The 72,089-nt window shown below is 41.8% G+C and overlaps 1 long non-coding RNA gene across 1 annotated transcript; it reads left to right on the top strand.

The window, feature by feature from the left end:
* The first annotated feature begins 44,850 nt into the window (after positions 1–44,850).
* Positions 44,851–53,681, top strand: LOC116560798. The gene is made up of 2 exons (XR_004273140.1): positions 44,851–45,204; positions 53,077–53,681. It is a non-coding gene; the product is annotated as an uncharacterized LOC116560798 (long non-coding RNA).
* Positions 53,682–72,089: the final 18,408 nt, after the last annotated feature.

The following is a 72,089-nucleotide window of genomic DNA, read 5'->3' as shown; positions in this document are numbered from 1 at the left end:
CCCCCGGGATGAAGTAACACTCCTCCGTTTGTCCAGTAGTGACCCCAGTCTACTTCTAGCCTTAGCTCATGCCATTCTCACATACGATCCACACTCCAGCAACACCAAACTACTTCCTACTCCCCATTGCACCGAGATCCTTTATGCCACTGTGTTTTCCCATATGCTTTTCCCTCCACATGAAAACCGTTCCTCTCCTATCTCCACCTGGTTCATTACTACAGGCCGCCAAGGATGTACCGAAAGGTTAAACTCTTCCCCATGCTGTCCTCTCCCAGTGGGCCTGTATACTTTATCACTGGCCTGCTTGTCAACCTCCCTGAACAGTCTCCTTTGTTAGCCCACAGACAAAATGCATTATTAATTAATGCCTAGCACAGTCACTAGCACTTATCAGCACTCCATAAGTGCTTGCTGAGATAATGAATGAATAAATATGCCCCTTTTCATGGATGTGGCTTGCAGAATCTTGCTTTCCCTTGCTTGTAGCCCACTGGAATGTATATAATCTTCGTATGAAAATGTGCTGAGATATTATTTTATATTGACATAATATTTTAAAGATATATTATATATTGACATAACATTTTAAAGATAGTCCAACCAGTGACATTAGCTGCCCCTTTGCGGGTCAATATTTAGAAGCCACAGCAAAAGGCTAATGTACATTTAACCTTATGCCAGGTTTTCTTTGCTTTGATTTGGTTTGGGGGATTCTTTTTTTCTTTTTTTTGATTTGGAAGGTTTTGTTGTAATGAAATTATAGACAGCAATTTTTTTCACTCTTCCATTTATTTGCCTGTTTTCTAAGTTCAATACATTCATTTTACTTCATTAGTAAACCTTATTATTTTAGTTCCATAGTTCTATTTTTACAACACCATTTTGAATTCTGAATCTGTCATTCAGTATATTATTACTAATCTCAGTTTAAGACATTTGCATATTAGGTAAGTGATATATATCTCTCTCCCCAAGTTGTGAAGAGAAAAAAAAAAAAATTGGAACAAAAACATGAAGCATGCCACTAAAAAATAGTTTCCACTTTTATTCATCTTTTACTACTCATTCTTGTTGTAAAATTATTTAATAATTAGAGGTTGCGGCCTACTCTCACTATTCTTGTTGAGGCCTGACGAAAAACACTACATCATTTGCCTGTATCATTTAACTTTTATCTAAGTCTATTAATGCTATCAAATGGCATGTGAGGTTAGTTTAACATGACTTGTTTTTGCTTCCAAGTGTTCATTACTCTGCTTCATCTCTAAAACTGTTTATCAACAAACATCAAGTTCACATGTTGATACATTCAGGACCCACATCTTTCCACTTTCTAAAATCTAGCACATTTTCCATCTCTTGGCATCTGTCCTGCTAAATCACCAAGTGTGTTTTGCAATCCCTTCTTCAAGAAATTGCAGTATTGTGGGATGTAATTCCTCCAGGCCAGAAACCTTAAAACTCATTAACACAAACAGAGATTCTCTGACTCTTCAGTTTCCTGTTTACCAGGATTTTCCTACCCTTTCCTATTCGAAACTAATTACCTTGATAGAAAAACCAGGAAGAAAATCAAACCTACATAGTAGTACATTCTTTTGGTCATCAGATCAACCTGAAGCCACTTGCCCAAGGCATTTGACCGAAGGCATTGTCCTTGCAGCAGGCAAAGCACATGTCTGTTGGCAGGTGCATCTAAATTAACCAAATATTTTGGATCCGGCTACAGCAGCTTTCTCATTTCAACCTGTTCTATAAACTTAGAATTGTTCTATGTCCTTCTGAACTTCAGCTTCCCTAACACTACATTTGCAAATTCTCAGCATTCTTTTCCTTTAGGTCCTTGGTTAATTAACCCTCCTTTCACCTTTTGTCCTGTCCCTTTAAAAAAAAAAAAAAAAAGATCCCTCTTATACTCCCTTCCAGCTCTGTCAGTCTGTATTTCTAAGACTCCAGCAGATTTCATTCACACTTTTTGCTAAGCCTAAAATGGTGTCATTAACAAACATGTATCAAGCACCTTCCTCTACCAGTTTTCTCAACTACTACAAATTTCACTTCCTGCAAGCATTAGCACATGCTGAAAATCTGCTCTGACACAAGCACTGCAGAATTTCTCACCCTGCTCAGGCAGCTGCCTGACCTGGGAATCTGGAGAAAATCATGTTCTAAACAACTTGTTCTAGGTCATTTCCTCCATCTAAACTTAGAGCCCCTCCTTGACCCTGAACCGTACTTCATATCCTGTAAACTCTTTGTATCTTCACTGTTACAAAGCATTGTGTACATCTGATCTTGAGACAGAAAAGTACAAGTTTATACTGATGTTCACAGTATAGTAAAAGGAGTTTTCTTAATCCCCCAAAGAGCCAATGTACAGCTTTTCCCTTGTATCACAGATGTCATTTAGGACCACATGGCCCCATAGACAAGCACGAAAAATGATAAACTAGGCTCAAGTCTTCATAACTTCTCCAGAGGAAATTCCACTGCCGTCCCATGATAGCTGCAAATTCTCAGGGGGTGTACATTTCACAGCAACCTTTGGCTCCAAGATTTTAATTTTGTCATTATTTAATTTATTGGTGAGGTGGTCATCACCTTACCAACACAGACCATGGTTAACTTTTTCTCAGTTTTCGCGGAAAACAAAAAATACCATGTAAGATAGCCCTGTGGGGCAGCTGCCACCTTCTTGCTTCCAGCCCCAGGATGAAGCTATCTGAGAAGAGAGGAAAAGCAATCTGGAGTCTAAGGTTCTGTCCCTGGGACCTTCCCTGCCTCTAGATCCTTTACTTGGTGCATAGAACTGAGAGATTATGTCTTCTCACGAGGCTGACCAATTTACTTCAGCTATAACTGGGATGCATTCACTTTTCAACTTCTCTTTATCTCCTTTGCATGCTGCCTATATCCCATGTGTTACCCCACAGGCACAATACAACTTGTTCATTTTTAGCATTTCAATAAAGAACACAATGCCAATTCTTCAGAACTGGAATTTCAGGCTGGTCTTCAGCTGCCCATTTACAGCTTCTCTTTCAGTTCAACTGCTTCTATAAATGACTGATCGTATTCATTACATGTTCTGCTTGTTTTTTGTGTGTGGGGGGGTTTTTTCCCTAACTTCCTTCTCAGAAAGTAACTTTAACTTCAATCTTGAAGATACCATGCAGTTACCTCCATTTACTACCCACAAGGGGCTAAGCTAAATGTTCCTGAAGGTCCTTTCCAGCAGTAAAATTTATGACTCTGTATAAGAACCAGTTTCACTATCTGCCACAGATTACACATAAATGCTTTTCTTTTATCTGAGCTTATGTCAGGTGGGGCATCCTCTAAATCTAAAAGCAAACCCATTTTATTTAGGATCCTTTTAGAACAAGCAAAACAAAAACAAAACAAGTAGCTGGAATATAACTTTTGTTTTTTGGTTTTTGGTTTTTGTTCTTTTTTCTTTTTTCTTTTCTTTGCTTTGTAAGAATGGAAAAGGGAGTCTTGGTGCCCCCAAATCAATCATTTTTACTGTTAGAAACATTACTTGATATGATTTATTTCATTACAGAATAGATTCTAATAAGCATTCAGAGTAACACATGATGGTTAACATTAAGAGTGAAATAATGAAATCTCAACTGAGTGAGATCTTGGTTAGTACATCTAACGCTAAAACCTTGTATCTTTTATTGGGCCTGAATCCCATTGGTAAAATAAATCAGTAATGTAACACCTGGTCCTGCACTGAAGGAAATTTGGAAATATCTTGTTCCACACCTAGAAAAGCCTTGCAGCTGCAGAACAGAGCAGCACTGTGAGTGTTCCTTTGAGGTTATGACTTTTTCAGTTAAGAGGAGAGGAAAAGCACAGGTGGTATGTGTCTCCCTTGTTTCTAACAGTCACCGAGGCAGAGGCCACCGCACCGCTGAGGCTGATGCTGGCTGACAGTGGCAGCATATTGCTTGCTGGATGTGATGATACAATTCAGGCAGAACCTCTGCAGCCCTCATTATCTGCTGCTGTACTCACTCAGGGCCGCCTCCGCTCCCTTCAGTAGGAGGGGGGATTATTAAATATAATTCTACTAATTGTGGCTTGGTGGAAAAGTTGGATGGGTCCAGAATCAGTGCCCCAAAGGAAGAACAACATGAGGTAAAGATTGGAGGGCTTTTATAGTGGTACTTGAAGATAATTATAGATATAGAAACCAATTCCAGAGTGAAAATAAATTCAGCCAAGCCCAGACTGTTTTCATAATACAGCACAGCTCCCTTTTAATGTGAAACATTAATTGATTTTCCCTGAGGGGGGAAAATTCTTGCAATCTCAGACTCCTGGACTGAGCCTCAGGCCTAGGGCACCAAGCAGCAAGTGGGAACTTAAAGAAGCCTCAAGCGTCTGTTGCAACTTCCTATCCTCTTGCCAAGGTAGATAGGCTGTGGAATATCTTATTTTGGGTTCTCCAGAGAACTAATAGATGGTCAAAATATCAGACTCTTCGGTGTATACCACATTTTATAAAAATAATATTACTGTAAATTGGTTCATAACATTATAACATAGACCCAAAAGTAGATATTGTACATGATACTATCCATCACTACGCTTTGGTACATTTAAGGTGCAATTCAGTTAATGTCAAAGAATTTAGTTTTTCTCTTTAAAATATCATGACCCAGAATCTCTGATAAGCATTCTGAGGCAGAGTCATTTTAATTCTACAAAAAGGATGACGAGTACACTTTAGATGGCCTTTTTAATGGGGTGGAAGTGGGCAATAAAATCTCCAAGAGAGCATTTGCCATTGGTTGGCAGTAATAGACTCTAGGTTTTTATTTTACAATCTAAGATTTCTCTGACTTTCCTAGATGCAGAGAAATAGCCCTGGTTACAGGTGGCCATTATCTGGATGCATCCTTGTAAAAAGCACATCCTAAAGATAGTTATGAAGCAGTCACTCAAATCTGTGGCAACCTGGCAGAAGAACATGAATCCAGGCAGAAGAGTATACATATATGAGCCACACTAATAATTCAGTGTTTTGTAAAATGTGGAACATATATTCATGACAACCTTAACTGGTGCAGGAGATGGTTTTGGCTATCAAATAGATGTAAGATATAAACTTTAATATCAATGAATCACTGTATGAGAAAGTTATTCTCTGTTCAGTCTATCAAGCTACCTTATAAGCCCCCAAAAAAAATCTGTTTGGTGTTTCTCTTTTGTATAAGTCTCTAAAATTTGCCAATCTCTCCTTTTACCAGAAAGATAGCAGCATCAAGTATCAGCCTGTAATTAAATAATATTGTTTGGTCTTTACTGTATGGACTTTCACAATAACTTTTCATTTATGAAATCTACAACTGTTTTTCTATATATGACAGCAATAAAGTTTCCCCTTAAATATATTATATTTGAAGGAGAAGTAGGTTCATTCTAGGAAAAAAAAAACTGTTAGGTGAAAAACAATACAGGAAGCATATGCGTCTGGCAAAAATAGTGAAAGCAGAAGATGAATAACCAAAGTGTAGGAAGAGCTGCAATGCCTAGGGATTGGGAGCAAGATTTCACCCTCTCCCAACTCTTGCCACAGCGGCTGGATAAATGTTGCAGAGGCTGTCCTGTGCATTATGATGTTTATCAGCATCCTTGGCCTCTACCCATTAGATGCCCAAAGGACCTTTCTCCCCATGTTATGACACAAAAAATGTCTTCAGACTTTTCCAAATGTTCCCTGGGGGAACAGAATCATTCTGGTTTAAAAATAGCTAATTTAAAGCAATATGGTATCTGAGTAAATGTTTCAGTTAGAAGGCAGACAGAGAATAGTATTGGGCTTCATGGAAGTGACAATGTGAAGAATTCTGGGAGTGAAAGCCATCAATCAGAGCAAAATAATACATGAAGTCAGAGAACGTTTTGTAGATACATTTTAATAAAGGAAGATATTTCCTTGGAGGGTTTCTCCCATCCACTGGTTCATTCAAATATATTAAGATCAACCATACTACGTCCAATAAAGCGTTCTAGGTATGGATCCCAAAAATGAGGTCACTGAGGCTGTTTGCCTTTACAATTCATTTCTTTATCCAACCAGAGAGTATAATGGTTTTGTAAACCTTCAGGGAAAAAAATGCCACAAGATCTAGCTTGCCAATCTGGCATGACTCAGTAGGCTGAACTGGCCTGGCTTTTTTATAAGGTGTTTGGCAGGCTGAGTATTTAATTTCATTCTTTTATTTTATGTTTTGGGTGCACATGCCCAGAGGCCTTTGGACAATTGCCTCTTTTTTAATAAAGCTAATAAATGCCCAAAGGAAATTTACCTATAACTAAACTGACATAACAAAGCTGACACATCAGAGGGGTCAGGCATAAGAGATTCCAACAATTTATATAAATGGAGGAAGCTGGCATAAATTTGGACTGTCTGGAGTTATTACTCAGTCATTGGCAGCCTTCCAGGCTGTTCATAATTTTAAATAAATTCTGATCTTGGTGATGTATACTTATTGATCAAGTTTTCAGAAAGTCATCACTCTGTACTCTTTGACTACATATTGATCTGAAATCTCTACAGTTCCTGAGAGAGGTCTGGCATTACATTAGCTATTATGTGTACCACAATTTATCCTTCTATTTGAATCAAGCCTGTGGATAAGTGACTCATTCTGTTCCACTTACCGTGGAGAGAGACCTGGATAGCTACTGAAAAACTAGATTCTCAGGTCCTATCTCAATTCATCACTAATTTTCTTTAGTCATTTCATTTCTCAAACTCTGTTTCTCCTAAAGATTAAAAAAGTAAATGGTGTCATCTATGGAAAAGAAACACTAGGTTTATATTATTTCAAATTCCTGTTCTAAAAATATGTTGTCTTCTTGTACAAAGACCCTGCTACAGACTTATCATCCATGATTTGGAGTTTTTGTTTTTGTTTTTGTTTTTTCTCACATGGCAGTCAGTGGATAGCAGGTTTTAAGGACAATCTAACCCAACTTCCCTTGTAAACAATGGGGCACATTTCTAAAATGGCTGGCTGGAATAAGAGGAATATCCAGGGGCCAGACAACAGCTTTTCCACATATAAAGCTAACCGACTTAAAGAGATGTACTTGTTCATTAATTCAGCAAACGTTTATTGAATGCATACTCTCTACAGAGTCCTGTGCTACATGCTAAAATTTGCAACAGTGAATAATAAACTGCTCCTACCTTTGTTTACCCCAGGTACTAGGAAACTCTTCCCAGCAGCTAAAATAACATACAAGACAAATGACTGGTATTCTATCACACTGAGGATGCTTCATCTGTAGTGCTGTCTTAGGAACTGAGCTTCCACTGAGTGAAATGCTCAACGTTTGTGGTAGAAATAGTACATGATACTATCTCTTCCCCCCATATTTATTCAGATTTTACGTGTGTATTCGATGTTCTAGAAATTCATGCTTTACAAGCTCAGTTGGTCCCAAGTAGCTGGTACTTAAAAATACTTACTTCATACCCAGTTGATTATCTTTCTATCTTTCGGAATGAGGTTTTCCAAGTTTTTGTTTGTTTGTTTGTTTTGAAACAATGTCTCACCCTGTCACCCAGGCTGGAATGCAGTGGCACAATCAAGGATCACTGCAGCCTCAACCTCCTGGGCTCAAGAGACCCTCCCACCGTAGCCTCTCAAGTAGCTGGGACTAGAGGCATGCACCAACACACCTGGCTAATTTTTGTATCTTTTGTAGAGATGGGGTTTTGCCATGCTGCCCAGACTTGTCTTGAACTCCTGGGTTCATGAGATCCACCAACCTCAGCCTCCTAAAGTGCTGGAATTGTAGCCACCATACAAGGCACCCTTCTGATTTGTATCCAAGAATGCTGTCCCTAATTCATGGAAATAATTATCAGATTTTCTCACCTTCCAGCCCCTCCTCTTCAAGATGTCCCCTTTTCTTCATCCCTCATTTGTTTCTTCTCATTTGACTTAAATGAGGTGGTGCTCGTTCTCCGGAAAACCCTGAACTGTATATGACTACCCTAGCCCTTCCTGGTTCACGTAGGATAATGCACCATCAATCAGCCCATTATTTTTTTCCATATTCTGTTTCTGTGGAAGCCTGTTGTTTTGCTTGTTGTCACCCTATTTCTTTATAAAATAAAAGTAACCCTTTAGCCCAACAATTCAATTCCTAGGAACGTATCTTAGAGCAACCCTCATATAATACATAGGCCCATAATCCAAATCTTTTCCAGGATTTCTCCCTGCCAATAGTCCTAAAGACTCAGATGTTGTCTCTGAGAAATTTTGATCCCCTTCATTTTAGACTTGATGATATGTGGGTTCTTATATCCAGGATGTATTACTTTTTTAAGAAAAACAATAGCATTTTTTTGAATTCCGATAACTTTTCACTATATCCAATTACTCATCCAATGCTATGGATTCTACTTCTGAAATGATGCTCAAATCTAACCTTTCCCTCCGGCTCTAACCTTTCCCTCACTCCTGCCCATGTTCAGTACTTCTTCAGATATTAACAGATCAGTCACAGGATCTTGATTGAACTTCTTGCCTCTGTATTCAGCACTTTACAATTCTCCTTCCACAAAGCCATCTCTTCTAAAACTTTAATTGGATCATGCCATTGTCAGCCTCAAACACCTTCAGTGGCTTCCCATTATCTACAAACTAAAGTAGGAGCGTCTTACATGGCATGTAAAGCCTTGAGAATATGACCCCAACATCCTTTTCTAGTCTTTTCATCTCCATTCATCTTCCTCCACAAAAATTCATTGTAGCCATACCAGACTTCTTCTTTGAACAGGAGCTTCTGCCCTTCATTCTTTGTTAGTGCTTCTTCCAAGAACTGGGATTCCCTCCCCCCTCCATGTCCGGCTAAATCCATACCTTACTCATCCAAATCACACCCAGCCCCTCCTCTTCAAGATGTCCTTCACACCCTGTGAAGCTTCACTCAAGCCACTCATTAGAATTAGCCATTCCTTCTTTCACTGCAATGGTCTCATCTGCCTCCAATATTATACTTACCATGCTGTGTCACAATTACATATAGAGTGTTACATTCCTTGAGATTATGAGATTTTGGAAGTCAGAGGCTATTTTTATTAATGTTTGTATTATTTCCACATTATATGCTGTAATATGCAGCATATACTAGTTGTTGAGTAAACATTTATTTAATGAGAGTTATAGAATTACTCATATCAACATTGAAATTAGTATCTGATTTTTTTTTGAGACAGAGTTTTGCTCTTGTTGCCCAGGCTGAAGTGCAATGGTGCGATCTCAGCTCACCACAACCTCTACCTCCCGGGTTCAAGCAATTCTCCTGTCTCAATGTCCTGAGTAGCTGGGCTTACAGGCATGCACCACCATGCCCTGCTAATCTTGTATTTTTAGTAGAGGGGGATTTCTCCATGTTGATCAGGCTGGCCTCAAACTGTCAACTTCAGGTGATACGCCCGCCTCAGCTTCCCAAAGTGCTGGGATTACAGGTGTGAACCACCACACCCAGCCAGTATCTTATATTAACTTAGTATTATGTTCTATTTCGATTGCTTTAGTTTTCAAACTTTACACAAAAGTATTACAGCTAAAAGGCTTACATGTGTTTTTAAATTTTGTTTTAAATTTGAGGGAAAATGGAGCAGAACAAAATTTTGTTCATAAATTTGGCTCTTTGAAACTACATATTTAATATTAACAATAATAGTTGTCTTTTATTGAATATCTGCTAATGCCAAGCACTGATTTAGCATCATGCATTTATTATATCACATAGCTTTATTAAAAAAGAAAATCTCTGCAATAAGTACTATTTCATCCCCATTTTGCATATAAAGAAACTGAATCCCAGAGAAGTAATTAGCTCCAGGTCATACAGACATGTGGAACTGCCAGGCATCACAGGCAAATTTATCTGATACTACAACCCATGTTCTTCAACTCTGTCCCACTGTGTCCTCATTAACTGCGTTAGAAAGAGAGTTATGAAGGCTAAGCAAGGACCCTGAGAACAGAGCTAGACTGGAGCAGACAGGTGATACAGGGTATGCCTCAGGATGTCCCAAGAAAAAGGTTGCACATTGATTAGAAACATGGAGTAAGGCAAGAGGAGAACAACGGGACAGCAGTTAGGTCACCAGGTATATGGTAGCTCAAGAAAATCCTTGCAATGTGTGAACTTATGGTTTGGAGTAGGTGGCCTGATGAAATGGAGCCCTTCCCATGGATTGCTTCCTTGTTTAAGCTGCCCTTCCCCCAGTCCCTATTTGACAAATCTTGAAAACTGCCCTAAAAATGTCAATGGAGCCTCTATTCATTTTTATCAGTTTTGTTTTTCTCACATTAAAGTATACATTAAGGACGGCAGAAACATAAGTCATTTAGTAACAATTAGTGTCATTATTACGTGAGTCTCTCAAAGTGGCAACCAGCTCCATACATTTTTTCACCTTTCTCTGAAAATGTTTTTGTCCTATATAGGAGATTTCTTCAGAATAACACTCTTGAGATCACAAAGAGAGAAGGAAGAAATGTTTGCGAGCAAACATTTATGTTTGTCCTATATTACTCGAGCTTTCATTTCTAGGTGGGTTATTTTGTGTTGTGTAAGCCAAGGAGTGTTTGTGTTCTATTTCACATAGCCTAGGAATTCTATATCCAAATCTACAGCAACCCCTTTTTTCTCTCTTTTAAATTTATCCTCAGAAGCCCTTTCTTCCTTCCCTTTAAATGTATCTCTCATAACTAAGTGGCTGTGGGGGAAGGGCCCCAAGATTCAGGAAAGAAAAATGCCTCTGAACAGGCAGCCAGATGCCAAATATGTCTATCCAAGGAGAATTACCCAACTTCTCCTCATTCATTTTCTCCCTTAATGGGCTTATATGTCTCATTAGATCATAAGCCCACAGGGAGAATTTGTGCTTTTAGGATCTATTCAGCAAGTAGTATATTGCAAATGCTGAAAAGATGCTTATCTTTAGAAATATGCAATGATGTAAAGTTATAATAGTCATGGAGGAGAAGAACTGACCTATTTATTGTTAAAATTATCTGCAGTTTATGTCAAAAAGAGATAAAAGGATTTTATTCAAAATATTAACCTCTAGAAAACCTCCCAGAAAGGAGCCTTGGCTAGGAATCAGAAAACTGGGCATATCCTAATGCTTTCATTAACTTATTCTGCGAAATTGAACCAGTTACTTTACTTTTTCGTACTTGTTTCTTTGTTCATAAAACAGGCATATGAGCCCCTTCCTACTGTCCTCATCAGGGATTTCTAAATATCACATGAAATTAACTATGTGAAAGTACATTCAATAGTTTAAAACAATAATTCATTGCCATGGTGGTAGTTATTATGCAATTTGCTTTTCAGTGATTTCCAGTTCACCACAGTGAAATCAGCACATGCGCTTTTCTTTACTCCCCAAATCATACTACGCTAAGAATAATCAATGCTTAATAGATACAAATCCACAAAGCACAAACACAAAGAAACAGCAGGGAATGAGCAATATCAACACATATTTGGAAGATGAAAAGCTGACCGAGGAACTAGACTCTTGAGAAAGCTGTCAAGTGCCTAGAGACACAAGTCAATTCAAACTCCAGAACTATAGCCAGCAGTTATCTCAGGAGGAATGAGTGAGGCAGGGGCGTGGTTCAGGGCATGAGTTGGAAGCCTGAGAAGCAGGAGCAATTCTACCTCCTGTAGTGCCCTTCCTGGATGTACAGAGAAGTTCCTGTTTACGGTAACAGGCAGGGTGTAGAGAAAGTAAAAGGTGCTGGACAGAAATCAGGAGAGTTAAGTAAAAGTCTAAATACTCAACAATGAGATGCCCTTTTCTGCTGCTGCTCGCCAAAATATCCTTACCACCTGATATAAATACCATGAGGACAACCAGGAGATAAGGCCTCCCTTTGTACTCATTAGTGATTTAGAAATATGGAGAAAAATACCAGGAGACTAGCTAAAAACATTACAAGTGTACACCCCACAGGGCTGGCAGCTCCAATGCTTAGCAGTAAAACCCTTGAAATACTAATAAACCACTTATGTGTATTACTCTGAAAAAATTAAATATTTTTTTAAGCTTTATCCTTCAAAGAAGCCAGAATATAGACTAATAGAAGGAGTTGATGGATTCCCCGCTTCTGATTTTATTGGCTAAACCAGATTAAATTCAACAGATGGGGAATATAATAAAATCTACCTAAAATGACACATGCCACTTAAAAATTTTTTTATGCTGAGTCAGCCCAGTCGGGGCAGAAGCGACTTGTGTTTGACAGCAATTCATGTGGCAGTTTTTTGGGTTTTGGTTTTTTGTTTTTGTTTCTGTTTTGTCAGGGTCTTGCTTTGTCACCCAGGCTGGAGTGCAGTGCAGCAATCTCAGCTCACTATAACCTCCATCTCCAGGGATCAAGTGGTTCTCGTTGCCTCGGTCACCTACGTAGCTTCAGATTACAGGCATGCGCCACCACACCTGGCTACTTTTTCTATTTTTAGTAGAGGCAGGGTTTCACCATGTTGGCTAGGCTGGTCTTGAACTCCTGGTCTCAAGTGATCTGCCCACCTCGGCCTCCCAAAGTGAACGTGATAGTTTATACTTTGTGAAAAAGGTGAGAAGCAGGGCCCTGGTACTCTGGGACACATCTGCTGATATAGAGCTTACTCTGAGGCACTGGTACCAGCTGCCTGACCTGCCTCATTTGTGAGCAGGTAATAGAAAACTTGCCTACTGATGTTTCTCCCTTCCTTTGACCTCCCCATTCCAGTTCAATACTACCTGAGCACTATTTCCAAAATTTGTTCTGTTTGAGTCATCCTTCGTCAATAAATCCTTTGCTGGCCCCACAGACTTTGGAATAAAGCTCAGTCCCTACCATCCACCAGCCTCATCTAGGAAGCCTCCCACTTTGCTCAACAGAGAACCAACTATCCCTCTCTCCCCCGAGTCTCTCCATGCTCTTCCCAAAGCATTTCCTGGAATGCTTTGCCCTAGCTTTTCCTGGCAAAGAACCACTTCTCTTAAAACCAGTTGAAAAATTGTCATCTGTTCTCAACCCAACAGGACTAATTACTTGCTCTTCACTTCATGTTCTTCACGTTCCTACTCTGTGCTGCAGCCATTTGCTTGTCACTCCTCGCTCCAATCAAACTATGTTTTCTCAAGAGCAGGAATTAGTATCTAGCAAAATGTCAGACACACAGTCAGCCCTCAAGGAGAGTTTATTGAATGAACCAGTAAAGAGTGAATTAATCTAACATTCATCTGGACCTTGTTATACCTTATGTTTGAATGCCTGTAACGCTAATGTGAGAAAACATAATTTGCATTCCTCTAGTTGGTTAATATCTAAGCTCACAGGGCATGAGGCATAAACATCATCTCAAAAACAGAAATCAGATCAATGCTCTACCTCCTTAAAGATAATAGAGAGGAGCAGAAGCAGGGGGTACCCAGTGATGAAGCTAATATATCTAACACTCAGAAAAGACTATTTTTTAATACTTCTCTCCTCCAGACCACAAATGTTCTTATTCTGTAAGAGCCATTATTCTCTTGAGGTGTTCTGGGTTTTTAAAAGGTACTAATTTAAAGGAATTTTTAATATTAATTTTAATTTTCATGATAGCATTCAAATTTAGCAAAATATTTCATGGTTGGACAATTATGTGCATCTACTACACAAAAATATTACACCTCACCATTCACATTTGACTTTTTAAAATATTAGACAAAAGCCAAAACTCAACTGGTCACAGAAAATCACGGAATTGAAGTCACTTTTACCTTTCTTCATCTTTATGATATGTGCTATCACTGTTAATTTGTAACCTACTGTTTAAAAGCAGTAACATGAAGTACCACAGGGCAGGGGACATAAGCTGCAATCCTAGCAGCTCACACAATCCTGAGCCCTAATGAATCACTCTCAAAGCCAACGCCTGTAGCTGACTTGGCCTGCGGCAGGGTCTCCTGTACACTCCAAATTAACTTCCATGTAGATTGAAATTTTTATTAAAGAGCAAGGTAATAAAAACATGTTCGATTGGAAGCATTGATATACATTCATAAAATTCAACAGTAACCATAGAAATTACTTAGCACTTAGGCCAACAAAATATTTCCTTTGCAGTATTTTACCTCTGAAATTGTTTGAAATTGCTGGAGCAGGGTGACAATAAGAAGCCCATGAACTGATAGGCAGTTTTATAAATGGTTTTAAAATCTCTGTAGGCAGTGCATCTCCTTACTGCCTGCTCCCAGGAAGACCACAGGAATGACCATCTTTCCCCTTCCTCTGTTGCATTATGACTCCTTACTTCCTTCCAAAAAATGCAGAGCAGGGGTAGGACCTGGAAAAAACATGACCCTCCTGGAGAGCACAGCGGGAGTAGCCTGGCCTGACGGGTGCGAAACAAGCTTCCACAGCCTTGCAAAGGAGTCTGACACTCTCTGCATTCAGACCACAACCACCTCCCAGTGGTGTTCAGCCACATACCCTCAGCTGTGGGAGAACTGACCCTCCCATTTCCTTAGGAATCAGTCTCACTTCCTTGGTCCCCAATACATTAATTCACTTGGGTTGCCATAACCAAGTGCCACGGACTGAGTGGCTTAAACATTTATTTTCTCACAATTCTGGATGTTGGAAATCCAATATTGAGATTTCAGCAAGGTTCTTTCTTCTAAGGCTTCTCTCCTTGGCTCCTAAATGTCCATCTTCTCCCTCTGTCCTCACATGGCTGTCCCTGGGTCTGTGTGTTATCTGCATCCTAATCTTTTCTCCTTACTAGCACATCAGTCATATTAGATCAGGATCCACCCCAGTAACCCCATTTTACCTTAACTACCTCTTTAAAGACGCTGTCTCCAAAAACAGGCACTTTCTGAGGTACTGGGGTTTGGACTTCAGCATGTGAATTGTGGGAGGACACAGTTCAGCCCATAGCACCTACAGGGCATTCAACCCAACACCCTCTGCTTCCTCCCACATCCAAAGCTCACTATCCACTTGCACACCCAGATCACCCCTTTCACCTCCCTGCCATTACCCAAACTCATGTTCTGCATGTCTCTTACCTCCCTCCCTTGAGGATCTGATCGTTGGAATAACTGATGATATGGTTAGGCTTTCTGTCCCCACCCAAATCTCATCTTGAATTGTAATCTGTAGGTGTTGACAGAGGAACCTGGTAGGAGGAGACTGGATCATAGAGTCAGTTTTCCCCATGCTGTTCTTGTGATAGTGAGTGAGTTCTCATGAGATCTTATGGTTTTATAAGTGTTTGGCAAGTTCCTCCTTCACTCATTCTTCTCCCTCCTGCTGCCATGTGAAGGAGGTCCTTGTTTCCCCTTCGCCTTCCTCCATGACTGTAAGTTTTCCTGAGGCCTTCCCAGCCATGCAGAACTGCAAGTCAATTAAATCTCTTTCCTTTATAAATTACCCAGTCTTAGGTATTTCTTTATAGCTGTGTGAAAATGGACTAATATGACTGGCTTTAGCCCTCAAACAATAAATGGTATGCTAGAGAAGTTAGATAACTGAATGACACTCTAAGTAACAGAACACGCAGCCGGCAGGGTGAAAGTGAGGAGTTAGGCCTTTGGGTGCATTTTCCTCTTCTACTTCACCTCACTACCTCCCTCCTTGCTGCCCACCCCATGCCCCAAAAAGCACAGATGGGATTCCAGGATAAAATACACAGATGCCTTTCCATACCATACCTCCTCTTCCCCTTCCCACTCAAAGCCCATGTCACTGCTCACCTTGGCAGTAAACACAGAATTTAGTAAATGCAGAAGATCATCTCTTAGAGGGAAAAGTTAGGAACACAGAAAATCACATCACAAAATGCAAATTCCCATACTCGTAAGATATTATGCTGTTAGATATTATGCTTCAATAGCTACAGTGTGACTTAAACATGCTAGGATCTATGTAACAACATCCCTGTATAACCAGCCTCTGATGTGGCATCTGGTGCCTAGGAAAACTATGCCTTTTCACATTTTTTTATTATGTAATTAGCAAATCATAAAGACAGAAAAGTTTTAGACTGCATCTAAAAAGGGAACGTAGTCCCAAATAAGCATTGTCATATGCCACAAGTTATATTTTACCTACCAGCATTATTGGTACCCAGAGAACTATTCTGGAATGCATATTTAAATAATGAAAAACAAACAAAGGGAGAAAAGATGTCGAGTGCTTATTGGCACTGTACACCATAGCTTTCTGCAATCGCACACATGCCTCTGTTCTTAAGCTTCTTGAGGAAAGGAACTGAATCTTACAGTACTACCAGTTACCTTGAAAAAAAAAAAGAAGAATCACTGTATAACTATGTCGAACTGAACTAAACTGAATTGAATACATATTTATTTGCTGGCCTATGAACACATCAATAGCTTATTGATTTTCACCTGTTCAGTCAGTGATAGAAACAGGATCAGAACACAGATTTCCACGTGACAATTTCAATCACTAAAATGCTCCAAATATCTAAGTTTAAATAAGATTTTACACATTTCAGAAATAAGAAACTTAAATAGGATGGAATTGATGTTTTGTCTATTATCTGTTACCATTATTCCTAAATTCCTCATAACATTCAAGCTTGTCTATTCAGCATTTAATTGTCCTTATTGCACCCAAAGTAGTCTTTGTTCAAGAAAAACATCAAATAAACAATTTAGAGATGAAGAAAAACATGACATTCAGTACTGTCTTACTTTCAGAAAATAATTCTGTATGCATGAAGAGTGTACTATGAACTAGGGAATAATTTAACTTTATGACCCTCATATTCAGTTGTTAATTACTTTTTTGTTGTCCTCAGTATATTTCTATCGCATCAGTGGGAAACTGTAGTGGTCCTCCAGTGACCAAAATTATATGTATCAATTCTTATGAATATTAATTAAAAGCTTTCTGTCTTCATGGAAATCCATCTACTTCCTACTTCAAAGGCATTGAATTTCAGTGCTATAAAAAATATACTTCAGTTAAAATTTTCAGCACATCCCAATCAATAAGATTATGGGTTCTTTTGTTGTTGTTCTTCAACTTCTGGAAAGAAACATTTTTAACTGAAGTAATTGATCTACAACATTTTGCCTATAAAATAACTTGTTTCAAAAGAAAATAAACGTGCCATATCTGACTTATGAAAAAGTACGTGTCACAGAGAGAAAGCTGCTTGGTTATCAAGACCTTTAATAGCCGAGTGAGCAGAAGCTGGGAGAATCAATCAAACATGTTTGCTGTGTGCTCATCCCCACAGTGGCAGAGCACATAGTGGGGTTGTGGATATGAGAAGAGAGTTCTCATAATCTTGCACGCACAGTGCTTAAAGAAAAAGTTCCAGTGCCTGTTCATCTGTGCACACACACACATAAGAACACATTTAGTAAGGCACTAATATGTGTGGAAGGGGTCCTACTCATCTGAGTGTTTGTTCTTTTCTCTTATTTCCTTCCTTGTTCTTTGAGAACAGAACTGGCAACTGGAGAGTATATGGCGAACAGAGTTGAAGGCAGGTTGTGTCTAAATACTGTGCCAAACAGTTATTCTTAAACTTGGTTTTGCTACCTTCTAAAATAAGTTTAATGTCAATAATATAACAAAATATGCCAAATTTTATCAAAGCAAAATTTAAGTTATTTTGTTTAAAACATGTGATATTTGGAGGATATTATAAAAAATACAGATGAACACCCAGATGGAAGAGATGCATAGGGCAAAGTATGTGGGAAGAGGGGTAGAGCTTCTCGGCACGCCACCCTCCAGGAAACTCCCCACGTTTAGCCATCCGAAAGCTCTCGGAACTCTGTGGTTCATTACACCATTGGCCACTGGTAATCTGTTCAGCCTTTACTCCTTCTCCCTTCCCCAGAAGATAGGGAATAAAGATGAAAGTCCAAAACCTTTAAGCATGCCTCTGCATTTCTGACAATCAGCCCCCATCCTGAAGACATCTAGGGGTCCCCAGACACCAGTCATCTCATTACCATACAAAAGACACTCTTATCCAACTGGAGATCCTGATTTTTAGGAGCTGTGTGACAGGAAGTGGGACCAAGACCAAATATATATTTCACAGTATCACAGATGTTATTTGCCTTTGCCAAGAAGCAGGTCTTTGATTCAAGAATAGTTGCAAATGTAATTTTTTTAATAAGTAGAATATTATTATGAGAGCTTTTGTGAAAGAAAGTCAAGAGAAAGAAAACAACAATTACTAGGCAGTTAGGCTGTGCCAGCAATTCTAGGCATATTACACATCTTTAAAATATCACCCAGATACCAACTGAAACAGCCCATCCTGCATTCTCCCTTGGTTTCTGTGCACTTTTCCCTGAGGGTTCTGTTTCAGAGTGCCTATCCTGATGTAAGCCTTGCCCAAGACTCACTGTCATTCCTATTTTCTTCTCCCAGGGCCAGACCTCTGCAGACGTGGTGTCAGTCACTTACTCCTTCCGCTAAGCTCACTGCACACACCACTTATGACACAGAAGACTCTACCAAAGGAAATTGAACTACAGAACAGCAACAAAACTCAAAAAATTAACACTTGGCTTTTCTGTTATTAAAACATTTTCCAGCAGATAATAACAAGTGTTGATGAGGTTATAGAGAAGTTAAAACTTTCATCTGTAGATGGTGGGAACGTAAAATGGTGCAGCCACTTTGGAAAACAGTTTGGTGCTTCCCCACAATATTAAATATAGGGTTAACATATAACTCCACAATTCCACTCCTAGGAATATACCCAAGAGAAGTGAAAACATATGTCCAGTTAAAGAAAAAATTATTTCTGACAGTTGTTAAAATGGTAAGGAAGATTTTATTCAGGACTATTTTAATAGGAAAGGAAGATTTTATTCAGGATTATTGCAGTAGGTATCAAGACAGGGATAGGACTCAAATACAAATACAGCAAAGACAACTGGGAATCTCTAGCCAACAAAAAGAGTGAGGGGGTCAATGGATGGAAAATTACTAAGAGGAGACATCAAGCATAGGGGGTTCTTGCTAAAGCAACTTAACAAGATTCTTGCTAAAGGCAAGTGACATGGTATAAATCTTTGTCTCCACCCAAATCTCATGTTGAAATGTAATCCCCAAAGCTGGAGGTGGGGCCTAGCGGGAAGTGGGGTGGAGTTCTCATGAATGGTTTAGCACCATCCCTCCTTGGTACTGAATAGTGAGTTCTCACAGGATCTGGTTGTTTAAAAGTGGGTAGTAGGTTCCCCCACTGCCCCTTCCTCCTGCTCCAGCCATGTGAATTGCTAGCTTCCCCTTTGCCTTCCACCATGATTGTAATTTTCCTGAGGCCACCCCAGAAGCTGACCAGATGCCAGCACCATGCTTCCTGTACAGCCTGTGGGACCGTGAGCCAATTAAACCTCTTTTCTTTATAAATTACCCAGTCTCAGATATTTCTTTATAACAGTGTGAGAACAGACTGATACAGAAGATCAAGGACTTATACATCAAAGGGAAGAGATGAGGAACTTTATCAAATATTAAGAATGATCAGAAATGAAAGGCAGGAGGATTACTGCTAAACTGATTCAGCAGGTTTCTAGCTAAAACTGGGGTATGCAGACCTGGCAGGGATGGGGCCATGGTCAAGGCCTAGCTGAGAATAGGGCTCAGAGGATCCTGACTAGGCCTTGGTCAAAGAGAGAATCTTTGTCAGTCCACACAACAACTTACACATGAATGTTCACAGCGGCATTATTCATAATAGCCAAAAAGTAGAAACAACCCAAATGTATATTAACTGATAAATAGGCAAACAAAATGTGATTTAACCATACAATGGAATATTGTCCCACAGTAAAATATTCTGGTCCATCCTACAAAATGAGTGAGCCTTGTAAACAATATGCTAAGTAAAAGAAGCCAATAATAAAAGACCACATATTTTATGAATCCATTTATACGAGATAAAGAGAATGGGCAAACCCATTGAGACAGAAGCTAAATTAGTGATTGGACTTCCAGGGGCAGGGGGAAAAATATTCCACTGTATGGACTGTATGGAGATTGGGGAATTGACTGGTAATGGGTATATGGCTTCCTTTGAGAGTAATGAAAATGCATCAAACTGTAAATATACTAAAAACACTGAATTGTATGTTTTTTAAAGGGTGAATTTTATGGTATATGAGTTATATCTCAATAAAGCTGTTATTAAAATATTTTCAGACATTTCCAAAGGCTATGCTCCAGGTATACACTAATTTGCTCAATCCTCATTTTTTCCCCTTTCTTCCCCCATGGCAGTGGAAAGATAATTCTCGTCACTTTATTATCACTTTCTCTAGTTTTTGCTCCATACCTCAGTTCCAGATTCTCTTCCTCTATGTGTTCTGCTAACAAAATGACCATTCTGCTGGAACCTCACCCTGCCTTACACTCCCAACAGTCACTAATATGCCCCAAAGAGGAAATGTCTACAGTCAGATTCACTTCGAAGTTTTGGAAGTTTTTTTTAACTCAATAACAAAATTTCATATTCAAATGAAATACGGTTGTTGTATTTTCAAGGCATGTATTTCCAGTAAGTTTATCTCAATTTTTTTATTCAAAACAGAAAAGATAATTAACATGTAATAACTGCAGTGGTGCTTAATATGCCTAATAATAATCACAATCAGAGCAACATAATAGTTAATTCGAAAAGGAACAATTATGGTGTTAAATCCTATTATTAAATCTCGATTATTTAACTCCTATCAGTATTTATGCCCATCCAGGTTATTTTGAGGACATATTAATAAAATATTAAATGTGTAAATAACGTATGTACTGAAGGAGAAAAAAATATAATATGCAAATTAAATGAAGCACGACATTTGGATATGCCATAAAAAAATTTAGCTGACTATATCCAATCAGCCACAAAATGCTTCTTTTCATGAAACAACAATGACTCCAGGTGTCTAATTAGGACATTTCAACATGTCCATTCACATGTTGAAAACTACAACCATCCATTATGCCCAGCTATAGACAGTTCCCAACCTGAGCCCTAACTCTTGTTCTGTGTAGTATAAAGACTTCAGATGGTGCTGGGCCATAGAGCAGAAAATCAGAAAGATAGTGGGCTTAACTTTCACTCCGAGAAATGGAGCTGAGGGTAGCTAATAACAGTACACAACTATATGGAAAGATCATATACAGAAGCTGCTCATCAATTACTTCCTCACCTTACTGAAGAAAGAACACAGTCAAATAGATTGGAACAATCTTGGAATAGCACTTAGGATTGTATCCTCACATAATTAGCAAAAAACCCTGCTATAGCAACTTTAACTCATAGATGTCTCAACAACTCAAGCCCAAGAGTGAATAATCCAAGGTTGATCAAGTAGCTCAATGATTTTTCAAGGACGAAGCTCTTCCATCTTTCCACTCCGCCATCTTAGCATGCGAGTCTTTGTTATACTTGTTGCCTCGTGGTTGCAAGATGACTACTGCGTTTCCAGGCATCATATCCAGGTTCCTTACAAGAAGATGATAACTTATCCATGTAATTTAAATATGGAGCAAGATGGCCATCTTACAGTCATACAAACCAGAAATGCTTTGTGATTTCATTGTCCCTGCTTAAATCTATATTTATGATACAATTGATGCCAAAGACCATTACTTTAATTGTCATGGACTAAAGAGAAAAGAAACAAAAAAAAAAAAGAGGCAGACATATATAAATGATGTGCTTGGACAAAGTTAAGATCAAATGACATCATGGCATGCTGTAGTGTTGGAAAAAGTAGATAAAATAGTCTGTAACATAATTAGACAAGACTTTGCTTTTGGCCAATCTCCTGAAAATAAACACTTCCAGACAATGACAAAGAGGTATTTGGAACAGTTTTCTTATTGCTTCCAGTGTTTGGAATCTAGGTAGTCAGAAGAGCCATGCATTTAGAGCAGAACTGGCCCTCTCGTTTAGGCATTTCATTAACAAATGTGTACGTTGATGTTCCAAAAGCATAAAAAAGCAGAAGCTTTAAAATAGAAAGGAAAGAAAAACTGGGCATATGTACATTATTGTGTCTAGCAAAAGCTAGTTTCTTCTGCAGCTTTTTAATATAGTCTCATGGCTGCTGAAAAAAGCACTCAATGGAACTATCAACCACAGTCATAATAAAAAAAAATCAGCAACTTTAAAGTCACTTCAGAACTGGCTGAGAAATTTGATGAGCTTCCATTATGCTGTCCAAAAAATATGGCATTGTGTTGTTGCTGAGTTCTTGCCCAGTTTTAAAGCATCTTTCCACTCCATGGTAAACAGACTGGTACAGGTATCTGTGCCAAGCATTTTATCACCCTGACCAAGATACCCTGCGGAATCAAACTATCCCTGTAATCCTGCCTGGATTACTAAACAATCCTATAACAATGGATAGTTACAGAGTCTCCAAAAGTACAAAGTGCAGTGGCTCCAATTCTTTAAATCTAGAAGAAGGGCTTCCTTTTAATCCTTGATTTCAAAGAATGCAATTCTTTGAATGCTCCATGGCTTCCCAGAGCAGCTTTAATGGTTTTGAACACTCTGCTTTTCTATTCAAAACCCCCCAAAATGAAAAATGCCATTATATGAAGTACTAGCCACCAGCAGTAGGAACGTGACAAGTGCCAGGCTTCAAAATAAACCAGAAATGGCAGATTTTTCCATCTAAGGGTCATCTACTTAATGAGCCCTAACTCACATTCAAATCTCCCCGAGCCAATCAGACTTTTCTTTCTATTTGAGCTACATCTTCATTTTTCCTTGAACAGATATTCTTGAGTCGTTCCCTGCCATGCATTTTACTGGCATCCAGCTGCCTCCACCTCATGCTTCCTCGTCCCACCTCCTAATTTTTATGCCATATAAAGAAATTACCAAAGCGGCAGGCCAGGTGTCACTAACAGTTGAACAGGCAGGCCTCCGTGACCACTGTTTCAGCACTGACTGAATGGTTAGGTTAAATATTAAAGGCTGAAAGAGCCTTACACGAAGGCTGGAATGTAACGGAAGCCCACCAAGAGTCTTGCTCAAGCCTTTCCTGGGCCTTGTAGCATATCGAGATGGTGAATGAATTCTTCCACTCCTCACACCAGGAGCCATCTAGGATTAAACAAGTTTTATTGGGGGTCTAAAGAAACTCCCCTGATCCCCTTACCTTAGCTGGAGACAAGATAAGGGTCTTTTTGTACCAGGGCCACCTAAATTAAGTAAACTTACTGAGCTCCAGAGAAAGATTGTCCAGACCCAGACCTTAGTTATAGATTAGACTGAATCAATCACTTGTGTCTTTAGATGAATGCACACTTGCATGTTGCTAAAGCAAACTAAATATGGCCTGTGAAGGACACTGTTCTTCTGTATTTGAGTCCTTGTGGACAAACTGCAACCCAGCTTAATAGGTAGACAAGATTGAAAACCTAACTTAGGAGTATGTACCTGTAACAATAGCTAAGTCTTGGCGAATCCCAGCGGCCATACCTCAACCACTCATACACTGCTGAGTGTTCAAACTGTGTTCAAATAAGGCAAATGCTGAGCTATAACCAATCCAGCCGTTCTATACCTCACTGCCAATTTCTGTATGTCATTTCCCTTTTAATGTCTATAAATCTTCTTCTGCCTCGTGGCTGTGCTGGAGTCTTTGTGAACCTGCTGTGATTCCGGGGGCTGCCTGATTCACGAATCATTCATTCCTCAATTAAACTCCTTTAAATTTAATTCGGCTAAAGTTTTTCTTTTGTCAACATAGACTCATCACTTAGAAAGTGTATAAGCACTGGAAAAACTTTAACTTTGAGTTGGTCTGGTGAATTATCCCTGGACTTCTCCCTATACCCAGTTACAGAAATGAACTCGGCTTCTTCCCCAATTCGTCTGCATCTTGTTATTGGACCATGAGAACAAGCAGCCCAATCCTTGGTTTGGTCTGAGGATGCGTAGAGGCTTTAAACACTCAGCCTTTTTTAAACTTTTATACGACTAGTATGAGGAAAATATGTCAACCAACTCAAAGCTTTCTTTAATCGCCATGCAATTCCTACTGAACCTGAACTTCCAGCTAAGAGTTTTAATTCTTCTGAAGTCCCAGAAGAAGTATACAAGATCCAGTTTATAACTCTGAGCAACTTTTTAAAAAATCTCATTTCCTTTATTCCTCTTATTTTCTGGATTTTTCAGACCAAAATTGATCTAAATATTTTCTTTCTTTCTTTCTCATTCTCAATTTCCCACCCAAACTCTCTGGGAGGCTCCAAATATTTGCTTATTTTCTCCCTGCTCCTCTGCCCTCTCTTTTCTTACTTGGACCAATCTGAGCCCTCTCCAATGCAACGCTTCATTTAGCCTCTCCTCCTACCTCACCCAGCTGACTACTCATATCGGAAGCCTGAGTTATCTCCAAATTTTACCTTAAGATATTGGGGGAGGGGGATTCATTTATATTCAAATTTATTTAAGTCTTTGTTTACATGTGGCTTCCATTTGACCTTCAAGTGATCCACATGCATCTTTTGCATATGAAGACCACCTCTATTTTTTATTCACCAGCCAGTATAGCCAAAGTCATACTTACTGCCAATTTCATTCTCAACATCATCAGACACTGAAAGAGCAGGATCTAGAGACAGGCTGGTCATTTCGAATATAACCAGATTTTTTTGTTATTATTCAAATAAAAACTCAAAATATAAAAACTCTTGAGGATAACTCACAAATCTTCAAGACTGCACGGCCAGTGTAAGAAACTCAGGTGCCCGCCTCTTACTGGAAACTTTTCCACTCCAACTTAGAGTGCTTCCCTCCTCTTTGCTTATTCTTTACTCTTTTAACCATAAATTGCTTGTAGTTGTTAACAACTTTCTCTTTCCCTTGCTAAATCCAAATATGTAGAATTTTGAACTCAGAGAGCATTTCTTTCTCTTTTTCTCTCTCTTTCCCTTTCTCTCTGCAATGGCCCCAGAAAATGGAGCCAATAATAACCACAAATTGATGATAATAAGTCAGAAGAGAAACAGAAGAAATGCATTAGGAGATTTTTGGGTTTTCTGATCATGGAGCAGGAGGGGAGGAATGAGGCGGGGTGTCCTGGTAGCTGGACTAATGGGTGGACAGCTCCGCAGGAGGCAGCTGGGGGAGCCCTCCTCACCACCCTGTCTGTGGCTCCTCTAAGCTTCTAATTTCCTCAACAACGAATCTGACTGAGAGAAAAATGCCAACATGACAATTTAACTCTACACTGAATTTTCTTTTTTCTCCCTGTCTCACCAAGAATTGCCATTAAGAAATACACAAGAAAACATATCTTCTCTTTCTTCTTGCCCCACCTTCAAAGCAGGTGAACCATTTCTGGTACAGAAAAAGCTCCGATGCTGCTTTTGTGAAGGAACAGAATGCCAGCTTGGAGATCACACAATTGCACAGACCTCTTTCCTCCGGTTGGGAAATACACTGAGGAACAGAAGGTACAGTGCATTCCAGACAAGGTCCAAGTCCTTTATCCATCCAGAAACTCTCGCAGCTTGACTCCCTGTCCTGTATTGTGAAGGGTCACAGAAACTTTCTGCATTAATTATGTATGAGGAACCCTGGAGAGGGATGGAGCCAACCACCAGATGCAGAAACAGTGTCCCGATCCCTCCCCTCGCAGGAGCAGAGACCCTGAGGGAGACACTTAAGACCCTCCTCAATTTCAGTGCAGCCACACACAGCAGGGAATGTGAATAAGGGAGGAGGAAGATCAAAGCGTGAGAGATGAACCAGGGAAGAAGCTGAGAAAAATAGAGGGGGATAAAAGAGAGAGGAGGGCAAAGGAGTGTGAGGGAGAAGAGAAGCAGGAGGGAGACAGGCGGGGACAGAAAGAGACAGGGACGAGACCAGTAATGAGGTGGTTCGTCCCTGCTTCATTTCCTCTCCTTGAGAGTTAAATGCTTTCCTCCAGAGCACGCCGTCTTCCCCACTGAAGTGGGTGAGGTGGCACCGGAGGTGAGCGGGCTGCGGCGGCACTGCTGCCCCCTGGGCTCTGGGTGCTGGTCCTCGGTGGATGCTCACTGTGTCCTAGGACGACTTCTCTGAAGTCAGGCACTTTCAAGTATCCACTCCAGTCAGCTCAGCTATTTCAAGTAAATCCATTTCCATCAAATTATCACTTCTAGCAGTGATATAAAAATTAATGATTTCTTGAAGGGACTGTTGTATTTAAATATTTCAAGCCTGTTGGTGTGATATGTGTCAGCAAGACAGAAACATATTGACTTGGAGCTGCAGCTAATGATGGCTTTTATAAATATCCTGTCAGATAAATAATGGCTCTCAATGGATCCAATATGATGTACAGTTCTAAAGCAAGCAGGGTTTTGCCAAGAGGCTCAAAGGAAGCTGCCATCACAAAAGCATGGGCTGAATAATGGGATTTTCCTGTACCTTTCCCACCACAGAAAGGAGCGGCTAGCGGGTGACTCAGTAGGCATCAAGGAGAAGGTGGATTGATTCATCAGATTCCACAAAGGGCCCCCAAAAAACCCTAGCTGAGAGCCTCCAGAATACCAAAGAACATTTGCATTTGAATCCATTTGACAAATGAGCAGCCAATTTGAAGCACCAGAGGGTTGCTCTTGCTGGGACAAGCAGACAGCTCCTCTTGGCTGACGAGCTGTGGGCCATGCAGGAAAAGCCCTGGAGTCTGGGTAGCTCCAATCGGGATTGAACGCTGTTGTGACTGGGCAGCAAACACAGTCCAACCAGCCACTTAATGCCCCACTGTCCCCTTTTTCTCTTCTCCCTTCCATCACTTGCCTTTTTGTCCATTTTGCCTTACATCAGAAAACAAATCTAATGAGGAAATGTGAATAAATGTCTTGCTTTCCGTTAAGAGTTCCAACAAATATTAGGTAAGGAGCGGGTGGGTGGAAGGATGAAAACTGCTGGATGGAGAGAAGATGCTGTTGTCTGGGGATGTCAATCACCCCTAGACAGTCGGAAACTGACCTAGTACTCTACTCTGGCATGCCCGTAATTCATCTTCAAAAGGTATTTAAAGATGAGAAGTTAGAGGACTTTAAAATTCCAAACAGTCCCATTCAAAATGAAACAGTCACTTATCCAGGATTCTTCTGACCTACTCTGAGTTTTAATGTTGTCTTCTCTTTAAAGCAATTGAGAATCTCTGCTCTCTAAAAGATAAGTAGAGTTGAAAGAATAATTAAAATCTGAAGCAGAAAATGCCCTACCGTGCTTCATATGAGAATATGGCAAAAAAGGAACCATGCAAATCAACAGAAAATCAAAAGAACTTATCTCAACTGGGATTCAACGTGTTACTGTAGCGCCACTGTACAAAGTTTCTTCATGTAAATTACATATCTCCAAGTTCCTGCTGAGGATCTATCCAGGCGTTTAGTGATGGGGAAGAGAAACCAACTTTATGCACATTATCTGGATGTACTTTTGCCTGAATCAAGAGAAACACTTTTCCCACCTCCCCAAACATTATGACCTTTAGTCACAAAATTACTGTGGCATCACTGTGTATCAGTTTATGTTTACAATGCCTTCTATGAGGGGGCTCTTGCAAGAGGTGTGGCCTTTGCACGGCCTACCAGAGACACAGAGAGCCATTCTGCTGCTTACACCAGCCACAGTCACACTATGGAGCCTGGAGAGAGGACTCCTCTACCCTGTACAGGTGATGCAAATAAACTCTGGGGTCTCAGTCCCAGGGAAACTTTGACAGCTTTGGAAGAGAAATATGAGGGATGGGCTGGGCGCAGTGGTTCACGTCTGTAATCCTAGCACTTTGGGAGGCCGAGGTGGGTGGATCACTTGAGGTCAGGAGTTCAAGACCAGCCTGGCCATCATGGTGAAACCCCATCTTTAAGAAAAAAAAATTTAAAAAATAATAATAAAATTTAAAAAAATTTAAAAAAAGAGAAATATGAGGGATGTATTACTTGCCTTGGTATTTCAGGTTTATAAAGGAAATGGCCTCAAATGACAACCAACCAAATGGCCTCATGCCTCCCAGGAGTTCAGCTCCTCATGTTACCAGAAAGGGGTCCCAATCTAGACCCCAACAAAGAGTCCTTCGATCTAACACAAGAAAGAATGCAGGGCAAGTCCACGACACAAAGCAAAAGCAAGTTTGTTAAGAAAATTAAGTGTTGAAAGGCAGCCATTCTGTAGACAGAGGAGAGCATTCCCAAAAGTAAGAAGGAGGACGCATCCACCTTAGGTAGAATACTTGTTTGTACATAGCTTTAAAAATAAAAAAGATCATGGGGAGATGATCTTCAAAGGTTTGTGATGAAGGATTCATTTTTTTATTACTATATTTTGCAAGAATCAATATTATTATCCTTAAAGCAAAATTAGGAATTCTTCTGTTCTCAAGATATTCGGATATCAGTACACTCCGAAATCTGGGTCTGTTTAGTAAATATTATCAATCAATCTGTTCCCTTAACTGTAAACACCTAGAGGCTAGGAATACCTGCCTTTCTGTGAATGCAGCCTAGCAAGCCCCAGCCTCATATTTCCTAGGCCTCACTTAAGACAGAGTTGCTCTTGTTCGAACATCTTTGACACTTGGCCATGTTTTTTAAAGATAAAAAAAATGCAAAAAAGCAAATGGAACTGGTTTATATTTTTTTCAGGATCTCAACTCACCTGTCTGAATTGAATCCAGAAACCTGAAAGCTAGGCATTGCCTAAAACCTTGTTATTCACATTAGTGACTCCTTATTGTCCCCTTACACAGACAGACAAAGTATCTTCCCATCTTCCAAAGTTCTTCTTTCAAATTCTCACTGTGTTCATCTTGTAGACATGACGTTGTTGTATCCTTTGAAAGAATGCCAGCCTCTTGCATCCCTTACAACTAGTGAGAGGAGCCCTGACCTCAAAAGCATGAGAAGACCTAGATTCTGATGCGCGCTCCACCAGCAGCCTGCTCTCCTGATTCCTCAGTGATCATTTCTCCTGTGTACCCTGGTGCTGATCAGGCAGCTCATGAGGTCAGGAGTTCAAGACGAGCCTGGCCAACATGGTGAAACCCCATCTCCTATAAAAATACAAAAAACTTAGCCAGGCATGGTGGCAGGCACCTGTAATCCCAGCTACTTGGGAGGCTGAGGCAGGAGACTCGCTTAGACCCAGGAGGCAGAGGCTGCAGTGAGCCTACCCTGTCCTCCTGTTTTGCTCTTGAGGACTTTAAATGAGCAAAGTGCAAGAGATATTCCTGTGAAAGTTGTGCGGCATCATGCAATGTGTGGTGTTTATAATCCTTTTGCCCACTCGGCCTTGTCACCCTTACAATGATAATACTTTGCACCTTGGTGCCCAACCACCATTTCTTTCTCAGTGCTGGAGGTGCGACTGCCATCTATAACCTCGCTTCTCTTCCTTTTCATTCTCTGCCCATTGGTACATTTCTAAATGAAGACGATTTCTGAACAGTTACATGGTAAGGAGGAAAGCTTTTCTTCTAAAAGTGATGGAAAGATCAGCTCTAAGTGAGTGCAGCGCCCTTCATTCATTAAACCACTCTTTATGGAGTGGGTACTGTGAGCCCACTACTATGCTATTAGGCACTTGAATTCAGCAGTGAACAGCACAGACAAGGTCCCTGCTCTTATGAAACTTATATCTTAATTTGAGGGAAGGACAAGAGAGAAATAGAAAATAGAAAAGGAAACAGGCTGGGCGCGGTGGCTCACACCTGTAATCCCAACACTTTGGGAGGCCTAGGCAGGAGGATCACAAGGTCAGGAGTTCAAGACCAGCCTGGTCAACACAGTGAAACCCTATCTCCACTAAAAATACAAAAAACTTAGCTAGGCGTGGCGGTGGGCACCTGTAATCCCAGCTACTCGGGAGGTTGAGGCAGGAGAATCGCTTGGACCCAACAGGCAGAGGCTGCAGTAAGCTGATAACATGCCACTGCACTCCAGCCTGGGCAACAAGAGCAAAACTCTGTAAAAAGAAAAAAAAGAAAAGAAAGAGAGAAAGAAAGAGAAGCAAAAATAAACCAGATAACCACACGTTATGGTAAGACCTTTTTGTAGAGTTCTGATACAAGCCCCAAATAGGTCACAACTCTGGGTAGGAGGAAACAGCAACGCACACATAATAAATTCCCTGTCAACCTGCAACCGACCTGGGAAACTGCACGCCTCAAAAAGTGACTTCATGTGGGTTCCTTTTGAATGGGCAGGGGAATGTCCTGCTTGTGATCACATCACCCAGTGGGTGAGGCATCACCTGGCAGTAAAGAAACCTGTGTCTTCCTATCTGAATGCCAAGAAGTAGGGTTTAATATGTTGTTTTCATTTTAATTATATTTTTGTTCATGCACAAGTATATAAGCTAAGAAAGTAATTAGGATGAAAAATGCATTATTTATCCTATTTCCATGACTCCATCCTCTTTCTTAAAGACCTTCCCCAATGTTTCTATCAGACTTTAAGAATATCAAAATAATGTTTTTGAAGGGTTGTTTCCTTTTTTTTTTTTTTACATTTTCTGTGTCTTTATAGCTCTCAAAGGATTTTATCTTTTCCCTCAAAACATTTGCAAGCCTTGCTATCACCTACTGATGACCTAATATCTTAGACCCTTATTTTCCTCTGAAGGGATTTCCTATATTCTTTATTGCAATTCCTCTGGTATGACATTACATTCTAATTGGAATAACCACTCCAACACTTCCTTTATCCTCAACCCCTAAACTGCAAATGATACCCCAGTATCCTGACCCCTAATTTGAAAAATACTTTTCTATTTCATCCCCATCCCATATTATTTATAGCTGCTTCTCTTTTTTCTTCTCCAAGATGTGGCTGTCAATTGGCAGCAGATCCAGGAACAGCGGCAGGCTATTCACAGCCTCAGTTCCGTATCCTGCTCAGTTTCCCTCCAGCTGACCATAGGCATCTTACCCAAAGTGAGCAATAGCTATTTTGGAAACCTTTTCCACACCAGCAGGCAAGCCATCGAGACTGTAAAAGGAAAGCATCGGAAAAGGCAAAAATCCTCACTCACAGTTTTCAGCAGGAAACAAGATGTCTCCAAAACCATGAAGCTGCAATGTGGCCGGACAAAGACAGCAGGAAGAACTGCCCCCATACCACCAGCCACCCTCCACTGTGAAGCAAAATTTCCTTTCACAGCAGCTGTGGATGGCACTTTGGAAACTCACATCATCATGGACACAGAACAAATTTTTTATTCTCAAATAAAATAAGAGGAACTGAAGTATTCCAAATCACAGCTTTCAAAATGTAATTGTGTGATCTTTTGACAAAGTCTCAGCCTGTCTTTCCAACATAACATCCACAGTGCTCCTTCATGCATGGCAGATTCCTAACAAAACACTGGAGCATCTTTACCTAAACAAATCCAGCACTTTCCAACCTCCGAGCTTCTGCTCTCCAAGTCCTCTCTCTTAGAATGTCCTTCATTCTCATTTGAGGTTCTTTAAATTGCTGCCTCTCCCATGAATTTTTCCCCACTTCTCTCCAGACAAAACCTGCCTCCCCCTCATTTGTGCTCTCCTAACACACTGCTTACAGATCGATAATAAAATTGGCCACATTTTGTCTTATGTCAAAGCTGTTGACTCTAAACTCCTAACAGTCCTGGGTCTCAACGATCCTGGTTTTCCATCTAGTGTCTAGCTTACACAACAGGTAATATTGAAGCATGTGTTAAATATAAGTGATCATAAGTGACTTTTCTTCAGTGATAGATTGTAGAGGAAGTGAAGCTTCTCTTGTGAATATGTGATTGTCTCTTCTCTCTTGAATGCTGCTAAGATGCTGAACAGAGTATTTGGTATGTCACAATAATTCCTTATATTTTTGCAATTTTGGGGGAGGAGGAGGAAGAGGATGATGACATAAAAGGGGGGAAAGAAAGAGGTGACCCCTGTGATGGTTTAAAGATGGCCACAAATTTTTTGACAGTCCTCCCATGAAGAGGTGGGCTCTCAGTGCCCTTTTCTTGAATATGAGTGGGCTCTGGAACTGCCTTGACCGATGAAGTGAGGTGGAAGTAACGCGTGCCAGTTTCCAGCCCGAGATCTTACAACACTGGCAGCTTCCACTGCCTGCCTCTTGGAACACTCATTCTTGGAACCCAGTCTCCACAGTGTGGAAGCTCAAGTAGCCCGAGGAGAGGCCTATATGGAAATGAATCAAGGCTCAAATCCAACAGCCCCAACTGTATCTCCAGTTAACAGCCATCAACAATTTACCCATCATATGTGTCAGCCCTGTTGCAAGTGGCTCCTCCAGCCCCAGAGGGACCACCCTAGCCTGACACCATGAGAGCAGACAAGCCATCCCTCCCAAACCCTACTCAAGGCAATTCATGAGCAAATCCAATTTGCTCATTGGATTGTTGCTATTTGTTGTTTGCTATTGTGTTGTTATTTCAAGCCATTAAGTCTTAGACTTATTTAAAAGCATTTAATAACTGGGATAGCCACTTAGTTGACTTCCTTTTAGTCCATTAAGATAAATCCCACATTTTAAACATCTAAAAAATTTCCCAGATTTTTTCGACATTCAGAATTTTTCAATTTGGCCAGTTGATGAACAAGCTCCTCTTTTCGAGTGAATTACAAGCTGTGTGTGGTGTTTAAACCACACCAAAAAATCTCTTTGGGTGAGGAATGAGCCTGAGTAGGATATGAGCCTCCCACGCTACTCCAGCTAAAGCTGCTCCTCTCCCATCTGTTTTCATGTCATGAGTTCCCCTTAAAAATCCATTGGAACAAAATGTCCTATAGCAGCAAAGTGTTCAAAAGGTGTTGTTTTAAAGTATTAGGCCCAGCAAATTTGAGTCTATGTCCCCTGCTAGCAGCTTGGATTACTTTCACAAAACAATAAAACAACCACTTAAGTCAGCTTCCATTTACAGGCAAAACTGAACTGAAACCCTGGTTACATTTTCTACAACCTCTCAAACGCTGGGCATTTTTGCTTCTGCCTGGGATACCTGGTACATGAAAAGTAACTCCTGTTGCTTTCAGAAGCTCCGTCTATTCGCAGCAAAGCAGTGACACCTGCTTGGAAAAATTCCTCCCAGGAGTCATGGATGACATTTCTGGGAAAGATCCCAGAATGGCACATTGGAAATTAATAAGCGTACCAGGCAAATGGCTCCTGTGGAAGCTGTACCCTCTTGTTCATTCAGCAGAATTGTATTGTCAGTGTAACGACCTACCTGTCTCCCTGGACCACTACTACTGACTGCTGAAGCCATTTGACATTCTTTCTTATAGGTTCAGGCTTGCTTTAGACACCAGGACCCCGTATATCCCTAGTCAGGGGTGATTTAGGGACATAGTGTTTGGGATGGAATATGACCTTGGTAGTTCCAGTCTGACTTGATGATTGTATTCTAGTAACTGAACATGACCTTCCTCCTTTGACCGGGGCGTACATTTCTCCCCAGGTTACAACCACTGCATCCCAACCTGGCCCCCACCCTCAAGAAAGAGCCTCACCCTCACTTTCTTCAAAACCAGAGCGCTGTGGTTTGTCTGGTCTTTCAGTCTGGCAGCCTCCCTGACAATGATGCATGCCTTCCTGAGTCTGAGCGCCTTGCCTTGTGCCAGGCCCCCCGCCACCACTCCCCCTCCCTGCACAAGCACCACCTGTCGCCTCGTGCTCGCCCGCCCTGACACTGGCACTTCTCCAGCAGCCACCACATTTTTCAGATGCCACACATAATGTGCAGGGCAGGCTGCTGTCATCCCTGCAACCAGGGTCGGCCTCTCGGGGCCTGCCCTGCCACAAGGGTGTGGACTCTTCCTAAGACACGGCTTTATCTTTTTTTCGGGACTACCAAAACAATGTACCAAAGACTGGGTTGCTTAAACAGAAGAAAGGGATTGTCTCACGGCCCTAGATAAGGCTGGAAATCCGAGATCAAGATGTTGGCAGGGTTGGTTTCTTCTGAGGGACGTGAGGGAGATCTGCGGCAGGCTTCTTGCCTCAGCTTCTAGATGGCTGTCTGGCCCCTGTATATCTTCATATCATCTTCCCTCTCTGTTCCCACTTCTTATGAGAACACATTGAATTAGAGCCCGCTATAATAACCTAATTTTAATTGACTTACCTCAGCAAAGACCCTCTCACCAAATACAGTCACATTCCGAGTTACTAGGGGTTGAGACTTCAGCATGTGAATTTGGGAGGACACATGACAGCTGCCCTCCCAGCACTGTTCTTCATCTCATGCCCTATGTAGGTCTGAGCTTCTGAGAATGTCAAAGCAGTGATTTTCAAATCCATCTCACATGTTTAATGAGAGGATCCCAGTTTACATCTAAAATGTTCACTATCGGGCATCAGATAGGAGTGTGCCTTGCAGTCTGGTGAGCAAGCCTGCCAAGAGCTCATCTTTACCCGATATTGTTTGGGTGTTTGTCCTCTCCAACTTTCATGTTGAAATGTAATCCCCAGTGTTGGAGGTGGGGCACAGGGGGAGGTGTTTTGGTCACGGAAGCAGATCCCTCATGAATGGCTTAGCACTCCCCCCGCCCGCCCTCACTGGTGACATATGAATTCTCAGTGAGTTCATACAAGATCTGGCTGTTTAAAAGAACATGACACCTGCCCCCACTCTCTTTCTCCTGCTCTCGCCGTGCAAGATGCCTGCTCTACCTTCACCTCCCATCATGACTGTAAGCTTCCTGAGGCCTCACTGGAAGAAGCTAAGCAGATGCAGGTGCCATGCTTCTATAGCCTGAAGAACCATGAGACAATTAAACCTCTTTTTTTTTTTTTTTTAATAAATTACCCAGTCTTGGGTATTTCTTTATAGCAACACAAAAATGGACTAAGACATTACCTAAGAGACCAAGGAACCTCTAGGAGTAAATGACCCAAAAGAGGGCTGACAGACAAGTGGCCAGAGAGGAAGAGCATGGTCTCTCTCACCTGGATGTTTCTTCTAAGCCCTATAAACATTTATTCCTGGGGGGAGAGAAATAGACCTCAAATTAAAACAGAGGAATTGTTTTTATTTTTTTAAATGTGTTTAGCTTTCGTAGCATAAAGTGATGCTGCTTGGTACCTGGCCAGTAGGGAACAACATTATCCTTATTCCCCCACCTAAAACAACACAGCTAAGTACACTAATAGCTTGGAGAACTCAGGGAAGCTCTGAGGATCAAGGGCTCTGGTACATCAATTAGATGAGACAGAAGTGGTAACGTCTGGTGGATGTAGGAATGCCTAGGAAAAGCAGTAGCAGGTCGTGTGGTGGCCGGCAGATACCACGTGGTAGTAGGTGAGGCCCTAGTCCACGGACATGCCTAAGTCATGTCATGGAGACGCTCAGAAATTAACGAGGGTGAAAGGGAGTAAGTTTGTAAGGAGCTAGGGTATTTTGTAGCAGGTAAAAGCAAGAAAGAAAGTGCAAATTGCCTTTAAAAATAATGGTTTCCTGGGCCTAAGTGAATAACGAGGGCTACCAAAGTCACAAAGACAGGATTTGTAGAAAACTGAGATTTTAAAAAGAGTCCCTAATTGAGTGCAATAAATTTCCATTTGGCTTCAGCTAAGTCTGAAAGGTTATAATTTAATGTTAGCATCAGGTCAGTCCATTTCCTCTGGTAACCCATGTTAAAATGCACACGCCTGTCTCTTTGAACACTTGTAAACTGTCATCTTCATTCAGGCAATGGAATTGGGTGTTAGGAAATCCTACAGGGAGACATGTACTTCATCCACCTCAGTTTCACCCACCAATGTCACTTCAATGAAGAAGCGTGATCATAGAACTTCTTTAGCTGATTTCATTTAAAAAAACAAAATTCCCAGAGGAGAGGGCACTTGCACATCAAGAGATGTTCAACAAACCAAATAGCTGCCAAGTTCAATGCTAAAATCCTATCGTTCCATTGAGCCCCGCTGACTCTTAATTGTGGTTTGTAACAAAATCCCAGGCTGCTTGCAATGAATCCACTATCCAAGGTGGAAGGTTTATGACAACTTTATTTTCCTTGTCAAAAACTACATGAGAAAATTGAAGTAGGAAAGGGTAACAAAGGGCAGAAATCCTGAGGCTAAATTACAGGTTTATATACCCATGAAATATTATTAGCCTAGTCAAATTCCTACCGAGCTTCTGCATTCTGTCCATTTAGATTTCTCTGTGGCTTCAGTGGGACACTCTGCTCTATGCTTGGCTGCCTCGTGAAGAGTTGTTATTTAATAGTTGATGCATTCCATCCAGCTGTGGCAACAATTCCCCACAGAGATTTTACATTATTTTAATTTTTCAAAGCTTTGCAAAAATTCTTTAGTATAACAGAATTAATACACAGAGATGGGATGTTTTATCAAGGTTGTTTTTAATAGAGCTAACAACAACGGGTGGTGACTAATGTGGACCTCCAAGTTCAATCACTTGAGAGCTTCAGTCTTATAAAGCACCTGACGTAGTACTGAATCACGATAGACCTCCAACAAATATCACTTCCCTTTTTATTCAAGTTGACCACATGTGTGGGTGTGTATTCAATTATACAAAAAAAAATTAAATCAAGTCCTTAATTATATCTGAGACTTTACATTTTCAGCCCAAATGTCAAATCTATAACAAAATCCTTTTGCTTTGCTGCTGTATGAATAAAGCACCCCACTGAATTCACTGTGTCTTGGCTCCTGGGCAGGGTTGTCAGCACATGGCCACCAGTCAGTGATGTAGAGAACAGAAAAGGGGCTGCAATTCTGCAAAGAAGAAGAACCTCGTTGCTTCAAGTCTGATTTGAAGCCTGGGCATCTGGGAGCTTAACTGACAAAGCAGAAGATTGAGGCAGGCTACAGAGCTTGGAGGAGCACTTCTGCTTGCTGCCACATGAATTCTGACCTTGAGTTTAAAAACAGGCAGAGATACACCAGAAGTAGCAGGCAAACCACAATCTCTGCCTGGGAGCAGCCGCAGGCTCCCTCACCCTTCGGCTTCTGGTAGAATTTGGCCAACAGGGAGGCCTGGTAGAAGACTGAAGGGAGAGAGAAGAATGAAAGCAAGGGATCCGCCACCCACCGCCTCCTGCAGCCTTTTCTAGCTATTTGCAAACCTCTACCTAAGGTTACAGGCCCTGTCAAGACAGCCTACCCTAAGTAACTTTCTCCAGCCAGGCTCCAGGACCACTCCTTCCCCTGATCTCCTAAGCCTTGGGGAGGGCAATTACCCCCAGTCTCCTCGCCTTCATTTGAAGTTTTCCTACACTCCAGCCACAACTTTGTGACTTGCCTCTTTATTAAACCAGCCTCAAATTATCCTTTTAAAAAGTCAGAAAAGAGATGCTTCCTTCATTAGAAAATTCATACTGTGCATATAAGTCTAATGAAGACTCCTCAGCTACTTACATGCATGCAAAGACAGATACTATGAAGATCTTTGGACACCAGAGTCCAACTCCATCATTTGTTCTCTCAACCAATATTCATTTTTTGGTTGACTTCCCTGTGCTGACTGCAGACACTGTTCTAGGCACCGTGAGTGCAGTGAGGTCACTGGCAGCCCTGCCTCTCCTGCTGTGTAGGTGAAGTCAGTTGGCTTGCCATCCATCTGCTCTCCATCCCCCGTTCTCTGTGCTTCATGTCTGGACTTGACTGCACCCCAGGCTCCACACTAGTGCCTCCGCCTGCCTTCTCTGCAGTCTCTCCTCCACACTGCCACAGTACGGTCTTTAATGCTCAGATATGACTGCTGCACAGCTCGATAGAAAGGCTGTTTCTCAGCTCCTGAGCACATGACATGGTCCATGCCTACCTTTTGGTCCTATGCTCCCCGCATACCAAACCTTGGTGTTCCTCCAAGCTGCCAGTCTTTCATGCCTCTGTGATTCTCACATCCTGTCCTGGCTGCTTGGAAAGCTCTCTCCCCATTATCCTCCTGGAAAATTCCTAACTCAAGTAAGTCTACCAAGCCTGCAGGAGGACTAGAGGGCGGAATTCAATGCTCCCTTCCCGGGTGGTCCCGTCGCAGCCCGCACACACCTCTGCTATGTCACTGGTAACAGCATGCTGCGAAGCTGGGTCACCTATCACGCTTGCCTTGTGGGCAGGGCCCTTGTCGTCTTAATTATGAAGCAGAACACTCCTCTAAAAGCTGCCCGTGGTTATTTCTCCATTCTACGTTGTGCAACAAAATTTATCTTTGGGGGAAAATTGGTTTTTTAGATTTGGAAAAACAATGTGGTGTGCTTTGTAATCAAAGAAAGTGCCCAACGTTTGATACGAAAAGAGAGACTTAAACAATGAGAAGCCAAATGGTGTTAAAATTAAGCCCTTGGCGGCCTGGTATACCTCTAAGGATACATCATTTGCCTTCCCTGCTCTTCCCTAGTGAGGAGCCTAAGGCTAGGGACAGGGAAAACATGGATGGATAGGAGTGGGCCCCACCAGCAAGATAGCCAATGGCCAGGGCTAAGAGAGATGCCTTTGGAGCAGTGATAGCAAATACCTCACTGAGCTTTGCTTTTCTGTTATCCATTCCTCACCATAAGTTCTAAGATATCACTGTGATCTGCTCGCCCCCACCCCATAGTAGTAGCCTTAGGCAATGAAGGAAGAAAATCTGTTTATGCTTCAGGGTAAATTAGAGCACCAACAGCCTGAGCAGCAGGAGGGAGTGAAGAAAAGCAGTGATGACAGGAGCCCAAGCCAGAGCAGTGGCAGAGAAAGAGGTGACATCAGCAGGCAGGTGCCTTGTCACATAATCCTTAAAAGGAGTGACTGAATTTCCTGCAGTCCACAGGACAGAGAGTTATTCTGGGAGGCTGAAAACTTTCCATGTAATTAAATCATATTTGATTTTAGCAATCAGCCTGGTTCTAGGCACATTGAACATGCCCTAAAAATATCTGATAAGTGAATGAACGAATGAGTAATGAATAAAGGACTGGAAGCTTCCCTTCAAGGTGGTCTCCAGTATTTGTTCTTCGTGACAATCACATCATGTTTCTCTTTCCTTTTGTTACTTTGTTCTTACAAAGCCTAAAGGAACTGGAAAAGAGGCCAAAAGCAAAGAGAACAGGACTCTGTAGTGCCAAGTCCAGGGTAATGACCCTGGCAAGAATGGAGATCATGACTGGCTAATTAGTACAAGATACCTGCGAGCCTGCCTGGGTTCCACATGCTTGTTACTCTCAGCCCTAGCACCCAGCCAGTTGCATCTCTGAGGCTGCAGCACTTGGGGCAGATCATCATTCCTGAAGGACAGCATCCAGTTTGCTTGTTTTTCCCTTTCCTAGAGCACTAAACTGATTCTGAGAGACCAAAGGTCTAATTTCTTCTAGCCAGTGGCACAGCGAAACAGAAAGAAACTCTGTAGAAAGGGTCAACAGACCAACAGCACATCAGGGGAACACTGTGTGTTCTTTGGGGTCAGGGAGAAGGAAAGCAGACCTGTAAGAGTTTCCAGGCCAGAGGTTCTTAGGAGCCTGGGGTCAGTCATTCTACATTTCGGAGTGTTTATTCAGAATGAAACTCTCAGCCCTCAGAGACTTTGTTGATTCTTGCAAAGAGATCCAAGAGACATCCGTGTTTCCAACTTTGACCTCCACATGATTTCCTTCCTGTTTGGTGCATTTCTTGTCTTTGGAAGGCACTGGATTTTGTCCTTGGAAGGACAAAATTTTGCCCTTCTTCATGGTGGCTAGGGAGGTCAGGTCACAGGAAATCCTCCACACACACAGCAAAGCCCAAGTTCATTTCATGCTCAAAAAGAAGCCCCCTGACTTTGCTGCAATGTGCCAGGGGGCTCAGTGAGGGACGCACACTTGCACAGGCACATATGACTGAATTACCAGGGAACAGGCCCGCAGGCATGCAAATGGAAGCAAGCAGCAGAGCTCCTCCACCAAGGGGAATTCTCAACTTGCTGTTTACTATTTTAAGCACTTCTGCAAAAGAATGTGAGAGGCGGCGAAGGTCAGGATTGTGAGCTGTCCATTACCGTTCCTGGCTCAAAGTCTTGACAAGACATGGGAAAATTACAGAATTAATTTTGATGAAACAGACGTAGATCAAAAGGGAAATGGCAAAGAAGCATGGTTTGACAATATGTTTAAATATATTGTTCATCGACTGTCAATACAGAGGGCTGCAAAAAGAGGATCAGAGCACAAAAGAGGCACTGAGGTCAATGCATTCAAATACTTCAATCATGTGAGACAGTAATGTTAAGACAGAGGTAAACATTATTAGCAAAAGGATCGTTGTTGGTTAAAAGAGTCTACATTTGGGATTTGTTTCTGTTGTTCCTATGGCACGTTTTCTCCAGCAACATAAAGCATGGAACTTCACTTTCCAATATATTTAGAACTGTTCATCAGCAGGTTTCCAAAAATATAAACCCAAAATAGATCTCAAGTTAGAATTTTCCTAGGCATCAAAAAAAATTCTCAAAAACAACAGACTTGCATCTATTTGACAGTATAGGCAAAATCTTGAGTGGAAAATAAAGCTTATGTATCCACAACAAACATAAATTCATTTAAAAGTCCAGAGTGGTGAATAGTCCTAAGGTATTGTGGAGATGGGAGAAAGGTAGCAAGGAAGGAAGAGAAGGAGGGAGGGAGGGATAGAAGGAAGGAGGAGGGAGAGAGGAAAATGTCAGGTCTCCAAGTTCAAGCCTGGCCATTATAGCCCTGGTAACCTGCACATACACCTCCTAATGGTCTCCAGGAGCCAGAAAGTCTGAAGTAACCAGATGGCCATGAAGAGAAGTGAAACAACTGGTTCCTGCCTCAACTGATTGCTCTCCCCCTACAACATTCCACCATTGTTCCTGCTCAGCCTTGTGAAATTTCCCCCCAGACATTAGGTTTCTCAAGAGCCCCAACCCTGTAACCGCACCCTTCCCTCTGCTTGCAACCAATAACCCCCACCCTTATGACCATGTCTGTTTGTAATAGAAACTCCTCCCCTTGTGACCACGCACCCTATGATGCCCTCCCCTTCCCTAAAATAGATAACTACCTTTAACTGACCATTTGCCCCAACCTATATAAGCAGTCCCCATTCCTATGCCCCTCACCTAACTCCTTTCTCAGATTTGGCCCACTTGCACCCAAGCACTAAATGAAATGGCCTTGTTGCCCACACCAAGCCTACTTAGTGGTCTCTTTAGGCAAACAATGCACCTAACAGGAGGGAGGGAGGGAGGAAAAAGTAAAAGAGGAAGAGAGGGAGGAAGAGATGAAGGAAGGGTGGGAAGGAAAAACATGAGTTTTAGAAGTCTTCAGACTGGGCTCCGTACATGCTCTGCAGCGACTACCAGCAAGTTCACTCCCCTCAAGCCCCAGAGTTCTCTCTATGATAACGGAGACTATGATATTCTATGAGAGATAAAGGTTTAAACCTAACGCGTAGCAGTCACTCAGGAGATGTGAGATTCTTCCTATCTTACTTCAGAATGGCTTTGGATAAGCAACACTGGATTCTCTTTATGAGGTCCTGAACTTTAATTTGTGGAGGCAGAGCAGTCACAAGCAAGAACACAGAAGTGAACTAATAAGTAAAAAATGAGGCAAAAGGAAAGCAATCCTGGAAAATGAAAATTCTCTGTCACCAAAAAAAAAATGTAATAAACATTAAGTTCTGTTTGCTCACAGCAGGCAGAGTAAATGCAAATACCTCGACAGCCTGCCAAGGAGGCCCTTGCAACAATGATGAATTGCTGCAGGAAGCATCTGTCCCTTCCCCGCCCAGGACAACATCTTAATAACCAGTGTGTTCATGATTTCAGTAAAGGTTTAGACTCAGGACACTCACTTGGTCATCTGACTTTGGTTTAGGGCCAGGACTCCCCATATTCAGAAATATAAGACTAAGCCCTTTTGCAGTGTCAAAAATGTCATGGTACCTCTTCTCCCCCACATGATATGAGCTGTCCTTCAGTGTCTATTCATTGAGAAAATTCATAATCACAAAAAGACTGAATTTGTATTATATGTAACCTCAGAGTGTCTACATATATTAGAAAAATTACCATGACATTTGTCTCTAAGATATTATTTCTCCTACCGATAGAGGACGCTTCGTGCAAATACAGCTTTCCAGATCCATTACAACAATATTGCAGACACTCTCCCTCCTGGAGGGACAAAGCCCACAGAGGGAAAACCCCTAGGCTGGGAAATGGTTCTCTTGCTTTTTTATATAAATCTCAAAACTTCAAGATGAGTAATGATTTGGTCAATTTTGAAGCAAAGGTTTAAAAATAGGAAAATAGAGAGAACATCCACATACTGAGAATAAATTTATTCCTGATGTTATTAATAAACCAAATATGTTTTTTTGTAAGGCCAATGTGTAGATTGATTCTAAGGAGAACAGACGTTCCGTCATCTCTACTCTGAAGCAATAGAAAACAATGAAGAAGAACTACTGGTTTGTTTGTTTTCTTTTCTTTTGCTGTGTTTTGTTTTTTGACAGAACAAGTTTCCAGGTAAAAAGAACCACTGGTTTTATGAAGAATTATCGATACAGTGACATAGCTATGTCTCAGAGTCTCTCAAGCAATAATGCTGAGTAATTTTTCTTGTTAATTTTATCTGTTTACAAAAAAATGGAACTCTGAATTGTTGGGTAAAATTTACATTTGTAAAATTTACATATGAGGCAGCAACTCATAAACTAGTCCAATGAAAAGTCTTTAAAATCTAGTGGCTAAAATGAAGGATAAAAGTCCAGACATTCATAAAATCATTCTACAGGATATGCTAAGAGTCTCGTCCGGGGGGCGGGGCGGGGGGAAACAAGCAGCTGATTAAAGACACTTTTTACTGCCTGAATCTCTTGAAAAATGACCAAAAAAAAGATCCGCAGAACATCTCCAGTCATTGAAGGATCCTTCCTCCCCAAAACATGAGACAAAAATGTAATTTTTACAAGACTACCCCCAAAGACCAGGTCCGTGGTTTCAAAGCCAGTGGTGTATAGCCCCGCAAGTGAAAGAAAGGGGAACGCATCCCTTCCGTCCTGTTGGAACAGACGTGAGCATCTGCCTTCCACGTCTGGTTATGGTATCTGTCAACAAACACAGCAGCAGAGAAGGCCCTGCAAAATTATCCATCAGGGACCTGTTTACATTTGTACTGTCAATTCTAATAGGTTTTTTATTGAATTAAATTCTTCTGCCCTCATTAGAATCATGATTGCCTGTCAGTGAGTATGACAGGTCTGAATTCCCACAAGGATGTTAGACGCTCCATCTTGTATATTGCCCAGGAGGGATCAAGGACAAGGCTCGGTTGGAAATTCTACATGTCAATCCTTGAAATTACAGCACACATGCTTCTCTGCAAATAAGTAATTGTGCTTAACAGTAAAGCAAGCCAGGGAATTCCTAAGGTTCTTCCAACGTGCAGGTGTATACAACTTGGCAGGTCCTGACAACCACGTTGACCTGCAGCCACCCACCCTCAGCACGTAAACGTAGCATTTGCCTGTTTCTCAAGGCCTCTTGGGAGTGGGTGAAGGCTATGGAGTCTTATAAACATGGACAGCAATTTCACCTGAGATGGGGTTTCAGATGAGGCTTATTTCTAAGAATACACTTGACAGTATAGAGAAAACTTGAGCATTATGGGGGACAGACCACTCTCTGCTAGATAATGGGAGAGAAGACTCCAAGGGATGGCCATGTTTAGCGACCTCTTCCTCTGCCAAGCACGTTTTCTATCGTATTTCATTTAATAATCACGACTCAGTGAGGGATAACACTTACACCTGTTTCATAAATGGAAGAAAGCAAAGCTTGGAGAGTAATGTTGCAACATCACACAGTGAGTGGCTGGGCAGGACCGAGACCTCCATCTGTGATACCTCCCCTCTTCCGCCTTCTCTGGTGTCCTGAGCAGGAGGCTGGCCCTCCAGAGGCACTGAATGTGGCAGGAATAGAAAGGGCCTTTGGAAGCTCAGCAATGGCCCCAGCTTGGAGGAAAGATGGAACCTACATACCATATTCCAAAGTAAAGAGATTTCTGAACACAAATATGCTCCCCATCTGGGCTATCCCTAAAATGAATGAGCAACTTGTAAAATTGGAGTCTGTTCTTTCTTCCATAATTAAATGGAGAAAAAGGGGGACTTTACTATTCAATAACTTAATGTGAGAGAAAAATAAACTTTTTTATTCTTTATCCTTAACTTCCAACCAATACAGAAATTATTTCATAAAACTCTCTTTTTGGGAATTTTTTTTTTTAACTAGTATCAAATTGCTGCATTCTCTAAGCCTAAAAATTTTCACATTTTACAGTTTTGCTCCATTTCCCAAAATTTCCCAGCCTGGGTTTCTTTCAGAGATGCTGTCGTCCACTGAGAATATGCCTAGGGTCTAGAGCTCAGACAACGATGTTCTTAATAAGCACCCCCCGCCGGGGATTTTGAAGCCCACCAAAGGCAGAGTCCCTAAAACAGAAAGCAAGTTAACGTTCTGCAGTTGGATATCAACCAGTCATGTGCTTTTTTTTTTTTTTTTTGAGATGGAGTTCCTCTCTTGTCACCCAGACTGGAGTGCAGTGCCACAATCTCAGCTCACTGCAACCTCTGCCTCTTGAGTTCAAGTGATTCTCCTGCCTCAGCCTCCTGAGTAGCTGGGCCTACAGGTGTGTGCCACTACGCCTGGCTAATTTTTGTATTTCTAGTAGAGACGGGGTTTCACCATGTTGGCCAGGATGGTCTCGAACTGCTGACAGGTGAACCACCACCTCGGCCTCCCAAAGTACTGGAATTACAAGCGTGAGCCACTGCGCCTGGCCTCATGTGCTCTTTATTTGCAGAGGAAATGGAGAGGGACCGCATTTGCATGAGATGTTACAGGAGACCCACCTCCACATTGCTGTTCAAATTCTTCTCCAAGGGATTTGAAATCAACTACATTGGGATGTCTGAAAACACTTCCTCCTATTAAAGGCAAATGATTAACCTAGAAAAAGCAGCACATAAGGGGAGGCTTGGCTTGCTCACTTGCTCACTTGTTTGCATGAAATCAGAACTTAACGTCCAGGCAGGGAAGGAGTTTCGCCTGGTGACCTGCTGCTGTCCGGTTGTTTGCTGAAATGACTTGATTTTCAGTCACGTCTCTTGAATGAGATAAAGCAGAAGAACGAACTAGGTAAATTCTCTTTTTCTGCCTCTAGATCCTTCTTTTCTCCTGTGACGTCTCCTTCTCATTCCTGTTCTCTTATTCTTCATTCTCTTGACCCAACTTTCCTGGACAACCTGTCTGCACTGTCTCTAGATACTTCCTTTCTGTTTTCATATTTTTCCCTTTCCTTGCAGACTTGAGGATGCCTTCTGTGCTAACTTCACTCCTTCCCTGACACTCACAGGCTCACGGTTTGGTACCCAAGCTGTTTTCTGTTCCCTGGCAGCTAGCCTCGAATTCCATTCTGCCACAGGATTTAGCTCTAAGTCAGGCAGTAAATGGGCTCTTTACAAATCTAGCTTAATTTAAAGAACTCTCTTCATGAGCTGCATTTCTAGGGACATTTTTCAAGGGTGTTAGCAATGAGGCTATATGCACTGGCTTGTAAAACAGCAGATTGGCTGCTGTTTCTGTCACTCTGAAAGACCAACATTAAGGCTCAAATTAACTAGTGAGTATAAACCACAGGAACCAAGAGAATGATTTCACAGACTTGTTTTTTTTTTCCACTCTATTTGTATAATTTTAGCAACTAGGGCATGAATGCGCAGGACCCAGCGTCCGTGTGGTGGAAACAGTCCGTGTGGAGAATGATGAGATGATCAGCCTGGAGGCAGGGTGAGGCTGGAGGATGAGGGAGATTGGAAGTCATTGATTATGACTCCAGCGCTCGATCTGAATGGCTAAGATTTGTGGATGCTCAGGCATTGTCTTTCATGCTTAGTGTGACACTTCATGCTTTGATCCCTTTCTTGTATCTAGCTGGAACCACGGATATTTGGTTCATGAGGCCATTTCTTCAAAAACTCATTTTGACAGATAAACTATCAATTGGTCTTATATATGCATTAAATCGCTGAACAACTTTGAAAATCTATGGTGAACAGAGCCTGTGCCTGCCAGGTCCACGGGTCATGAAACTAAAACATCTGGTGACGGTCCACCCCACTAATTTGCTTTATTTTGAGAGAATACAGTTCTCACTGGGATTAAGATCTCTGACCACCTGCGTGTTGGGGGTGCGTGGGACAAGGAATAGGCAAACTTTTCTTCTCGTGTCCCTTCGCAGATGCTAATGAGGAGTGACTTGGCCAAGATGCAGTAGCAGAGGGGCGTGGTGAGAAACAAGGGGCCCTTAGTGGGATATAATGAAAAGGCCACGTTAATATCAGAGGGTCTAGGATGACAGAGAGCCCTGCTGCGTGACAGTGCAACAGTCAACCCCCCGAAACAAACACACAAACAAACAAAAATCACACCTCTGTTGGGCATCACGGGCACAATCCAGTCTTTCACTGCCCAGTATAGTTTCCACTGGCCATAGGTCATTTCAACTTCAAATTCGTTTAAATTAAAATTTCATTTTCTTCATTGCACTGGCCACATTTCTAGTGCTAATAGCCACATTTGGTCACTGCCTGCCACACTGGACAGGGCAGCTATGGGACATCTGTCATCACAGAACGTTCTAGTGGACTGCACTGCTCCTGCATGTTCTGGTCTAATGACATGCTCTGACCTGTAGCTTCCTTGGGTAGCCATTCTTGAGCCAAAAGAAAGCCTTAAAAAGTCATGTGCAAAGGAGAAAGCTTCCATTACACACAGAACGGAGCAGCCTACCAGGGATAGGAGAGACACAGATAATCTAGCGGCTTCCAAAATAAGCACCGGGAACTCTTCACAAACACAGCCCAAGAGGATACGGAGATGGGGTCATCTCCTTCCAAAACAGACTGCTCCTCTCCCTCCGCCGGAGGGTTCAGCTGAGAGCAGCAAGTTGAGGAGCAATTCCTCATGTGAATTAAATGGAAAGGAAGGGCTATCCTGGCACTCAAGGATTTGAAAGCCAGTAGCACCAACATGATTAAATAATTGAACTGTCTCACCTTGCCCAGTCAAGCTGGATTCCAAGGAGGGTAATTAATCTTCATGTGCCTGTTATTCCCTGCCCTGCTCCTGTTCAAAGTCAAGTTTCTCAACCTGACTGTTTCTTGCAAGAGAAGAAGAGGGAGGAGGAAGCAAAATAGGAGGTCTTCCTCATAGAAGAGCATTAATACAGAGCAATCTTCAAGTCTAGTCTTAATGAAACACCTCAAAAAAGGCAGCATGAATGCTATAATTGTATGCAATGTTACCTGCAAATTTCAGAGAAACAAAAATATTTGGGGTTTACAGTTGTTCTTAAAGATTAGATTTGGACAGGGCACAGTGGCTCACGCCTGTATTCCCAGCACTTTGGGAGGCTGAGGTGGGTGAATCACAAGGTCGGGAGTTTGAGACCAGCCTGGCCAATATGGTGAAACCCTGTCTCTACTAAAAATACAAAAATTAGCCGGGGTTGGTGGCAGGCACCTGTAGTCCCAACTACTCAGAAGGCAAAAATGAGGCAGGAGAATCAGCTGAACCTGAGAGGCAGAGGTTGCAGTGAGCCCAGGTGGCCCCACTGTACTCCAGCCTGGGCGACATAGAATCCATCTAAAAAATAAAAATAAAAAAAAAAAGACTAGATTTTAGGACTTTTCTTCAAGAAACTCTCAGACATTGTACTTCCACAAGCCCAGAAATAAAAGAGACAATGACTGAGACAGGAAAGGAAGCTAAGTAAATGCACCAGCCTTGCCTCTGTTCCCAAGTTAATCATTGCTTAAATGCAAAGCTAAGGTAGGGGAAGGGGGAGCTGGTCATAATGTGTGTTTAAATTCATTCATTCACTCAACAAACATTTAGTGAGCACCTGCCATGCCAGGTACGGTTCTAGGAGCTTGATGTATCATCTGTGAACAAACAGACATGATCCCCGTACTGGTGGAAATTACATTCTTAACACTCGTGATTGGATTTTTCATTCAACCACACTTTAACCATTAATCATATGAGTCAATTTCAAAGATACAAAATTTTAGCATCTATTTATTTTATATCACTTTCTGTAAATGATGGCCTGACTCCTATAAAAGTGTATTTGTGAGGGTGCATTAAAAATAACTATAATCGCCCAGTATGGTGGCTCACGCCTGTAATCCCAAGCACTTTGAGGGGCCGAGGCAGGCAGATCGCTTGAGGTCAGGAGTTTGAGACCAGCCTTGCCAACATGGCGAAACTCTGTCTCTACTAAAAATACAAACATTAGCTGGGCACGGTGGCATGCGTCTATAGTCCCAACTACTCGGGAAGGTGAGGGAGGAGATCACTTGAACCCAGGAGGCAGAGGCTGCAGTGAGCAGAGATCACACTACTGCACTCCAGCCTGGCGACAGAATGAGACCCTGTCAAAAAGAAAAAAAGGAAAAGAACTACAACCCCCAGGAACTTCCCAGAACCATGCACGTTGTAAACTTGATTTTATACCAGGGAGAAACCCTTCCAGCCAAGCTCTATGCACATCCACCCTCTCCACAAAATGACCAGCCAATAACCAGGCACAGCCAGTTGCCGGACCTGCCGCTTCCCTGAAAGAAGTAGATATGGGACAGTAGTTGTTTGACAGAAAGACAAGGACAAGTGAGATGAGATGAGAGAGGCAAACAAAAAGTAAGAAAAATGAAAAACAATATCACTGATCATCCGCCACCCCTAAGTATATATTAATGGACCGATAAAGTATGCCCTGGAGAGTCTTAATACTACAATATTAAAACCTGTGTACCAAGAAAATAATGTGCCTGACTTAGCAGGCACATTATAACAAAGAGAGTTTGGGTTCTGTGTTGTTGGTTTTCTGGTTCTTGCTAATGTTCTGGTTTTTAGCTTTGCTCACTTAGAAGTTCTTTTCCTTTAAAGGGCTGCGTGCCAGAGACTGTTTTCCAAACAAAGTGCAATGCTGCCCCCTAGTGGTCGAATAATGTGAGCGCACTTGTAGAAATCGAGCATCTCTCCTAGCGGAGCTTCCTTCCCTTCAGTTCTGCCTAGATTTTGCTTTGCTATCTTTTCATCCTCCAGAGTACAAATATTTCTTCCTTAAAGATTCTCAGCACAGAGATATTTTCTGGATCACCTGTTTCACACACTAATCAACATAGCATTTTATCCTAAAATATGAACCGTGTGCTGATTACAAAACAAGCCGTGGTGGTAAGTTAATTTTGCTTATAAAAATTAAGTGATCTCCCTGGAGGAAGCCCAGAAATCAAGCCTATTTCATATAACCTTTAGAATCCTGATTGGAATTCTCACTGGAAAGACATTTACTGAGAACTCAAGCTCAAGGAAATCAACACCTGGATCTAACAGACATTCCACTCCCAGACAAATGTATTTGATTTCAGATCATCCTTCAATCTTTGTACTGGGAATAAACCTAAGACCAAAAGCTCTGAAAATAACGATGCAGGTGATACACTGCACTATCAGAAGCCTCCTTCCTGGACTGCATGAAAACACAACTGCTGGCTTAGAGAAAATTGTATCAAATGAGAACACATGGGGAGGGGTTGGCCAGCGAGCTAATCAGGACATAATTAGCTAAGAAGTCTGGGCATATATCTAGTTTTCCTCAGACCATGATCCCTACCACCTGCATCAGGGTAACTTGGGAGTTTGTTAAAAATTGAATTTAGAGACCCTACCCAAATCTATCGGATTCAAAGCTCTGCGGATAGGACCCAGAATTCTGCATTTTCCAGGCTCCTTGGGTAATTTTGTGCACACTGAACTTTGAGAACCATCGAGTAACAATAAAATTGTAAATTTCCATTGAGATTTCCTATTCAGAACTTCTGAAATGTTATAAAGCTACAAAAAAAAACATGTCAATGAATGCTTTTCCTTAATTTTCTCCAAAATTAAAAGGATATTCCCGATCATGAAAGGTCCTCCCCAGCCAACAATGATCACAGCCAATTAAAATCATGAGTATCACTCATAACTGCTGATAATTTCTAATTTTACTTGTTACCCCAAAGCCATGCCTTTGAAAGCCCCATCAGCAAGTAGCATGAAATGATTCATTAAGCAGAAGTATGTACTAAATCAGAGGATAAGACAGCCTTAAGATGACTACACAGCTTTCTGCCCCTACAAGAGCAACCTGACTGAAACAAGCAAAAGAGAGAAAGAAAAAAAAAGAAGCAAACAAAAAGAAATGCCAGCACCTAACATTTCCCTGTCTTTCACCCTTTCTAAACTGCATGGCTCTTCTCCGTGCTGCCTCCCGCTCCCCTTCCTCTGCTGGGCCATGGTTCCTGCCTCTCCCTGTCATCATTTTATAGCCACTTGCAATCGGATCCCGTTCCAGGCCGTGGTGAGAATGGAATGCACTCTGGTCTTGCCAAGCCCAGGCGGAGGTGCCAGCACAGTCAGCTGCCTCCACTCAGGCTACAGCCTTTGAGCAGGTGCCAGTACCAACAGGTTGCATTTCATCGCTCCCCTTTATTGCCTGAATGTGCCACAGGAGGAGAGGGCGCGGGATGGAGAAAGGCTTGTGTTTCTGCCTAAAGAAATCAGCATGCGGCTTAAAGAGGGTCTGCCTGCTCTGCTTGGTCCACCCAGCATCCCTCAGTCACCAGCAGAAAGAGCAAGAGAAGCAGATCTTGAATGTTTCACAAGCCACGCACGGGCAGGGCAGCGCCTCCGCTCCACCAGCCAGGCTCTCCCGAGACTGGGTCTTGAAATCTCCCTCCCTCCTACACCACAGGGGAATCAGGCTACAGTGGAAATCTAGAAATGCCCCAATGGTCAAGCTGATGACCAACAGCAATCGCTGCAGAGGAAGATCTGAAAGCACAAATGACATCAGGAAAAAGAGGGAGGGATACCTGGACCGTGTCAGGTCTGTTTGTTCTGGGAGAGAGATCGAACATTACAAAGCATCCTTTAACTTAATATGGAATTTCAATACATCTCTGAAAGTGGGCTGTAAGTCAACACAGCCCACTGACAGCAAAAAGGAGGCCTAGGCAAGAATGTACCTCTGAGATTGGCTGTTGGTGTTTATGTGTGGCTGCAAAGAGAAGCAAATTGCAAACGTAATAAAATAGTTTAGAAGAGAAGGATATTTTAACGAATTACAATAAATATATATTAATCCAAGTGTGCTCCCAAGGCAGGATTTAAATTTTCCTAGATGAGCTCGTACCTTAGTCAATTCTCCTCCGCTTGTACCTGGCCCATGTCACACCTTAAAATCCATACCGCTTTCTATCTCTCCTTAATTGCTCCATGTGGGTAACTTGCATTTAAAACCAGTCCTCTTTGCCACTTGACCTTTAAAAGAAGATTAGAAAGTAAATTTTTCATCCTAACAAAGCTACCATGCTTCCATACACGTGAAGTAAATCACAAACAGTACAGCTGAACAGGAATTCAATTAATGTTTTTGCCATTTTCAAGCCTGTATGGAACTGAAAACAACTGTTTCAAGGAAAAAATAAAAAGCATCCAAAAGAGTACTGGTAATGCTTATTCATAAAGACCGATCTTCTAGTCTACTCTTGTTATTCCTGTGGTAGAGAGAACCATGGCCTCCCTCAAGATGTCTACATCCTAACCCCTGGAGCCTGTGAATATGTTGCCTTACATGGCATCAGGACTTTGCAAGTGTGATGAAGCTAAGGACCTTGAGATAAGGATATTACCCTGGATTATATATGTGAGTTTAATAGTAATCACAAGGGTCATTCTAAAATGAAGGCAGGAGACTCAATCAGAGAAGGAGTGGCCATGACTGGAACAGAAGTAGGAACAGTGCTATTGCTGGCTTTCAAGATAGAAGCAGCCTCCCTTGAGGGATCTGGACAGCCACTAGAAGGTGGGAGTGGCAAAGAAACAGATTCCCCTCCAGAGCCCCAGAAGGAACAGCCCTGTTGACAGCTTGATTTTAGCAAGTTAAGTTCCACTGTGGACTTTGGATCTCCAAAACAATAAGACAATAAATTTATGTTGTTTTAAACCACTCTGTTTGTTACAGCAGCAAGAGAAAACTAATCCAGTCTTCAAATCCTTTCTGAAAAAAAAGTATGACTGTCATTTTTCTTTTTCAAAAACTAACAATACAACAGTAGCCAGAGACTCCACGTTAGTGATAGTGTTGGGTGTCATTAGAATCTGACACATGCTTTATAGCTATGGGTGCCAACCACTAGTGAAATAACTGAGACTACTGAACATTTTATTTTTTAAAGGAAAGATTATTAAGGATTCATCACAGAGTACATTGGAATGATAAAATGTGCTCATGTTGACTGGCTTGGCAACCACTTTAATTGTTTATGATTTCTTCTGAAACTCATGATTTCGTAAATAGTAGGCAATTGACACAGAAATGGGTTTTTTAATGAGACAGAAAATCCACTAAAATGGACTTCCTCATCTACATATCTACCAGATGAACCAGAACTCATTTTGTTGCTAAAAAATGGAAGAGAGAAGTGTATCCTAGTGACAGAAGACCATGAGAAGAGTGAAGGTGTGAGGAAGGGATCACAGAACACAAACCTCCCTCCCACAGACAGAAGAAGACAATGTTCAGGCCTTCACCAAGGGGAAAAACAAGCGTGTCTGACTCACCTTAGGAAACCCTGCCTTTGAACTGAACTTAGAAATATTGACTTTATCTGGGCTAGCTCAGGAAAAATGAGCTGAGATACAATATCCCAGATTGAAGGGATATTGGATACCTTTCTCTTTTCTAATCAAGACTCTGGAGAGTCTACTAATACATGTTTATTCCAATATTTGAAAGTAGAAAATATTCTAAGTGTTTTTGAAGGAACATTTTGGTCTTTTCCAAACCCCACTAAAATACCCAAATCCAAGAAGCTTCAAGCTTTTAGTATTTAAAGTTTCACTTCTAAAAGAGTTTGGTTTTGTTTTTCTATTCCATTTTGTTTTCCTGCTTTTTAGATTAACTGCATCTTGAGAGCTGGCCAGGAGTAAGAAGGGTGTTTGGAAGGAAGAGAAGGTGGGAAATGAAGAGGCGGCAAGAGATTCACTCAGGCAATCAGGCAAACAAATCATCCATCTTCCTGGCTCAGGTCAGGAATACTCAAAAAGCCCTGTGTCCTGCACAGCAGCCCTGAGCAGGTTCAGTGCAGCAGATGCTCTCTGGCTGAGTTAGAGAAACAGATAAAACTCTCATTTCTCTCTGAGCAGTAAGTACAGAAGATGAGGCTGTGACAGTTTCATTAGGAATAATAGAGAGAAATTGTGTACAATCATCTCTGATGGGTTGCCAGTTTTCTGACAATGGGCTCAGCAATTAGTTTGTCAATTTTTAACCAAATGCAAAAATAATAATAACCCCCTGCACGAGCTTTTGATCTGCCCTGCCACCTTTCACCTGATGCCCCCAAGACCCCGAAGTACCCCCACTTGGCCTTTCAACATTTGCCACACCCACTTTTGACCAAGGAATTCAACCACCTCCTACAAGGGCTCTCAGAAGATCCAGTGGAAAAATCCTGGCTATTCACCCTTTCCTCTCCTGGTCTCCCAAACCTTCCAAAAAATACTTTTTCTTTATCTAATCTATCATTGATGGGCATTTAGGTTGGTTCCAAGTTTTTGCTATTGTGAACAGTGCCGCAATAAACATATGTGTGCCTGTGTCTTTATAATTGAATGTGTTATAATCCTTTGGGTATATACCCAGTAATGGGATTGCTGGGTCAAATGGTATGGGGTCTAGGGGAGGGATAGCAGGGGGTGGGGGAATTGGGAAAGGCTAACATTAGGAGAAATACCTAATGTAGATGACAGGGGGATGGATGCAGCAAACCACCATGGCATGTGCATACCTATGTAACAAACCTGCATGTTCTGCACATCTACCCCAGAACTTAAAGTATAGTCTTTAAAAAAAAATACTTTTTCTGTTGTCCTTTGGTGATAGCCTGGTCTAAATCAGAGACAGGTTTTTGAAAATATGTGATGTCTGACCTGCTTTTTATAATGAATTGGCCGTAACTGCCAAACAAAAAAAAATATCCATTTTGCTCTCCAGTCCTCTGAGTGTAACATACGAGGTGCAGCCCTGTCTGCCTCTGCTGGGGAAGTGACAAGCCCAGACAGGATTCCTGGGGCGCATGCTCACTGAGCCTGGAAGGTATGGGGAGGACGTAGCCAGAGGAGAAGGAGGGTGCCATCCAAATGTCCCCTAAAGCAAACCACCTGGCAGTTACCGCACTGAACTGGCAACAGGAGCCTACGTGGAAGGCCTGGCTGATTCTACCCATGAAATTTCTAGCAAATGCCATCAATGCCTTTGCACTCCTTTTCTCTCCTGAGAGAACATAATGCCAAGCCCTATTACTGTCTCTCTTCAGAGCACTTTGGAGAAAAACATTCCATGAATTCAAAGCCCAGCCGCCACGTTATTAATATTTCCACTGCGACGGCCGCATTCTTGCTAAGCCTTGAGATGATTTACAGGCATCCTCTTCACCTCGCCACAATGGTGTTCAGCAGGCCAAGGACACATGACAAACCAGCAAACTGCAGAGCAAATCCCTCCCCCTCCTGAGGTTTGCATGCGAACCTGCCCCTTTAAAGAAAAGAGGCAGGGGCATAAAGAGAGAGCAGGAAAGTCTGCAGCAACAATCCCTGTTGCTACCACATTCTCCTTTCTCACACAGCCCTTCCCGGAATTCTGTCCTCAGGCAAGTGTCCCTGGGATAAAAGGAACTACAGAGAGCTGGTTTTACCCTGCGCCAGGAGCTGTGACAGTGCCACACAGACATTATCACAGTCTCCGGGAACCTTCCCTGACCACCCTGTGAAAACGCCTGCCTCTGTTATTATGTTTGCATCCCTCATGGCCCAGGTTAGTTTTCCTTACAGGCTTATAAACTTATTTGTCTCTCTCTCCTGTTAGCTCCTAGAAGCCTCAAAGGTCTGATTGGTTCCATGCCTACCACAGTGCACAGCACCTGACAACCAATGTCTATCCAATTAATGTGCTAATTCATTAACCATAATCCTCATGACAACAGTGGAAACCAGGTATGATTATCCCTACTTTACAGATGAGAACCCTGAGTCCAAGAGAACTGCAATGATGTTTCCAAGGCCACGGAGCTTCATAACTGTGGAAGGCAGGAAAGGATCCCAAAACAATGCGCGTGCCCCTTCGTCCCTGGCCAACATCACGCGTCAATGATGTGATGTTCCTCCTTGCACCCACCAACCACATCCCTCCCACTTTATTCACAGATGCTCAAGGTACACTTCCTCCTTGAAGTTTTGCCCATTATTTTCTCCACAATTGCTGGCCTTTTCTGTGGGCTCTCATATTTACTTACATAATAGCTTGCATGCCGGCTATTTGTCTACCTTAGTTATGTAATGATTAGAAAAGAAAGGAACCTGGAGGGAGGGAGGTCAGGAACAGAAGATGCAGGTAAATAGATTTCAGACCAGGAGGAGGTATTTGTGCCATGCAGTTTTGAAGCCATATAAAGAACGCTGATGGAGGCTGGGCACCGTGGCTCACATCTGTAATCCCAACACTTTGGGAGGCCAAGGCGAGCGGATCACTTGAGGTCAGGAGTTCGAGACCAGCCTGAACAATATAGTGACACCCCATTTCTACTAAAAATGCAAAGATTAGCTGGGCGTGGTGGCGCACGCCTGTAGTCCCAGCTACTCGGGAGGCTGAGGCAGAAGAATCGCTTGAACCCTGCAACGAGCTGAGATTGCACCACTGCACTCCAGCCTGGGCGACAGAGCGAGACTCTGTCTCAAAAAAAAGAAAAAGAAAGAAAGCTTATGGAAACAAAACAGGGAGGCCCAGGGAATGTGTCCTGCCTACTGGGAGGAGAAGCCAAGATGTGTGAGACCACAGGCCAGGGTTCTGCTTGGTTCTGCAGCGTTCAGCATGGAGCCGTCACGAGTGCCCTACAATGCCGCAACGCTCAGTACCAAGCAGGAAGATAGAGCGAAATGCCTGGCTGAAGGACAGCTTTTTCCCCTATTCTGCCCTAAGCCATGGCACCTGGCTAACTTTCCCCCATTTTCCTATTGGGAGCATCCCAATCCCTCAGTACTTCAAATCTACAAATAGTGAGGGGGCAGAAAAGGCAACAGACTACAAGGTCAAGAAACCCTGTTCATTGTTTAATGCATACTCGAAATGTTTACAGCGAGGTTTTGCCCTATAACCTGCTCTGTGTTTGCCCATAAACCCCTGCTGACTGCCTGCCTGTTCGCACTTAAGCAGAGGGCTTCTAATGTGTCCAGACACAGACAAAATGAGTTCTTCACCTCCCTGGCTTCTGCATCTTAAGATAGCATGATTGCTGCTTCAAATCTCTTTACTCCACCCTATTTGAGGTGCTCAGCGATCTTAAGAGTGAGCAGAGAAAGTAAGACTTAAGATGCAAAGTGGAAAACAGCTCTCTGGCTATTCAAGGCTATCATAATAGTGTATCAAGATTTCAGAAGCATGCAATTGAGTCCAATCATGGAATAAAGCAAATCCAGAATCATTTATGGGTTGAATGCCCCCATCACAGACTTAAGAGGGATAGCTCCATCCCTTGGCCCACGGTATGTAGGACAAAAGAGAGATGAATAAAGAATCACCTATTTACTAGTTCTTTATTCCATTTCAGCCAGGAGCAGAGGCCGACATCCACAAGGACCCTTTCAGCAAGGGATTATATATCACACCATAGAAATACATAAAAGACAAATTATCCCTGAGATCATCATGCCTCCATTGACCTGCTCAAGGTTTAAAGGCAGCTGCAATTAGGTGCCACGGTCACAGATCTGCTGGTAGCTTAGCATGCCTGCATTCACTTTAATCCTTCAGAAATGGAGCCGGGATGAATTTAGTAGGCATGTCCTTCGTCTAAGTTTGAATTCCGTGGGTCTGAATCAGAATTGCGAGAGTTTAGTAATTTGCTTTTGTTAACGAGATCTTTCTCAGTTTCTGCAGTGTTTACAATATGAGATCTAATTTGGGCTTAAAATGCTCATGAAAATTAACTGCATTACTTTTAAAAATGCAATTGGGAAGAGATGGAGAGGGAAAACGATGTGACATGCCACAAACTTACCACGTTTGCACATTTACTGGAGAGTTCTCCCAGCTGCTGGCGCGGACCGCCCCGCACACGCTAATGCTCCAGCCCCTCAGTCAAGCCTGACTCTCAGGCACAGGGACGGATTAAGAAATCTATTTCACTGCTTTTGCAATAAGAGAAATTGAAAATCTATTTGGAATAAGAGCTTCAAAGTTTTATTTATTTTAACGTTTAACAAATGTACACGACCCCTGATGCAAAGCTTCTGGAGCACAGTGGAACTGGCCAGAATGCCGGTGATTATCAGGCCTTTTTAAATAATAAGCTTTCACCTGCTGAGTGCATCCGCATGGCAGGCATGATTCTGAGCACTCTACTTACACCATCTCCCAACTGCCTGAGGAGGAGGTTAAAGCACAGAGCAGGGAGCAGCCACACAGTTACTCATCAGCAGCTCTGGAACCGGCCCCCGATACCTCCCTCATCCCCACTCTGATGGGCTGCGTGTTCTAAACTGCTTTTGGGCAAATAAAATAAAATAAAATTAGAAAAGGCCCATTTGATTATGGCAGCCACATCCTCTAAATATAAACAATACTTAAAATACATTTAATATATATGTATTTAATAAAAGCCAGGGAGGTGATTTTCAAGCCCAGAATGCAAAAGTTGGATCAGTTCAAACAGACCCAAGATGCATGGGTACAGACTTTTAAAGGGGGGAAGAAACAGCTTCTTCAAGTGAATTAATGCAGGACAGAAAACCAAATACTGCGTGCACTCATTTATAAGTATGATGTAAACACTGGATACACACAAAGGCATAAAGATGGGGACAGGGGCTGTGGCAGGAGAGAGGCAGGGAGCGGCCAGGGCTGAAAAGCTACTTGTTGGCTACTATGCTCACCACCTAGGTGACAGAATCATTCATGCTGCAGCCTCAGGGTCACACAATATGCCCAGGTAACAAACCTGCACATGTACCCTCTGAATCTAAAACAAAAGTCGAAATTCTTTTCAAAGAAACCGGCTTATCCAGAGCACAGGAATGTTAGTGTGTTGCTTTCAGAGAAAGATCAGCTGGCTGTCTCCAAAAGAGACACGTCCTTTGAGCCACAGAACTCATTTCTCCATTACACCAAGAGAGAGCCCAGGTCCATCTCAGAGGTAGAAAAGGAATAACAGTGAGGTCTATGCCCAGAATCCCAAAGTATTAATTTCCCATGAAAATTAGATGTGCCATGTGAACCATAATGGAAGATTATCCACCTTATTTTCTTCATTAGGCTGACCTATGGGAGAAGTCAGAAGTGGAGTTTGTGAACATGAAATCAGAATACATGTTCTTACTTATATCCAGGTTAATGGCATGTCATGGTGAGAGCTTGTCAATGAATCTACTCTTGCAATAGGGATGGCCTTGTCAATCAGAATCTGATCTCTCAGCTCCCCTCACTTATCCAATTCCTCTATATTTCTATACACAGATACACACACACACAGACAGACACACATGCCTATAAGCTCTATAAAGAAAGGGACCATGTCTGTTTTGCTCACCAGTTTTCCCAGTGCTTGGCACAATCAGTGAATGAATGAATTAAATGGAATGAATGAATGAATTCTTAACACTTCAAGGCAGCTCTAGCAGAGTAAGAGTGCCCCAGAATAGATCCCCAGCTCTGAGATAGCTCTAAAAATAATTTCACCTCCAGAGACAACCCCCCCAACCAAACCTGGGTTAGGAGCTCCAGCAAGATGCTTACGTCTCACTGTACTTTGGCACAGCACTGAATGAACGCAGCCTTATGAGTGCCTGCTCACTGATGGCTTTGCCCCACTACACTCCAACATCCATGAGAGCAGAAGCCATTTCTACCTTATTGATGGTTTTATCCCCAGCACCTAGCACAGGGCCTGGCATATAACAGGTATTTAATAAATATTTGTTGAATAAATAAAAGAGAGAAGTGCATTTATTTAAAAGAATTCAGTGAAATATTTTCAAATTTGCACTGGCATTAAAGTGAAATAGGATGGTGTTAAACTGGCTTTGAACAGAACTATAAACAGAAGTGTGGGGGTCTTGGGGGCCTTCGTAGGAATATAGAAGCACCGTGAACCCTGCTTCAGTAGCAGAAGGGTCCTCCCTTCCACATGAAGACTTAGGAGGTAACTGATCCATTTATTTCAGCAATGATTGTAATTACAGCTATACTACCAAAGACTTAGAGCCCAGCAACAAGCTGAGTATATCATGTAGATGGTGTTATCTTCTACATTTTTATAGAATTACTGGGAATTATTATCCCCATTTTCAGGTGATGAAATCAAGGCTTACAGAGATTAAGTCACCTGCCCCAGGTTACCAAAGTAGTTAGAGGTAGCCCAAGAATCAGGCACATCTGACTCTAAAACTGGTGCTCATCTTAAGCACCATGCCAGGCTCCCTCTCTATATGATGCAGTTTCTCCAAACAAATGAATTAAGTGGGATATTTAAATATGAGCACACAAATAATACTTATGAAGTATTACTTTAATTAAACTTTTAAATAACTGACCCCATCGCAGTTTCTGCCATGTCACACATACAAAAACGACAGACAATGCTAATTACAACTATATGGTTGGATAAAGCATTCACTTGGAAATCTTGACTGTTATGGTCTAAGCGTTTGTGTCCCCACAAAATTCATGTGTTGAAACTTAATCCCCAATGTGACAGTATTAAGAGCTGGGGCCACTGAGGGGCGATTAGGTCATGAGGGCTCTACCCTCATGAATGGGATTAGTGCCCTTATTAAAAGGATAGAGGGAGCCTGCTTGCCCCTTGTATTATTCGGGATTCTCTAGAGGGACAGAACTAATAGGAGATATAAATATATATATATATATATATATATATGAGGAGTTAAGTATTAACTCATAATCACAAGGTCCCTCAATAGGCTGTCTACAAGCTGAGGAATAAGGACAGCCAGTCTGAGCCCCAAAACTAAAGACCTTGTAGTCCAGAACAGGAGAAAGATGTAGGCTGGGAGGCTAAGCAGTCTCTCTTCTCACATGCTTCTGCCTGCTTATATCCCAGCCACACTGGCAGCTGATTAGATGCTGCCCACCCAGACTGAGGGTGGGTCTGCCTTTCCCAGCCCACTAACTCCAATGTTAATTTCCTTTGGCAATACCTTCACAGCTACACTCAGGATCAATACTTTGTATCCTTCAATCCAATCAAGTTGACACTCAGTGTTAACCATCACAGCCCTTGTACCACGTAAGCACATATAAAAGGCACCATCTATGATAAGGGATCTGTGATGAGGGATGATAACCCATCCCTTATCAGACACTGAATCTGCTGGCACTTCGATCTTGGACTTACCAGCCTCCAGAACTATGAGCAATAAACGCCATTGTTTATAAATTATCCAGTCAAAGATATTTTGTTATAACAGCCAGAAGGAACTAAGACACTGGCTGTGGTATGGTCACCAATTCCATTCCAAATGACTTGTCTTCCCATGTCTGTTTAGCCAACTCCTATAAGAAACATGCTTTGCTTTGTAAAACTTACTCAGAGCCTAAAGCTTTTTCTATATGCACCAAAGCAACCTATTCACACTGAAAGCATGAATTTAAAGTGCATATTCAGCCAATCTGCAAGGCAGAAAAGAGAGAAAAGATTTGAGCTTGCCTCTCATGACAGAACTGCTTGGATGATGACCCGGGCCAGGATTGTTTTTTTATTCTGCCTCAAGGGTAAAGGTAGGCTAGGGTAGGATATCTAAAAAGTTAATATATTAGAACCTTTTTCTTATTTCTTAATCTCTGTTTCCATGGTAACAGAACCATCAACCAACAAACGTGTCCTTCTCTCCTGCAAATAAAAAACATTTTCTTCAAGGAAGAAAACATTAATGACACACTTATCCACTTTGATAAATAACATATCCTGGGGAGCTTCCAATAAAATCCATGCTTTTTTCCCCATTTCTCTCATTCTCAAACAACTTATCCAAGAATTGAAGGTCTGGATTGATACGGTTTGGATGTGTTCCCACCCAAATCTCATGTCAAAGTGTAATTCCCAGTGTTAGAGGTGGGGCCTGTTGAGAGGTGATCAGGTGATGAGGGCGGAGTTCTCATGAATGGTTTAGCACCATCCCCATCCCCCCTTGGCTCTGTATAGTGAGTGAGGTCTCACAAGCTCTGTTGTTTAAAAGTGTGTGGCACCCGCCCCCGCTCCAGCCATGTAAGACTACCTCCTTCCCCTCCACCTTTCACCATGAGTAAAATCTTCCTGAGTCCTCCCCAGAAGCAAAGCAGAAGCCAGACTGCAGAACTGTGAGCCAACAATTTATAAAGCCTCTTTTCTTTATAAATTACCTAGTCTCAGGTATTCCTTTGCAGCAGCGTAAGAACGAACTAATACATGAATCAAGAAGTATAGAAAAGCTCAGTGTAATCAAGAAATGGAATACAAATCTAGGAGAAGGACTTTAGTCAGTCTTTTTCCTGCACCAAAGAAAATGCTAAGATTAAATTTCCCAGTGCCTGGATTATAAACCACTTTTAAACATATCTGCTGATTGGGTGAATTTCATAAATCTAGTAACTTTGGCCCCTGGCCAAATATCAATAACCCCAGCACACTTAACTCATCCTGAGGTTCCTTCTCCTGGCTTTCTCCATAGCAGGCACTGACTGCTATCTCAGGGTCTGCCTTCTTGGATTCCCCACTGGAAGCAGAGGCTCCTCATCTCCCCAGGGATTGTGGAAGCCACAGAGTAGCTTGCCAACACTTGGGACGCTCCACTTACAGACCTTACCTCAGCATCTTTGAAATAGTGAGGGGTCAACTATGTAGGACTTAATTTAATAATCTGTCCAACGCTTTACTTTTCTTCCCTACAACTTATTTTTTTAGCATGACTCCATACAATTATCTCTGTAACCAACGTCTTAGACCATTCATTCTTTAGTCCTATATCCTGGCCTGAGCCTAAGTAGTGACAACCCTCAAGAGAACTCCCACTTCTTTTAAAATAAGAGCAGTGGTTGGGTTTCTTCTTCAAATAATTCTAATTTATACTGCTACACTTTTTTCTTCTCTTCCTAATTTAAAAATAGGAGGGGGAGATGAAGTGGGGGGAGGGGGAGATGAAGTGGGGGAGAGAAAAACTAACCACATGACGCAGAGTGTGTTTGGGGGAGCAGTTTTGGTGTGAAGTCCTTCTCTGGTTCACATGGACTGTTCTGTGATAGTGATCAGGGCAAGGACAGGGGGTTTCCTGTTCACTTGGAGGACATGTGCTCCTTTGGGAAGACCCATCTGTAGGTAAAACAGTTTGGCCACCACCAGCAGCAACTGCAAGTAACACAAACCTGTTTCTTGGTCCCCCTGTCACCTCTGGAACCTAAAAATAAAATACTCGTGACTGTGCCCCCAATGCTGGAAAATAAGATGCCGTAGGTGTGGGGTACAGCTGAGCATCTGCAGTTTCTTTAAAAGCTCCCCAGGGGCTTCTGCCGTGCTCCCAGACTTGAGACCGGATTTCACGGTGTGGTTAGGAGAGTCAGAGAGTCCTGAGAGGAGCCCTGCGTCCTACACGTCCTGCCTTCCAGATACTCCAAGTCAGTATTAGACATGAGCAACAGTGGTGAGAGAAATAGACGGACTCATCCTCTTCGTAGTCACTTCCTCTTTCTGTTGTAATAAATTACCATAAATTTAGTAGCTTAAAACAACACAGATCTATTATCTTATTGTTCTGGAGATCAGAAGTTCAGAATCCAGTCTCAGGGGGCTAAAACCAAGGTGTCAGCTCTAAGAGACTCTAGAGGGGAATCTGTTTTCTTGCCTGTTCCAGCTTCAGCTTCTAGAAGCCACCTGCATGCTCTGCCCTGTGGCCTCCAGCCAGCAGTCACATCATTCCATCTTCTCCTCCCTCCCTCTTTCACCTCTAAGGGCCCTTGTGATTACATGGGATTGGGCCCACCAGGATAATCCACAATCATCTCCCTCATCTAAAGAGCCTCAGCCTAATCACATCGGCAAAGCCCCTTTTGCTGTGTAAGGTATCATATTCAGTGGCTCCGGGGGTTAGACATAGGCATGTTTGCGGGGTAAGGGGTATTACCCTGCTTACCATACTCCTCTTCTAGGAATGTTGGGGTTTAATATGGTTTGGATATGTGTTCCCATCCAAATCTCATGTCAAATTGTAATCCCCAGTGCTGGAAGTGGGGCCTGGTGAGGGGTGGCCAGATCATGGGGGCAGGGCTCTCATGAATGGGTTAGCCCCATCCCCAATCTCACCTGGTACGGAATAGTGAGTTCTCACAAGATCTGCTGTTTCAAAGTGTATGGCACCTCCCCGCTGCTCTCTCTTCCTCCTTCTCCAGCCATGTAAGACTGCCTGCTTCCCCTCCACCTTTCACCATGAGTAAAAGCTTCCTGAGGCCTCCCCAGAAGCAAAGCAGAAGCTACACTGCAGACCCACGAGTCAATTAAACCTCTTTTCTTTATAAATTACCTAGTCTCAGATAATTTATGTCTATCCAGTTAGACAGCAGGTGTTTGCCAGAGGAGTCACTCATGATCAAAGTCTCAGAAACATCTTTGGCTTTGGTAGCTTGCTCATTCTGCTTGCTACTCATTTCCCCTTCTGCATTTCCTGGTTAATGGTCCTCTCCTATTTCATCTTTCCTTGTCTTTGCAGATACACAGTTCTGGATAAGGCACAATGCTCATTTCTAAATGAGACAAGTGCACTGCATTTGGCATGCACAAAAGAAAACTAATTTCAGAGCATAAGTTTACAAACTTTGTGTAAAATAAGCTTAGGAAACTCTACAGCCAAAAATTGTCAATCAGCATTCCTGGCACGTTTGCTCATTAAATGCTATGCAAGTCAAGCAGGTCTTTATCGTTGTTGAAATAGCAAATCTGCACATTTTGTGTGATTCAAAATATTTGTAATAAAACTGCTACTAAATATATAAGCATGGCGTTGGTCCTCACATCACAATTTTTTCTGAGGAGTGAAGGAAAGGATTATACCCAGCAGTATAGCTCTGGGGAGTTTTGCCCATGATGATAGAGTATTTTGGAGGGTAAAGAGGGAGAAGGAGGGGGAAGCAATTGTAAAACTGAGGGAGACAGGATTTGGAGCTCCATTTGCTAAGGGAAAAACAGCTGGAAATATACTGTGGTTATTATAGAAAATAAGAAAGTTCCTTGGAAATTAAATTTAGGGAAGATGAAATTGAAAGCAAGAGGAAATGAAAAGTCTCTTTGGTTTAAAGAAAGCACATTTAAGAAAAAGTGAAGTGATGGTAAACATTTTTCAGATACCTCTACGGAGGTCTTGTTTTGTGAATGAACAGTTCTTCTCCTTTATTCATTTTTCTATTATAGTGTTTATCTTTTTTATTGATTTGTAAGCACTCTTTGTGTATTAGGGCTATTAACCTTTATTTCTGAAGTATGTATTACAAGTAGAGTTCCTATCTGTCAGTCTTGTTTGTGTTAGGCATTATTTTCCTATGCAGGGATTTTTAATTTGTAAAAAGTCAAAACTATCCATTTTTTCCTTCATGCTTTGTGAATTTTTTATGAAGCTCAGAAAGGTCTTCTGTACACCAAGATTATTAAAATCTCACCACTGGTAATTAAAAATGCAAATAAAATGAGATTTAATTTTATACCTATCAAATCCATTCATTCATTTCTTTAGAAAACATTTTTCAAGTGTCCTTTATGTGACAAGCATTGTACTAAGAACTGGGAATACAGGATTACAGAAAACAGAAAAAAAAAATTTCTGCCCTTGTGATATTTACATTGTTGGATCAAGATAAGCAATAAGATGACTAAGTAAACTGCATAATGTATAAAGGAACAAGTGCTATGAAGTGAAATAAAACCAGAAAGGGATAGGAATGCTGGAGGTGGGACAGGTGGCAATGTAAACAGCATGATCAGGACAGGTCGAGTTGAGTCAGCCATGCTGATATCTGGGAGACAGTGATCTAGGCAGAGCCGCTTGGTATGCTACAGGAACAGCGAGGAGCCCCATGTGGCCAGAGGGGTGTGGGAAATAAGAGTAAGTGTGGGAATAGGTTAGGGCAGTAAGCAGTAAGTAGTCATTAGTGGAGGAGTAGTCACCTAGGCCATCTGCTATGGCCTGTGGGCCATTGTGAGGATCCAGGATCTTACTCCAAGTGACATGGCGTGGCTCTGGAGGGTCTTGACTACAGATATTATCTTACAAATTATTAGAATCATTCTGGCTTCCCTGCTGAGAATAGATTCTTCTAGAAGTAGGTCAATGGGAGAGGATTAATGCAATAATCCAGGTAAGAGATGCAGGTGATGTAGCTCTGTGGTAGCAGGGAATTGGAAGTGAGTGACACCTGTGAAAAAGATAAGACTCAAGGATGGCATCAAGATCTTCATCCTGGGCAACTGGAAGGACAGAGTGGCCACTAACTGTGAAGGAAAGGCTGCAAGTGAAGTAATTTGGGGGAAGGGGAAGGTCGGGGAGAGGTTGAGGGGTCCTGTATTGGACGCCTAGGCTTTAAGATACTCACTAGGAATCCAAGTTAAGATGGCAGATAGCAAGAGCAACAAGGCAAATTTCCAAAGCACTTTTCCATCTGTGAACTGGAGATGTACATTTACAAATCCTGAGAATATAGGTGGAATTTAAAGCCATGAGACTGAATTAGATGACCATGATACTGGCCAACATTAAGAATACTGATGGCCAGGCGTGGTGGTTCACGCCTGTAATCCTAGCACCTTGGGAAACAGAGGCAGGAGGATTGCTTGAGCCCAGGAGTTTGAGGCCAGCCTAAGCAACAGAGTGAGGCCCCATCTTTTAATATAATATATACATATTTTTAAAGAATATTGACAATACCAAATATTGATAGGTGTACAAGAAAATGCACATTCTCATGTGCTTTCCATCTGAAGCAGAATAACCTTTCTGGAAAGCAGTTAGCCACATGTATCACAATTTAAACATACATAACTTTGACCAAGCAATTCCATAAGAAAGGAACTACACAGGCGAGTAAAAATCAGGATGCTCGTGTCATTAATTATTATAGTGAAAAGCTTGAAACAACCTGAAGTTCCAACAAATGGGAGTTAGTTATTGCAGTACATTCACAATTAACATTATATGGCCATTTTAACCTACAGAATAGAGATTTGTATTCATATGTGCTGTGGTATCTGTAATTGACTAAATGCTTTAGCAAATATAGTGTGATGGAGATCATGTGGTTGTCGTGCCTTTTTCTTTACAGTTTAGGCTACACCCTAGGAGGAGACAATTGTTCTAATCAGAACTCCACACCCTGGGGCAGTCAGCTAGCAGTCTATCAAAAAGGCCACACTCCAGAAACGATTACTAAAAGCCCTTCTGTAATCCACATCTCTAATCAGCAAGAAAGGTTTTGCTAATTAGCATACTGAATTTCAGAAATGGGTTTTCATAGGAGAAATTAATGGTTGTTAATGAACATAATGGATATTAGAAATAGGCAATCATTGGTGAAATTTGTGGAATTCAAGATCTGTAAATTGGCTAAAATGTTTCGGAGACACTTTCTCCTCTTGCATGAACATGATTTTTAAAATAAAAGTGTTTAGAGTGGCCTGAGGCCTGCATTTTTAGGGTTGATCCCTGAAGAGTCCTGCATTCAGCCGTCAGTTTAAAGACTTCCGGTTGCCTATTGCCAGCTCTGAGGGTAAGTGAATCTTATTTGAACTACAGGGTTTGCCCCAAGTGAACCTTTCAATAAAGTTATGGTTACAGCCCCCAAGAGGAAAACTTACAGGACTTCAACATGGAATTTATGGAACAGGTTAAATATACGGTTTTGCTAATAGTTGTTTCTTTATTGAATATCTGCCTACGTGGTACAGTTAGTTCTGAGAACAACTGTCATTATAACCTGTGAGTAAGATCGTGAGAAGCAGATAACACTCACCCCCTCTCTTTTCACCTGACTACTCTTTTATTTTTTATTTTTTATTTTTTTGAGACGGAGTTTCACTCTCGTTGCCCAGGCTGGAGTGCAGTGGCGTGATCTCAGCTCCCTGCAAACTCCACCTTCCGGCTTCAAGCAATTCTCCTGCCTCAGCCTCCTGAGTAGTAGCTGGGACCACAGGCACCATACCCTGGTCTTACTGCCCACCCCCTGCCAGAAATTTCCCTTTTCCTGCTAGTTTGTATGGCAGTGGATATTTTCAAAGAGGAATAATCTGTGTGGTAACACATGTTCATTCAGACAGAGATGGGTGAGTTTAAAATCAAATCGTATTTTTTTTTAGTAGAGATGGGATTTCACCATGTTGGCCAGGATGGTCTCGATTTCCTGACCTTGTAATTCGCCCGCCTCAGCCTCCCAAGACTACTCCTTTTAACCTAGACCCAAGGGCTGTGCGTGACTCAAGCTGCAAGGGGGACGACTCAAAAACAGATGTAAGGCAAACACCATCTTCCCCAAGTATTCTAGAGGATGAGGATCTTGAGGCAGGAAAGGAAAGAGCTGATATTTGGGTTATATTTTTATAATCAGGAAAAAAAATAAAGCTAAAATTTGTCTTTTAAAAGGAAAATGAAAATAGAACAGAAGGGAAGAGAGATGCGTGAGAAAATATCCAGGGAATTCCATCAACGCAAACTGCCAGCTGGGAACTGATATTTCACCCCTATTCTTGCCTTCAGTGCCTCTTTTTTCGTCCCCAACAGTAGGACTTGAGACCTAAATTACCTAGAAAATTGCTTCTACATTTTTTCACTCTGCCAGAGTTCATCATCATGTCATAAGTGACGAAATGTGTTTAAATAGGCACAAACTTTGAACCATTTACCCTATCCAGTTCTCTTCTCCTCTCCCCAAAGGCAGTCAGCTGTATTTAGTTTATTTCCTACCATCTGTTTTAAGCAGGAAGATGTTACTTTTGGTTATTCAAATTACGTTCATTTTACATTGATTCCCAATGCTGCCTTTCTTCCTTCTTCTCTTTCGCTTCCACTGTATAAGGTAGTCCCTGATTTATTTCCCTATGCCCCCTTTTCTACTTCCCTCTCTGTTGCTTTCTTCTCCCTCCTACATCTGTGTCTTCTTATTCCTATTCTCTAGCAATTCAGGTGCCCAGAGAAAACAATAGTAACTTAAGAAACAGCTTGGTGAGAAGAGGTCCTGAGAGAATTTCACAGAGTGATTAGTACGTCCCAACGTCCCAACGTGAAAGGGCATGTTTTTATAAACCCATGTTTTATAAAAAACTTGCCTTCAATGAAGACTGGAAAAAATTACAACCAAACGATAAAGTTTTCCAAATTTTTGTTTGTTTGTTTTATAAAGGCAGACTAGAAACAGATGCAAGTTAGGAAGTCTAAATCACAAAACCCAAGAATGCAAGCTTTACAGGATTCTGATAAGAATGTCATGAAACACCATTTTTCTTCAAACAGCACTTTTAAAAAATACTATTTGATTTTAAACTCACCCATCTCTGTCTGAATGAACATGTGTTACCACACAGATTATTCCCCTTTGAAAATATCCACTGCCATACAAACCAGCAGGAAAAGGGAAATTTCTGGCAGGGGGTGGGCAGTAAGACATGAGCGCTCTGGCCCTTTTAACTGCTGTAAGTAGCTGGCTGTTGCCTTTCCGTGGACCTCTCTCCCCCTCCTGCTGCTGTGACTATTGTTTCCGCTTTGCAAGGACATGTCATTTTACTTACTACTCTCTCTCCCCCTTCTTAATTGGCCTGCAGTAAAAATACAAATTGCACCGTTGTACTTTATTATTAGCCATTTGATGGGCCCAAAACTGCCTCATAAGTACTACCTAGAGGGCATTAATCAGACCGCCTGACTCTCCTAAGCACCCACTTTTATATGTTGACCCCCAGATGAGGCCACTGGGTGGTAACTTTACCCCCTCTCACAGGAGCATTTAGCTGGTCCCTGCCTCTCCATTAGCAAAGGCACAACAGAAAGGTGTGGCGCCCGGCCCACAGGAGCCAAGTACACAGCCCAGATCTCTCCTTTGCACATTAGCTTTAATGCCTGTTGTACCTTATGGACATGAAAAGTCTGTCTCATTTCTCCCCCTCTCTCTAGGTGCTAGAGAATAAAGCGAATGTCTGAATCTTAAAACAGTAGCTAAGATTCATAATCTTCTATAAAGCCTCATGGCTTGGTAAAAGACAGCCCCTGTTTCTTGGAAGTAAAATCAAGTAAAATTGTGGTTCCCAAAAAGGGTGACGCAAGAGTGAGGCTCCAGCTAGACAAACATAAGGTGATGGCTCCAGGAGGTATTGTCTGCTGTGCTGGTCCCAATCTGTTCATATCATTGTATATTTCAACAGGGAAAACTTATTGAAGATCTGCTTCTGTTATAATGACAATAAAAGTCTGTTGTAAGATTTTGGTTTCACTAAGCTCTATTCTTTGTGTAAGCCTCAGCATCAACTTTCTGCTGTCAGATATCTTGGAATTCACATCATTTGTGAGCTCTGAAACATTAAAATGAAAAAAAATAAAAATTTTTCCATGTAAATCAAAAGCAAAATAGTGGAACAAACTGATTATGGCCTAATCTCTGCCTTAACTTATTCATTCAGTAACTTACTTATAAGTGCATCTGTACCTCTGTGACAGAAACTGTCTGCCAGAAACACATCCTCATTGATTACTGAACATATTGGTATGTGCTCACAATTCAGTGTAGAATATGGTGAAACATTTTATGTTTAACTTAGCATAATGCATCATTTATGGTTTTGTCTAAGGTTCTAGTTTTTCTGCCCCATATCAATTCTTCAACATTTCTATTTACAAATGTTCATGAGTTCCAAGATTTTGTGGCCATAATGATTCTTTAGAAGGACATTTCAGCTCCAAAAAACGATTTTAACAGCAATGCCTTCAATGCAGTAACAATCAGATTAAGGAGATTCCCAACATAGCCCTTGCTTTCTGATATTATTGTGGTTTCTGTTTACGTCTCAGAAGCACACACATCACTCATAGATGTCTCACTCTCCTGCATGCGGGGTTCCTCCGAATCAGCCAACATACATTCGGCAAACTGGAGGCTTCATGTCCTGTTTCTTTCAGGAAAATGACTCCTCTCAGGCAATAAGCTTACAGACCAAAGATCTGGGCACAGAGCTCAGGAAGCACCAATATTCAAACCCACTAAGAAAATGAAAAGAAGCAGTAAGAAGCAGTGAAAGCAAAACAGGACATAAAGAAAAGGACATCATAGAAGCCAAAAAACAAAAAAAAGAGTCAAAGAGAACATGTTTCTGTGAGGAAGACATGCTCGAGGACCACAAGAATAAACAGTGGACTCTCACCAAAACAAGGGAGACCCCACAGAAAACAGACAGGGTGACAGCCAGGGGCCATGTGTTGGACAGGTTAGCTGGTAAACTACTTGAGGGACAGACTCTATGACTGTAATTTCCCTTATAATTATTCTGACACCTAGCACAGTGCTAGATAAATAGATGGATAGGTAGGCCTACCCATCCTAGATAAATAGATGGATAGGTAATACATATATAGAACATTTTTGTAGAGACAGGGTTTCATTACATTGCCCAGGCTGGTCTCGAGCTCCTGGCCTCAAGTGATCCTCACACCTCGGCCTCCCAAAGTGCTGGGATTACAGACATGAGCCACCACACCTAGCCCTATTTTTCTGTCTGAAACACAGGAAATGACATCCAAATCACAGCACACAGAGTGGATGCTATTAGTAGAAGCCTTGGTAGAATATCATGTTGGTTTGTTTCGTCAGGAGGCAGCGTGGAACAGAGAAAAGTTGAGTGGCAACAAGTTAAGAGAACAAGATTTGAGCTCTGGCTCTGCGGTGACTGACTGTATGACCCTGAGCTAACCCCACCACCTCTCTGGGCATCAGTCACTACCATAGTAAAATTAGGGGAGTGGGCACTATGGTACTTTTTCCAACTACAAAATGTTGTACAAAGCATCTTTACTTCTCCCCCATCTGAAGGCTTATCCTTTACCCATCTATGCAAAGATTTTCCCCTAGCTATCAGGTCCTTCAGATCCCTAATGCTACGCTCTGGCGGTACCTAATTCTTGCTCATAAGCTCGTCCTTGTAGAAATGCCCATTTGCTTCAAACCTTCATTCCTGCAGCACAGCCGGTCTCAGCTGAGCATAGTAAGGGAAGTAACATTATTTAATGGACTCTAAGGAAAAAAGGAAAACAAGTTCGGAGCATGTATTTCCCTGGCTGCTTCCCTGTGAGGCTTCCTGGAGATGACTGGTCCCTTTATTAGAGGTAACTGCCCCCCTCTCAGGAATCATGCTGTACCACGCTCTTTGTACAGTTTGGTAACTGGGTTTGGACACCTGGTTTAGTAACCTCTTGCTCCCTACCCCCTTTCATCTCAGGAGCGCTAAGAGCTCAGTTGTTGTGACTCCAGCTTCCTGAACTGTCTCTCCCAGTTTGCATCTACCCACACCTTTGTACATAAGGTTCCTTAGATTTTTCTTGAATTATCCTAATTTGCATTCATTTGTTTCTGTTAAGACCCTGATAGATACAGAGAGGCATTGCTGGGTTTTTTGGAGGGAGAGAGTATTTTAAAACTTGCTTATTCATGTAAATTAATCTCTAGTTCGTCAAATGAGTGAACATTGGTAAATGTTTGTTTACCATTGGTTGATAAAACAGTTTTATTTTGTTTTTATAAAGCTGAGGTTTATTCTTGGCCCTTGGCCTATTCATTCCCTTTACCTCCCTACAAATTCTGAAAGACTGTGATCCTTGGTCTGTACCAATCCATACCTTGGTCTGATTTTATTTAC

Source organism: Sapajus apella, unplaced genomic scaffold, assembly GCF_009761245.1.
Source record: "Sapajus apella isolate SASKATOON/1434 unplaced genomic scaffold, GSC_monkey_1.0 scaffold27, whole genome shotgun sequence".
NCBI lineage: Eukaryota > Metazoa > Chordata > Mammalia > Primates > Cebidae > Sapajus > Sapajus apella.
Note: the sequence above shows the minus strand (reverse complement) of the source record. Positions and strands in the feature narration are given on the sequence as shown.